Source organism: Humulus lupulus, chromosome 1 (genome assembly GCF_963169125.1).
Source record: "Humulus lupulus chromosome 1, drHumLupu1.1, whole genome shotgun sequence".
NCBI lineage: Eukaryota > Viridiplantae > Streptophyta > Magnoliopsida > Rosales > Cannabaceae > Humulus > Humulus lupulus.
The window spans coordinates 250,931,752-251,003,840 of record NC_084793.1 but is presented as its reverse complement, the minus strand read 5'-3'; the positions used below and the strand labels follow the sequence as shown (position 1 = coordinate 251,003,840).

The following is a 72,089-nucleotide window of genomic DNA, read 5'->3' as shown; positions in this document are numbered from 1 at the left end:
TATCATCTTCTCCCATACATGCATGCTTTAATATTCTCTTTATTAATTACTAGTGCCAGCTGATATTATTGAAACTACAAAATAAGTTCACACTATTTGTTTGTTAATTATATAGAATATTTTATCAATATACGGTTCTAAGTAATTAGTTGTGTGTTAGTGTATATATTTAAATTTATCTAAATGAAACATTTTTAAAGAATGTAAGTATATATTAATATATATTATATATATATACTTTAATTTTTATAATTATTTGTGTTTGAATGGACTAAACTACTACAGGTTATTCAAAGTAATTTTAGAGACTAATGCTCAATTCCTAATATTACACCCTATAATTTCTTATAATCGAGATATATATGTTAGATATGCACCAAATTATTACCCAAAGACTAAAATCGACAAAAGGCAAGTTTTTATATGAAAAGATACCAAAGAAGCATAAAAATCCCCTTTGTAAAAAAAATGAAGAAGAAGCATAAAAATCATATATAACAAGTGAACGTACAGAATATTAACAATATACCAACTTTGAACCATGAAGAGATCTACATCTGTACATGAACAAAACTATATATGTAAGCCCAACAAAAAAAAAACTATATGTAATATAACTGACATAACAAAGTTTTTTTTTCTTCCTTTCTCGATCTTATAGTGTATATATATATATATATATATATATATAGTTAGCCTTATTCTAGCTACATAGCTAGCTAGCTTTCCACAAACTCATAAATAAAAACTCATCAAACATATATCTATCTCTCAACCTGAAGGAGATATTGTAACATATATATTATATGAACAATAATACTATTTATATATATGACATAATAATACACAATAATAATATATAGTGGTAGTGATAGTAGTTTTAGGCAAATAAAGAAAAAAGGTTCCTTATATCAAACGAACAAAAGAACTCTACTTGATTATAATATTAGCTGTAGCTAGCTACGCAAAGTCCTGAAATAAGGAGTCATCAAGGAGGTGGTCAGGCCAGACAGAATGAGTCACTTCTTCTCCATAGCTTGAATTAATAATGCAAGCATCACCCTGATCCTGAAAGGTAGTGGTAATCCCCGCCGCCGGCTCAGGAGCCTTCACAGGCGGCGCCGCCACCGAAGGAGGAGAAGGAGTAGTACAGGCAGAAGAGGGAAGCCAAGCAGCTGATGAGAAGATCATCTCATCTTGGCCTAACAATATAAATTGGTTATTGTTATTATTATGGCTGAACATTGCCATGCCCGGAACTTGATCAGAATCGCTCTCAACATGAATAGCCATTTGTTTGTTGTGTGGGGACCTCTCATCATGGTTATTATTGTCATGATCACTACATTGGATTTTCAAGTCAGGCAGGTGAGCAAAAGAAACTGAGTCGTGGAGAGACTGAAGAAGGTCATGATGATGAGTAGAACTTGGGTTTTGGAATTGAGGAGAATCGAAAACATTTTGGTTGTTGTTGTTGTTGTCTTTGAATGAAGCTAAGGAGCTGAGAAGGTTGATGGTTTCGATGTCAGAATTGTTGAGATTATTGAAGTTGGTTTGGTTCCCATTATGAACGGAGTTAGGTTGAAGAAGGTACTGTAAGTACTGAAGCTTGGCCATGTTTTGAACAGCTTCGGCTTGGATTCTGACAGCATGTTCTTCCCAAGGATGGTCCATAAGCTCCTTGAGATTGGCTAAAGCTATAAGATGAGGCAAACTCGAAAAGATGTCAGTACGAGGACGGTGAGTCATGGGATCAATCCCCATTTGGATCAGCTTTTTCTTCAGATGGGTGTTCCAGAAGTTCTTTATCTCATTGTCCGTACGCCCTGGTAGGTGGCTTGCTATTGCTGACCATCTTCAAATAACCAATAAAATACAACCATGATTAATTAAAAGCAGAAGAAAATAAGTTAAGATAAAGAAGAAGAAGAAGAAGAAGAAGAAGAAGAAGAAATTGAATTGATATTTTCAAGGGAACAATAATATATAATCATTATTATTACTTGTTTCCAAGGATGGAGTGAAGATTGAGTATGGTTTCTTCTTCTTCTTGAGAAAATTTCCCTCTTTTGATATCAGGCCTCAAGTAGTTTGTCCACCTCAATCTACAACTCTTCCCACATCTGTTTAACCCTGTACAAATAATGTAAACACACAACCAAGATTACCCAATTGAGAATATTGCAATATATTTATGTATATATGATATATTATACATATGTATATATATATATGTATATATATATATGTACCTGCAAGTCTAGGGAGGGCTCTCCAGCTTCCATGGCCATTCTTGTGAATAAACGTAACAAGCTTCTGGTCTTCTTCAGGGGTCCAAGGGCCTTTCTTAAGGCCACTCTCATCACAACAAGGAGATCTTCCCATGATTATTATTGTTATATGTTTTGTTTTTCCAAATTAAGAAGATTTGGCTCTGCTCTGCCTCCCCCAAATCCAACCATATGAGAAAGAAGAGCTTTATATTTATATACAAATCAAGGTCTTGTCTCCCCAATCACATTGAGGCTGACTGACGTGCTAGTTTCTCATTTGCTTGCATAACTACTACACCCTTTTTCTATATATTTAAATATATCTCAAAAATGTCATATCATTTTCTCAGTATTATTTGTCTGCGACTCCACATATATTAATATTGTTTTATATATGCGATTTTTCTTTTTATTTTTTTATAAAATTAGAAAGAAAAATTCACACACATATATATGTGTGTGGTGTGTGTGCCTTGATTAAACAATCATAAGTGTACCTTTGTCTTTTGTGCTTATTAGTCAATTGTCTCTACAGAACATATTACGACGAAAACTACTAATCTTGAATATTACTCATCATCATATATATCATCCTTGATATATTTATTCTCAATATTGTCAATATAATTAAATATATTACAAGTTTATTGCAGTATGATAGTGTTAGGCCAGAAGTTGGAAAATGTCAAATGAGCAGGTTATTTTGATGGGCATTAATATTATATGATTATATATAGTAGTCTATCTATCTATATAGATCTTAATCATGTCTACGTGCAGACGGCGGCTCCTTCACTTTTGTTTTTTTGAAAATATATATTGCCATCAAATTATTACTTTAGTTTTTGGAGTAGTTTAAATTTTTTTTTTTTTTTATGCTACAACATTAGTCATCCATAGTATATATCAAATCATTCAATATTAATAAGTGAATAAGTAGTAGTCCATAATAATAATTATATATAAACTTATAAAGTAATATACTAATTTTTAAGCGCGTGATATATATGTACATATATAGGGATTATCATAACTAATATTATTTATAAGTCTGTTAACTATATATCACTTTCAGAAAAAGACGACATATAAACCAAACACTGAATTATATTTATATATAAATAGATTATGCGAATGGCTTATGAAACCAAATTGAAATTAAAATTGGGTTATAAGATCATTAGATCTGTAATGTGTATTGTGTATTGTGTATAGAATATTGTTATATGATAGTTTAAGCTGCCCAAGAGCACGAAGTATTGGTGATTAATTGGTATACTACTACAAAGTCTTGTATATATATTCAAATTTAAAATAAAATATGCGGAATCATTCCGATATCAAATTGCAACAATCACTCTCGTACTATATCATGTGATACTGCGGACCATATGATTCTTGATAGCAATATTCTTCTTGTATATTTGACAACAAGAGCTGCTTTGGAAGAAGGGCAAATCTGTATTTTCAAAGAGAAGTAATAAGTCAAGTAAAATATTACGATCGAATCCACTAGAATGAACAAAACAAGGAGGAAAATTAGTAATAAATTAAGGGCCAGGAAAGTGGGAAAGTCAACATCAGGGAACAGGTGGCATTTTATTGGTTGGCCACAAAAACTCAGCCCATGCACGCAACATATAGAGGCCCTTTATAATCGTCACTGATTTTGCCATGTTATGCATGGTTATAATTAAGTGATATCACGTACGTATATCAAAGTTATTTATGGGGTCCTCTAAAACTTTCTCATGGCAGTAGCTTTTGTACCCACTCATGGTCAATGGAGTTCAGCTGCTTTATAATTAACTTGTGAAGAAAGATGAATAATAATCAAACATAAAAAATGGGTGCATGATTGATCAACTATATAAATATATTTATCTTACAAGTTAGCTTGCTATACAATTGTACCCCACAGTCCATTTACATATATATAAATATTTACATATCGATCATTTTCTTTTCTATCACTAACTATATACTGAGATATATGAAAATCTTCTTTTGGATCTTTGTTATATCCAAATCTTACTAAACTACATGAAAGTTTCATTACAATTACTAAATGTGCATTATAAACAAATGATACGTTGTGATTGATTCTATTATTACTAAAGACAAGTGCTCGTAGTTTAAATATATAATCTCAACTAATGTCGCCACCAAAACATTTATTTAAGATAGATCTGAATGTATACTCGTGAGGAACATTTGACTACTAAATCTTTCAATAGGGAGAAAGATATGTTATATATATACGACTTACAAATTGGGTTTGGTATAATATTCTTAGACTAATGCTTGGTGTGTTTTTTCTATATAAAATATCTTTTCTCGTGTAATTTTTTCCATATCTTTTTTATTATATATGATCTACTCAATTCATGATATATAAATATATCATGTACCTTATACATCTTAAATTCATACGTAAGTATAGATCTATGTGATATGATTTATTAGCAATATTACAACTTTAATTATGATATTAATTACTATTAGAACATAAAGAAAGTAAAAGTTATATGTATGATAACACTTGCATACGGATCTTTTCTTCCTTTCTTATTCCACTACAAAGTAAAAGATATATGTATGAAAACCCGCCGGCAAAATCCGTGTGTTTTGGCAGCAAAAGTTCTTTTACTTTTGCCGACGCACTTTTCCATTCGTTGAAGGGAATGGTGAAGAGTGTCGTTGCACCATCTTTTGTCAGCGACGTTCAAATTACGTAGGCAAAAGTGCTAGCTTTTGGTGGCGAAAATAAGCCTCCGGTGAACTACGATTTTTACCAGGAGTTATTTAGCTACCGACAAAAGTCTAGCGAGGAAAAAGGTTAACTTTGTTGACGCAAAAAATGTGACGTGAAAAGCGTTTTCAATTATTTAAAAAAAAATTACTTTTGTTGGCGCAAAAAACACACCAGGCTAAGTTTTTTAATATATTTATAAAATCAATTTAAATTTTACTATTGGTAATTAATTAATTTTATTAATATTATATAAAAAAACTATATAATTGACAAACTAATAATACATAATTAAGTAAATATCATAAAAGTACTTAACAAAATAAAATAAATTCTCTTAAAATTAAAGGTGAAAATAAAAGTACATCTACTCGGCGAAATCATCATCATCGTCGTCATCGTCTTCCTGGTGGAATGAATGGGATGGCTGACTAGCTGAAACCCCATCGAAATTAAATGTTGGTGGGGGCGGGAAATTCATTCCCGGTACCATCGCTTGCATCTGTTGCATGTAATTCATCATGTATTGGTTGTGTTGTATTATGTATTGGTTCTGGGGGAGCATAAATTGTTCGTGGGCTTGCTGCTTCATTTTGAGTTGCTCGTTTTCCTCCCGAAGATAGCCTACATCCACAGATGGTTGACTACCGGACATGGACGACGAACTCTGTGCTCGTTGTCCTCTAGTTGCCTTAAGTCTAGGCAATGGTCCAAATCCTTTCTTACAGTGGGCTCAATCACCTAAAACATCACACACTATGTCCAAGTCCAGAGGTAGTGGGACATCAAAACCGCCAACACAAGATGCAGCAAACGAGGCAGTAGGCATACTTTGTGATGCCCGCCTTTGAGTCATCTCCTCCTGAAAAATATTAAAGTTAAATAATTAATATTATAAGAGACAAAATTGAAATTAAATAATGATTAATCGATTTTAAAATAATTAAATCTTACATGCGTCTTCCCTAACCTTTCTTCTTTCGGTGGAGTTGTTCGAACATGTTGATTAAGCTCGGAAATTGGCCAAACTCATCAACCTAGAAAGGAAAATATATTATAACATAAACATAAATTCATTATAAATTAAACAATAAAAATTATAATTCGTACAACGTACGTTATCATGAATATGTTCCACAATGGATTTGGAGCCGTGTCCCCCTAGTATAGGCATTTTGGCCCGATTTTCCTTGTTTCTTTGAGACCTTTTCTCTTTTACATGAAACAATAATAATGTAATTAGTAGTTGCATAATAAAAAATAGTATTAATAATTATAGTTTTACATGTTGTTACTCAGAAGACCAATAATCACACAACACCGCCCAGTTAGGTTGAGAAACACTTGTAAATGGTTTCACCTTTGTCGCTTCGTTGTCCTTCTCCCCTCCAATTTCAACCCAATATCACCTCATATTATACTGCCAGTCAGACAAATACTTCATCATTTGTTTTTCCATCTGGTCCTTGACAACTTTATCCTCCAATGGAAAGTGAACTTGTTCTACAATTAAAATAAGAAATACTTGGATAATATATACTAACCATCTTTATTAATTATTTTAGTGTTATGTTAAAGTTTAGTAACATACTTACAAATAATCGCTGGTAAATGGTCGTAACATCTGTCTGTGGCATATCAATCCAATGAAACAAAGTAGGGGATAAGATGTCTCGCACCAATCGAGCAATGTTGTTGTTAAACCAATTTCCATACTTATATATGGATCTTCCAGTTGTTAGATCAAAGTCCACTTTCATATGGCTAATCCCCTTGGATTGCAACATCGCCATCTCTCTCTCTCTCAACATTAGCACCATAGTAAGATCCCCTTACTTTTTTCTTTCCCTGGCTGTTGCTAGATTCCGGAGCTGGCATGCTATGTATTTAAATTTTACGAAATTAATATGTTAGTTTTTAGTCATTTGTCTAATAAATGAATAAATAATTAATACCAAAAAATAAATAGAAATGATATTCATTGGATTAAAAAACAAGTTACAAGATTTGTTTCTATATTACAAGTCATCATCCTCATCATCATCATTAACTACAACATGAACATCATCGCTATCACAATCAACAAGTAAATGTTCATCATCATCTCCAATTTCGAATAAACCCTCTTCATCGGATTCATCATCATCATCAACAACAAAGTTATTAGAGGTTGTGCCACCTAACCCATTAATATCCCGTACTTCAGTTGGATTGACATCTTGATGGTTATATTGAACATTATCTAATATTGGAAGCTCTACCCATAACTGAAATCTGGAAGAATTATCTTCTTGCAATATTGGTATATCATTGGCAATGTCAATTTCATCGGCATCTATGTTTGAAATATCTCACACATTCCTTGGAAAATAAGTGTTTACCAGTCTCCAATCATCCCCGTTCTTATACCTTTTAGATAATATACCAATTTTGCTTGGGATGAAAGTATGAAAGGATCATCCTTGTAACATTCACCCTTTACGTGCACACTTGTGTAAAATTGATCTTCTATTGTTCAGCTTGTGTCAAACCATTTACACTTAAGAAGGATAACGCTGCAACCCATCATGTACGAAAATTCGATTATTTCATCCAACACCCCATAGTAAGTTACATCATCCACACTTGGGACCATAATACCACTGTTCTCTGTTTTCAGCTTTAGATCCCGACTATGAACAATTAATATACTTCACCCCATTCACAATGATACCCAGATAGGAAAAAAAGGTAGAACTGGCTTTGTTTGCAAGAGCATATAATTCACCGAAGACCTCTGAAGGCGATGATTGTTGTAGTTGGTTGATCTACAAATATAAAAAATACAACTAAAACCGTAAATATTTATTAATCAATATAATTATAAGAAATTGCTGAAATACTAACCCGAGTTATGAACCACTCAGAAAACTCAGCTTCTTGTTTATGTTGCCGATTCGAACCACCCTGTCTTTCCAACTCATTCATATAATCCTCGATTTCAGTACAATTTTTCAAGATGTACCATTCAACTTTTCTCTTCAACTGTAACTCCATCAAAGTAACTGTTCTTTTGCCAACACAGCGATCAATGACCTTAAATATAGAATATTCTCGATCGGGTAGAGAGTCATCTCGTTCATCATTCCTTTCAGGTCAGTTGAATCGATTTTCAATACCCCGAAAGTACATTGAGCAAAAGTTAATGCCTCATTCAAGACGTAAGCTTCATCAATTGAACCTTCGGGACGTGGACGATTTCGAACATATCGTTTCTACACCGCCATTGAACGTTCAATTGGGTACATCCACCTAAAGTGTACAGGGCCACCAAGAATTTCCTCTTTTGAAAGATGAATAACTAAGTGCACCATTACATAAAAAATACAGGAGGAAAAATCTTCTCTAATTTGCACAAGCTAATTATAATATCATTTTGCATCTTTTCAAGATCTTTAACATTCAAATTCCAAGAACATAGTTACTTGAAAAAAAAAAGGCACAACTCAGTAATTGCCTTCTGGACTTCTGTTCCCAAAAATGTTCGGATGTCAGCTGGCAACATCCTTTGAAATAATACATGACAATCGTGTGATTTGAGCCCTGAAATCTTACCATCGAGAATGCTCACATTCTTCGATAAGTTTGCTGCAAAACAATCTAGAAATTTAATTGATTTCAAAAAATGACAAAATTGACGACGCTCCCCAACACTGAGTGTGAAAGACGCAGGGGGTTTCTTCCACTTGTTCCCATCCTTATAAAGATGAAGATTAGTCTTAATTTTCATATCAGCGAGATCAAGTCTTGCCTTATCTATATCTTTCGATTTTCCATCGATACTTAACAAAGTACCCAAAACACTATCACAAATATTCGTCTTGATATGCATTACATCCAGATTGTGTCTAAGTGACAAGTTTTTCCAATATTCAAGCTAAAAAATTATCCTTCTCTTAGACCAGTTAAGCTCAAACAGAGACCATTTATGCTTCACACCCCCATATTCTTTGTGTTTCCTTGATTGTCAAATTTGAATATTTGCCATTTGATCCAAGATGTCATCCCCCGAGTAGTCCTTGGGTGGAGGTCGGAGTTCATTATTACCATAAAAAAGTTTAAGTTTATTCCTCCATTCATGATCCTCATCAAGAAATCTTCTATGCCCAATATATGTAATTTTACTTCGGATTCCTACTGAAGGAGTTTCCTCATTACACGTCGGGCTTGCCTATCCCTTTTTGTTCCAACTAGACATCATAGCATAAGCTGAAAAATCATTAATTGTCCCCAGGACCGATGCACGCATAGTGAATAATGAATTATTGTATGCATCTCGCGTCTCGACATCGTCCTCCCAAAATCTTTCAACTCGTCAACTAGAGGTCTCATATACACATCAATATCTTTTCCCAATGAAGTAAGACCTGGAATCAATAGTGACAACACTAAAAACTCTAATTTCATGCACACGACGACAAGTTGTATGGGACCATGATAACAGGCTACATACTATAAGAGTTGCTTTGATTACCAAATGGATAAAAACCATCTGTAGCCAAACCCAATCTCACATTTCTGGGTTCTGATGTGAAAGATGGATACGAATTATCAAACTGCTTCCAGGCCTCACTATCAGCAAGATGCCTCATCACACCATCTTCATTAGACTTCTTAGAATAGTGCCACCTCATATCCTCTACAATATATCGAGAGATATATATCATCTTCAGTCGTGATATCAATGGAAAGTAACGCAACACCTTATGGGGAACTTTCTTCCCTTTGCCACCAGATTCTTGCCAACGACATTCACCACAAACAAGAGAAAATTCCAAACTCAAATTCTCTTTCCAAAAGAGTGCACAATCATGTTTGCAAGCATCTATCGTCTCGTATCCTAATCCAAGACATCACAACTTAGCTTTGGACTTGTAGTGACTCTTAAGATTATTCCCACAGACATTGCATCAATTAATAATTCGAGCAAACTATCAAAATAAGGGTTGCTACACTTATGCATCACTTTGAAATGCAACTTTACTAAAAAGTATAATGTCGAATACTTTGTACAACCAGGGTATAGCTCACTTGGCATCTCCTTAAATAAATTATTGTACTTGTCACAATTATTGTCATCATCTAGAGAGAGGGGGGGGGGGGGGGGGGGGGGGGAGGCCATTAAAGGTTCCAGTTGGAGCGGTACTTGGCTCTCCGTCAGTGTCGTCTTCTCCTAAAATATCAGCCAACGCAACTAGCATCTCATCATCCATTGGGACTGCATCTGGTTCCCTACTTACCGACTCTCCGTGGTAATACCATACTAAGTAGGATGGTTAGATGCCAGTGTTGAACAAATGCATTCTAATTTGCATCAGGGGTGTGAAAACGAGCATTCCCACATTTCTTACATGGACAATAACTTAGACCCCGAAAATCAACGTGATTCTTAGCTGCTTCAATGAACTCAACCACACTTTTTTTATATTCAGATGATAGGAGATTCCGAGCACTTAGCCAGCTTCGGTCAGGTGGCATCCTCTATATAAACAATTCTCAAAGTATCACTTAATACTAACTTAAGTTTTAATTTATAACTTATTAAGTAATTAATTAGTTATTTTATACATGACAATTTAAGTTATTAATTATTAATAATTTAATTAATAATTACTATTTAATTAATAAATTATTAATTTTAATAAATCAAAAGTTAACTTTTCTGTGCCGATGTCCCTATCATTGATGGTTGTGGTCAACAACCATCAATCATAAGGATATCGAGACAGAGATAACAAAGTAATTTCTAATTAACTACTAATTTATTTGTTTAGTAATTTTTAATTAATTATAAAAATACTAATTAACTCTAATTATATAATATTCATTACAATTTTAGTTTCTCATTATGTTAACATAACATATAACAAAAAACATTAAAATTAGTTTACTTAATTAAATTTCACGAAAAAATCGGCAGCATAACGGTTTAATATGACCATTTCCAAAATTTAAAATTCTGCACTCAAAAAATCCCATAACATTTATAATAACACATAAAATATTTATAACTAACCAATTTCTATTATTTTAATTTTTTTCTATTTTAAATTTAAAAATCTCAAACATATATAAAATTTCTAGCACATAATTAAAATTTTCTAATACATACACAAAATAATATATACATAAATTACATAAAAACATACTTTTTAATTGATTTCACAGTGGAGCGGCGGCGTTGGCAATGGAGTTGTGGACTCACAACAACGGTGGAGGACCTTGGACACAAAAATAGAATGTGTTAGAAATTTACATAATTTGTTTTTTAAAAATAAACAATAAAATGAAAAATTACCTTTTTGTGAAAATTGAAATCGTGGGCTGGTGGTCGTGGGAGACATGGTGGGGGCGTGGCGCCTGCGGTGGGTGTGGGGTGGCTCGGGTGGGGGTCACGGTGGGGGTGTTGTGGGTGTGGAGGGGCTTGGGTGGGGGTGTGCCGCGTGGGTGTGGAGGGACTCAGGTAGTGGGGTGCGGTGGGGGAGCCATGGGTGTGGAGGGGCTCGGGTGGAAGGCACAGTGGGGGTGTCGTGGGTGTGGAAAGGCTCGGGGAGGGGGGCCTCGGCTAGATGGTGGCTCGGTTAGTGGGGGACAGTGATCAGAGGGGCAGCGATGGCATGTTGAAGAAGAAGAAGAAGAAAGTGAGGGGAGAGGCGCGGTGCAGGAGCTGATATCGCTATGACTTTTGCTAGCGCATTTGGCCTCGCCGGCAAAAGTCAATTCGCTCACTGCAAAAGTAACACGAGATACCCTAAAGTAAAATGATGCATTTTGATTAATTAACCTTATGCCGACGTTTTTTTCCTTTTGCCGATGCGTTGGGGCTCGCTGGAAAAAGTATTCCCCATTTTACACGCCTTTGCCGGCGAGCTTCACCTACCTCGCTGGCAAAAGTCCCATGTGTAAATTGAAGTAGGTGGGACTTTTGTCGTCTCTTTATATTACCGGTAAAAGTGGTTCCGCTAGCAAAAGTATAATCAACCCTAACAATTTTTTGCTGATATTTGTAACCTCAATGTTCCGAGAGATAATCGTATGGTTGATTAAGATCAAAAAGACCAAATCTTAAGGCTGGAGTTGATCGGACGATTATTGTGAGATCAAGATCAAATAATAGAAATCAAAACACTTTAACGTTTAACATTGAAGAAGAACAAGGATACTTACTTCGACTATTAATATTTAAGCACTCATGACTCAATCAAAGCATTTATTACATTTTATCTAACTAATAATTAGCTAACATTGCAAGAAATTACTAATTCGTAGTTTGATTAACAACGTTACACACATATCATAACACTTGAAGCACTAACAGTTAATAAGAACAGTTATTAATGTTAGAGATATGTATCTTAAAACACTATATGTACAATCAAAACATTTATTAGTTGTAAAATATCATTTAATTATCAAATGTCGCCACAAACTATGATATCATGGCCAAATCGACACTGATCAATCCGGTTTAACTTCAAATTGTTAAGAAAACGCTATTAGAATGTTTATATGTTAATCTCGGAACAATTTGGAAGGAATCAAACCATTGATTATGTTTTCCAAACTCAAAACATGTAGAACGATGCAAGTTTAACTAAAAAAATTGTGCAAGTTAAAAAAAACAATAATTCCAAACTGAAAAACTTTTGCCAACACAAAACAATATTTTTCTCAGCGAGGATAAGGCATTTCCCAGCGAAATTTGTAGACCTTTCCTAGCGATATATAGACACTCGCCGTCAAAAGTCTATGCAAAATTCACACTTAAATCTAATCACTTTTTGCCGGCGCATTTCGTGAACAACATCAACAAAAGATACATTCGCCAACGAACAAAACTGCCAGCAAATAAGGGGACTCTCACCAATGAGTTTCACTAAAATCGCTGGCAAAAGTTGATTTTTCCCGGCGAAACAATGAGATGCGCCGGGAAAAGCCCAATTTCTTGTAGTGTTCATAGTTTTTAAATTACATATTAAAAAAAACCTGAGAATTTTGGATTTTTTTAGGGGTGTTTATGTTGTTGGCGTACATGTAGATTCGATAGACTTAATTAAACAATTCTTAATTTTTTTTTTTGAAAAGAAACAATATTCTTAATTTCTCAATCCAATACAAATTATATATGTGTGTGCTTTGTATATATGTAAGCGATAAATTAGAATATTCTTCTTATATATATTGAAACACTGTCTCATTGAGGCTAGCATGCTATATCCACCACCTGAGTTTAATGAGCTAGAAGAATTCGATGATATATACATATAAATATATATTATAAGACTGGGCAATATATATAATTAATGTGTGTATATATATACACACACATAACTATATGTTGTGCTCAGATGTCAGTCCTCCTATGCCATATATTTTGAGAGTTTGGTGAGTCACTTGCCAATCATCGTCGTGGAGTCTTTACCACGTAAGCTTATATTTGGCAATATTCCAATCAACCACATTGTTCAATGCATGTCATCTCTCTCTCTCTCATATGTAATTAATCAATTCTCTATTACTAATTACTATTATTAATGGATATGCTATTGAACCAGTACAACATAAACAATAATGTACTGATCTGATGGATGGACACGTCTTGATATGATAATATCTACCAAGATTAAACACTTAATAAGTTCCCGATATAAAATAACTTATAGTAGTTGAAAGATGGATTTCTATTATTATCTAATTCATGATAATCAAATATTAAACAATTTATATATATATATATAAGATCAAATTAAAATTACAATTTTTATATTTGGCAGAAAAACTTATTTTGGTTCGATCGATTACGTAGATTATATAATACTAATTAATAATATGCACATAGAGAGAGAGCTAATAAGTTAGACAAGAAGTTGGTGCGGCAAACGCTCTAAATTCCACCCCCTTTTGAAACCCCAAAGACATATTTCCTTCCTTTTATTAATTACCACATCAAGAATTCGTCAATGGCATTTGTTGATTCCCCTTCGTCTCCTTCTCCTTTGTCTTCTTTAATTATGCCAAAATAAATCATAATTAAAACAAATTTATTATCATATAATAATAAATTTTATATTCTACCCCAATTAGATTTAGAGGATGGAAGAGATCATTTGTTAGAGATTGTGAAATAAGTAAATTATATAAAAATTAAAATAAAATGAGGAAATATGAAACTTACATGACAAGCCAAAGTAAATAAAAGTGGAAGTAAATTAATAATAAAAAGCTGTTTTTAATATTTCCTTTCTGGTTGGCAGAAATTCGTTGACACTTGATGCCACTGTTCACACACACATAGAAACAATTAATTAAAATTAAAGAAGATCATCAGTATATATCGCTTTCTAATTACAAATAATACAAAACTAATACATACATATATATATATATATTGACAAATATATGATTCTTTAGCCCCTGTGACATGTATTATTAATGTTAATATCAGTGTCTGTCTATAAATTTTCTAAGCTAGGCATGAACAGTTAACAGTTCTATTATTCTTATCTTTAATTTCTAACCTCTTAATTATCAAACATAAGCATTTTCTTATAGATCGTATATATATATACATATAACTTTATATATGCTGAATATACATATATTCAAAAGGAACTAGACATCTCAATTTTGATTCTCATATATATATATATATGTGTGTGTGTGTGTGTTTGTAGTGATCATCGATCGATCAATTGAAATAACACAAATACACAGAACCATATAACTGCACGACGATATTCTAAATAATAAGCATGCATGCATGCATGTGTGTATATATATTTCTACGTTATATTGAAAACACTACTAAAGTCATCTAAATATTGATTAAGGTTTTGATAATGTTGCGGCCAAATTAAAAAGGACCACTTTCTTGGTTTATCCGAGTTTGTTGTATATATCAAACCTAAACTCGTAGCAACGCATCACAAATCACATCAATAGCCACGTACAGTCAAACTATGAAACGACAAGGAGTTGTGTCCCACTTTTTCTCTCTCTCACCTCATTTTCCCATGTCGGTATGTAAAGCTTTTTTAACCTTAAGGAAAAAGATTCTCAAATTTAGTTAGATAAAGGAAGAAAAATTCAGAAAGTTAACCCATCTTAAACACCTTCCTCACGAAATTAATTCAGATATATATATATTATATATATAATTTTCACTGGCTTAGACATAAAGAAAACTATATATATATACATATAATTAACTAAGGGAGAGATTGCTTCTTAGACTAACTTTCCTTGTGGGGTGGATCAACATATCACATCAGAAGGTATGGTTTGATAAATAAAATAATATATATATATATATAAAATAAAACTGTAGGGATAAAAAATGATGTCACTTATATAATTAAACATGGTGATTATTCAAATATTATTTAAAGAAAAAATTAGTAAAAAAGAAATCATAGTTTGTAAGTGTCAGCTAAACAACTGATTTGCTTGCTGTGTTAAGTTTCTACCCAATACATCTAAACTCGGACTTTCTACACTTTCTCATGACACGTATATGATTTTATGTCTGCCCTTTTCCACAACAAAAGAAAACACTTCCTCTATTATACTTAACTAATTTAAACACGTAGGTTTGAACACTTATTATATATTTGACTGTCTTAATGAGCTAATTAAGTAGTTAATTGTTTGATTAATTATAGTCTGAAATAAGAGTGTAGACAGCACTTATAGGAATAGAGTTATTATGAAATATATGCATAATTTCTTAAAATATTGGAAAACTACTGTAGAAAAATATCTCTCTAGCTTGGTGATCTTAATTATTAATAAAATTATAAGACCTGGTCAATTAGCTTTATCAAACTTTAGCTACAACAAAAATGTGTTTGATAGATAAACTTTTGTTTTAATTATGTTGGAAAGTGGATATTATTTCATATACTATATATATATATATATATGCTACTTTATAAAGCAACTTTTAGAAATAACCTTTTTGGTAACAAATTTTTAAAGTGATTAATTGCATGCACAATCAACAACTTTTACAAAAAAATTTAATAAATAAATAAGTATATATAAAAAATCTAGCTATTAGCTTCTGCCTTCTGGTGCTGGCATTTTTTTAATTTTTAAAATATAATTGCTTCTTGGGTTGTTGGGCAGAGAAGATGGGATGGTGGAAGAGGTGTTAACCTAGGGTCCGTTTGGTAAAATTTTTGTTTTTAAATTTTTTAAACACAAAAATAGAAATATAATTTTATTTTTGTTTCTTTATTTTTAAAATATAAAAATATGTTTGGTAATTACTTTTGTTTTTTGTTTTTAAAAACAAAAAATAATAAACGCATTTGATAACTTTTATTTTTATTTTTTGTTTAACAATATAAGGTGTTGGTTCGAAGAAGAGAAAAAAAAAAGAAAAATTGAAAACTGTTTAAAAAAAATTTGAAAGTGAAAAAATTCTATTTTCAAAATTTAATAAATTTTAATTAAAATTTAAAAAAATAATAAATAAAAATAGAGTTATCAAACACATTTTATGTTTAATTTTCAAATTTTTAATTAATTAAATAAAAAACTATTTTTTTTAAATGTTACCAAACAACACCCTAGTTAAGATGTCATTTTGTGTTCAGATATAGCTCTTCCTCATTCCTGTTGAGTAGTTTATCTAAAAAATCACAATAATACCAAACAGTAGTACTGCAATATATTCCTCAATATGTGCATTTCTTCTTAATAAATAAAAGATCATAAACATAATTTGCTATTTTATTATAAGAATTGCTATAAGAGTTTATACTATTTTGGTTGTTTGTGTTTTAGCAATTAATTCCATAGACTCTCTGTTATAAAAAAAATACTTTTTTAAACATGGTTAAAAAAAATCTCCTAGAATCGAATTCAGTCAAAATATTTTTGTTCTCAGATTTTATTTACAAAGTCATTGACTTGATAAATGTGTGAATCTCCAATGAAGTCGAACATTATGGGGTTACGTTTGAAAATACTTAACCAAATTCAAATTTAGAGTATCATTTTTAACCCTTTGAAAAAACACAAATATCAAAAAATATATTTTTTAAAATAAGGGGTTTCATCGTGAAATTAAGGTAAAACAAGTACCAAAATATAGTATAGACTTATTAATTAATAGAAAGAAAGAAAAAAGCCTCTCTCCAATATATAAACTATGCAAATAATATTATACATAAATGTAATAACTGGTCACATTATTAAGTAAATTAATTTTGATGATATAGTGGTAATATTGTTAACCTATCTGCCCCCAAATGCAGGAGTTCTTCATTTAACAAAAAATAATGCAAGTTAGAAATGTTAGGAGGGAGAAAGCAAAGAAAACTAGGAAAAAGGTTGATGAGTTTTGCTAAATATAATTATATATAATAATAGATCTATATAGAACAGTACTACTAGCTAGTGGCCACCCTTAAACCAGTGGATTATGTTTCTTTCCAATAATACTGATCAAGATGTGATAGTGATACTTAGATATATATATAATATATTACAATTAAGTTGTATTCTTAATTAATTAGGTGATTAAATTAATAAATCAATAAATATATAATGTAATAACACGAAAGCAACCAGGTAATGGTTTATAATAAAAAAAAAAGCTAGCTTCTATTACTTCGGATACACTTGATTATATATAATTTTTTAAAGATAGTATATATAATTGTGTTATAATATATGCATGTATAATGTAGTCTCTCTCAATAGTAGATATATATAAATTTAAATAATCGAAATATACTAATACGTCGACAACAACAACTTCAATATTTCACTCGTTCCAAACTATATTCAAGACCCAACAACCATTAAACAAAGCATTTAAAATTTTGAAGTGGGATCAGCAAGATCTGTGCTAATTTCATCATATCTTTACCGTTTTTCAACGATAATTACGTGTATGAAGTTTGTCTTTCTCTTCTATCTGGTGCTAAATAATGTTATATCACCCGAACGACTATTATTATACACAGTTATATATATATATATATATATATATATTACTTTTTGATAAGATACACAAAATATGTATATAGATGACTAACTTAATTATATTATTGTTTAGCAATTCTTTAAAGACTATGACTTCAGGTCGTTGGAAGTTTCAAAGTTAAAGCATCATGATTTTCCTATAACATTCACAATATGTCCGAAGCTTCTTGGTGACTCCTCTTTTAGTTTTTCTCAACCGTTATGCCCAACATAGTGGAAATTTTAGTAAAATATGGTTATATTTATAAGCAATCACTCGGAAAAATTTTGTTCATATATATAAATATTTATAATGAAGTATATATATGTAAAAGAATAAAACAAATGTATTGAAATGTGCTTTTGAAAATCATTGTCTTATGGTAATCAACTACGACCTTTTATTTGTTGGCTTACTATCGACAGTGACATCACCAATGTAGACAGCTAGAAATATATTACTATTAGCAAGGACAATCATATATTGAAACAGACAGTTTTAATCATTTAATTGATATTCGATCGATAGAAATATATATATATCTTATTAACTGATCTCACCTCTATACTAGTATATATATATGGCTAAATATTATATATATTTCTCTGTAATAATAATTAATTAGTCACTTCTAAATTAGATGTTCCCATTTAATATCATACCAACTTTTCCAGGAATGGCATGGCAGGAGGATATAGATTTTATCAGACATATATAGAGTAAGCTCATATGATAATCCGTTATCAAATTTACATGATCAATTAATGCATACACAATATATACACACACATATTGATGATTATTCTTGTCATGATATATATATGGATCAGATATCACATCAGATAATTGTAATATATATGTATACAAGTCGAATTATAATATCAAGCCGGCATTTATAATATTAATACTTAGCTAGCTAGTATATGTTGAGGAAAGGAGAGGAGAGAAAAAGAATAAATATATATATACATATATATATAGTAGTTGATCGAGTAGAGAGTTCTGATTATTAATCGCAATATAAAATGTTAAATACCGATAAAAGAGATATAATTAAACTTATATATATCACAAAACACGCACTACTATATCAACATGCACATATAACAGCTTTTTTCAAACCAAAATTATTTGCAGAGTATATTTCCAGAAGTTGAGACCGCAGAATATTTTAGAATTACATATATATATACAGTATATATTGACGAGGTATTTGTTGTATGACTGCATATCTTATATTGTGATTTATAGATAGGAAAATATGATTTGATGATACATGATATCTTTTTTTACGTTTTCCTTTCTGGATCACGCAAGAAAGTCATACGTGCATGATTTAGAAACTTAAAGAACAAACATACAATTAACTATATACATACACATATATATATATAAATTATTTAAGTTAAAGTTGTGATATATCTATGACAAAAAGAAAGATACCTCTTTTAGTCGATCAAATGACCCATACTAGCTTCCATTAAACATCATATCTCTCTCTCACAGCTCACAGCTCTCGCTATCATAATCTGGAGTATATATTCATCAGTAATAAAAAAAATCAGCATCATTTATATTATATCTAAAGTCTCTAAACCGTGGATTTAAATTTTATTTTCTGAAAATTTATATATATATATATTTATATTATTAAAAGGGCATAACATGTATAAATATATATATTGCATAATTATTTATATTAGCCATTATGTATATATGGACTACAAAACAAAACCCTAATGATGGAGCCCTGTTCAACAGGTATTAACTTATATTAATACTAATTAATCTCGATTATGGAGAATATTAATATTCATGCCCCCATCAATTTGTTTACAAACAATATAAAAGGAGTCAATTAACATTAATGTAATAGTATATATTAAATTTTAGAGGACTAGTTAGTAGCGTGCCATCATGCATTAATTTCTATAACTTTTTGTTGAACTAATTTGTCATGAGAGTTATACTAAATACTAGGGGTGAACATTTGACCTTAAAATTCGAAAAATCTGCAAATCCGTCTTACCCGCAACCCGAAAATCCGATTTTTTTGCAAAGCTTTGTCGAATTCGGGTGAAATCTGATCCAAACCTAACATGGTTCGGGTTTGGTTAAGGTTTTGAAATTAAGGACATACGGGTTCGGGTGTAACCTGAACCCGAACATAATTAAAAAAAATTACCAATAACCAATTTGTAAAAAATCAACACTACTAAACTAACAACAAACTTAAAAAAAAACATGTGAAAAGTAAAATAAAATTAAAAAAGTGTCAAAAAATGAGATTTTTGAATTTTTTTTACCAAGGCTCATTTTCGGTCCAAAGCCCATTTTTGGATTAATCCCACCCGAAACCCGAAATCACTCCAAAATCCGAAAATTTCTGACCGGATTCGTTACCACTTTCCTCCACCCGAAACCTGCAAAACCCGAATCTGAAGCACCAGAAACTCGAAAACCCGACTCATGTCAACCCTACAAAATACTTGCAACACTAATTCAAATAGTCATTGTCAACATACTTTATGCTCCACGATTTCCCTGAATAATATTATTATTGTTTTTTATATTTTTTTATTGAAAAAAAAACTTTTATAATCAGGATATTAAATATATACATATATCGAAATTATGTATTTATTCTTGATTGCTACGGATTATATATATATATATGTGTGTGTGTGTGTGGAAGTGATAGTACTGCTTAAAAGTCAGGATTGCTAAAACATGTATAATCTAGCTAGCTCTGTATACATATATGATAGAAGAAAATGTTGGCGGAAGTGCTGTACATGTGTGTAATATATGGATACAATTTGAATATTAATAAATAGACATAATATTATATATATTTTTATGATGAAAGAGAGAATCATAAATTTGTATGTCTGTATATATATGAATACGGATTAATATTACGATCGACATATATATATATATGGGTGGTGTAACTTATATATATGCCCTGCCCTAGGCTGGCTTGGCTTTCACAACCCTTCTGGTTTGAGTTTATATAAATATATATAAACAACTAATAAAAACTGTGTGTGTGTGACCAAATTTACAAAGAAATCATTAATACAGAATAAATTAAATATACAAGTACTACTTATGAATATGATAAGGGTGTTGGTGGACATTTCAAATAAATTAATGTTTGATTATATCGAAATATTACATGAAATTTTTTATAAACCATATATAAGAATTATAGATTGTGATGGAGATTTACAGTAAAATGATCTATATGTACTTATATAAATAAATATATATTAATTAATTATACGTACACAAGGAAAACTTGGTGGGAAATATAATTCAAAGAAACGAATATCGAATAAGCTTATCTCTCAACGTTTACTAATTTCGATAGTAACATTGAGTTTCATGCAAACTTTTCGATCAGTGAAAACTCATAAACCAATAACAGATCGCATATATATAATTAACTTTATATCTCGTTTGATACATATATTGTTTAACGTACGTAGAGAAGATAATATAATTAAATAAATAACCTGGATCAGACGATAGCATATATATATATATAATATCATCAAGTTAAATCAACCTATTCGTACAGGATATAATAGTAAGTTAACATATATATATATATACTTATATAATATAAGAGAGTCTAATATGATTTTATGACTATAATGGCGGGTTATTGATAGTCGTGCAGAAAGAAAAGTGCAATAAGATAAGAACTTCAAGTAAAAATTTCAGAAAAGAACATGATCATCTGATGAAATGGACTGAAATAATTTGATGAAGAAGAATATTGATCTGTCATTTTATACATGCATGTAACAGAATTATACTTATATAAATAATATCTTCTAAAAATTAAATAGGCAGTTGTGTCCCCAAAAGTGGTCACCAAATTAATTATAACACTACGTATTCAACTGATGTGTTTTCCTAAGAACAATAGATGAATACTATTAAACTACGACAACATTTACTTAATACACGTAATAATATATTACCAACATGGGAATCAACCTTAGTAAAAGCTAGACCCTATAATAATTAAGTTCTTAATTAGTAATTATTCAACACCAAAAGACCAATAATTTGCACCCTATATATGGATACATATATCAAAGCATGTACTCTACAAATCTTTCATTAAAAAATAGAGAGATTAAAGTAGTAAATATTAAAAAAGCAACATGAATCCAGCTTATTAGTATCCTTAAATTCCGGAAAAATACAATATTTTTACCGGACCTTACCCCAATATTATAATAGAAGGCCATATATACGGGCCCAGCCCATATATGTAGTCCATGGGATGAAACTGCTTTACAGTCCACCCTTACAAATCAATTGACTTTTTCATCTACATATCTTTGTTCTACTGTTTTTTTCTTCTAATACAACTAAAAAAATTGGTACAAACAAAAAAGTCCTGCCTTTTGAAAAATATGTTGCTTAAATGAGAAACTTCTATTTGAAATGAGTACCGCTTGATTTTCTTTACACAATTTGAAAAAGAGCAATTTTTTTGCCCCAAGAAAAAAGAAGAAAGAAAACAAATATTAAAGTCTCACAACGACTGAAAGATACTTTATTTTTATTGTTTTGTTAAAAAAATGTATATATGTCTTATTTAAAATATATATTATATAAATTCATATTCATATTCATATAAACACTATTAAAAATTGCTGCAAAAAGAACATAATTAAAAATAAATATATAATACTAAAGACATGTTCTTTCCATTTTTTGGGTTTAAACTTTCTATAAAAAGTTTTCTGGTTTACATAAATATTATAGTACCTATAGGAAGTGATTAAAAAAATGAATAATTTTATATTTATATAAACTTATAGTTTTGAAACTAAAAAAGAGCTGGGAGGAGAGCATCCCAAATATATTTATGCTTACCCACTTTATTTTAATTCACTCAAACCACAGTAACTTATTCCACAAAATAAAAATAAAAAACTACAGTAACTTATTAATTATTAAAACATAAAGAACATTAATCATTAGGACTTTGAATATAATTGATTTTATTTGACAGATACCATAGTCAATAGAAAATTATCCAAATCATCTCAAAGTCAAAGTGATTATTATTTGTAAAACCCCCCAAATCCAATAATATGGAGAGTTAAGACATCAAACCAAGAATCAACTTAAACTTTCAGATGAAACCCAGGAGAGAGATGATATTCACTACCAAGTATCATGAATAAATTTAAAAGTTCAAGCATCAAGATAAGTAATTAAATAACCTCTAGTAAAATCAAAAACTGATACAGTGCTTCTTCTCTCTTGTCCTAAATTAATTGTTTAATCCTGCTAATTTGTTGGTTTATTAGTGAATTAATTAGTTCTACTTACAGAGAAAAAAAAATTGATAATAATGACATTATAAGATAGCTTCTGATAAGAAAACAAGAAACCTCATATATTATATATTCTCAATACTTAGGTTTTGCACCAAGCAAAATAATATTACTCTTCTAACAAGTTATTATGTGCCAAAAACTTTCAAGATCAGCATGTAATGTAAGTGAAAAGATACCTGTTTTTGAATGAATCTTTGCAATCAACTCGATCGGCCTTAGTTAGCTAGCACCACTTGAATCTCTCGAGAAATAATTGCAAGATCATCCAGATGTGTTCATGATCATGTTTTGAAAAGTTTCTGCATGAAAAACATGAACAAATAATAAGTACATCTGGATGAAAAACATGAACAAATAAGAAGTACATCTGGATGTATGTGAGGAAAATAGATAGATAGATAGATATATAATCATGATCATGATCAAGATCAAGATCTTATGTTGACATATAATCAGTGTGATCTAAAGAGAGAACCTAGATCGCTAGCTATATAGTCAAAGTTGTAAAGAGATAATCACTTGGATGGAGTCGGTAGGTTTAATACCAGAAAGTCCAAAACATCACCAGATAAAGGGTAAGGCATTATTATTAGGACATCGTCAGATTACAATAGTAAATTTAATGCTTTATATTCAGATTAACATAGGGCCCATATATGAGAAAACAAAACAAAATATTGAGACTAATTTAAAATGACTTAAAGCACTATTATGGAAAATTGGAAATGTAACTAAACTGATGGTAGTTTCAAAGCTATATATCATAAAGGAGATCCCTTCTGTAACAAAAGTTACTTTTTTCAATAGAAAAGATTTTATAGAATTCAGAGTAGAACTTTTGGTTTGGATAATATGGAAATAACAAAACAAGATGACAAAACCAACTTTGAAATTGCTGAAGGAGGAATCACTTTTACAATTAAACCAAATGCAGATTTCTCACGTGACCTTCGTATAAAATATTGATACTTTAGGCTGGCTTTTCAGAAGAAAAAGAACTTTTGCTTTTCTTACTTTTGAGAAAGTAAATTTAATTTAGTTATAAAATATTGACCCAAAACCATAATGGTTTTATTGTTTTTCAAACAAATCAGCTGTTGTAGTTATTTATTGAGATGAATAATAGGTGAGACAATGCTGAAGTCAAAGTCAGTGTGAATGTGATAAACAATGGTCAAGATCTTCTAATCACCTAAAATATGATTGTTGTTGTATGGACAGCCAAGCAAGATCCAGATGGAGAGGGATGGAATGGATCAGAGGATATAGAATATTTGATTATAGAACAATACCAAAATGGGTCTTGTTAAAAATTAGACATAATATTCGCTTTTTTTTCTATTTTCTTTTTAATATTTTAATAAAGATTTAAAAGTAATAAAAACAAATAAAATAACAAAAAGGTTCCTTCTGCTATATTTAACGTGATTTGCTTGTTGTGTCATCTGCTATATTGATGCTTAGTTTATTGTTATTGACAAGATTTGCATAGTATATAAGATTTGGCATACTACCACTACCACTACCACTACCACATACGTACTTTATTTATTTTTATAAGATACAATATAAGGTAATATTAATACTCACTCACGGTTGATTGTTTCGTAACAGCTAAATTTAAAGTTTTTCATTTCACTAAACGGCATCATCTCCTCCAGCTTTGCACAACCAAACTCTTGTTTCCAATTCCAATAAAAATATATATAGCTTATAAATTATCAAATTGAATATCCCCAAGAATAGCAAAAGCAATATACAATGCCCCGAGAAAATTTGCCTTCGCTTAGCTTGGAGTTGGACTTCTTGGGTTTCAGAGAATTCTGCTCAATTTAACAAAAACAAAATACTCAAACTGGAGGAAAAATTGGAAGCACTTAATATTAATTCCAAAAGTACAGCAAAGATGGCATATGATTTCCCCAAGTCTTTCTGCAATAACCATAAACTAATGTATCTCAGCTTCTTTAGACAATCCTTGAGCATTCTTGAAAATAAATTATTTAGTAACAGCACACCTGAACCTAAAATATTGAGTTTTCATTTTTCTTTCTCTTGAAACTTCTGTGCACCATATGTCATAACCTCACTTCAAATATCAGAACAGTGATTACAAGTACCAAGAATTAAGATGATGCTTGGTTAGGAGTAATAAAATTGTAAGGACCAATATTTTGTGCATGACAAATTAGGTTCAGTTGCGTCTGGAATGGACTCTTGTTATGTCTGGAGTATATTTGTTTTAAGTTAGAGTCCACGTCAGCATGTGTGTAAAGCAAATCTGTTAGTGAGTTACAGCTGTTAGTTAGTTCGGGATTATACCTAATTGCAGCCAAGGTTATATAATGGGTTGGGCAATTAGTTATAACTAACTCTCTTTGTTCGAAAGCTTTGATTGGGGTTTTTGCTCTGTTTTCTTTCTTCTTCTTTCATTGATTTTTGCAGGTGTTTTTCAAGAAACTCCATTGAAGATAGCTGGAGGTTTCTGTGGAAGCTCCTGGTTCAAGTCGTAGTTGCTGAAGGAGTTCAGCTGGGTCTTGAAGGTGTAGATCCGAAGGTTTTCGGGTTTGAGAAATTGTTGAAGGGAGTTCAACATTGAAGCAAGGGGATCTTGCATTAATAACCAAGGGATTTGGTTGATTAGGGTAATAGCTTCATTGTATATTGAGATAGTTTGTATTGATTTTACATATTGAGTCTTGAACTGGTTTATGTAAAATTACTTCTGAATATAGTGAAAGTTCTTACCCTGGTTCAGGGAACCCAAGCACTAGTCGGCTGAAATGTGTTTTCAGTGCAGATGAAGCTTGTAATTCTTGTGTGTCAACTCTTATAATTGTTCAGTTAATATACAAGCTTAAATCAAGATAAAGATAGTAAATCTGAAAAGATAGGCTAAAACTTAGGTTTTTCAATTGGTATCAGAGCCAGGTTGCTTTAATTTCTTTCGATCCTCCTATCTTTTCTGTACTGAGATTGAGTTTTGATTTGTTTTCGTGTAACTCGCAATTTTGTTTTTTTTTTCTGGATTCTCCAGTTGACACTGACCCCCTCTGAGTTCCGACTCTGGGAACATATTGTATCTTGTTTTTGTTAAATTGTGTGTACAGAATGGAGATGTTCAGAGAAGGAGGTTCTACATCTCGACCCCCAATGCTTGAAGGGGCAAATTATCCTTACTGGAAGACCAAAATGCGTGCATTCTTGAGAGCTGTAGATGAACGAGTGTGGATGGCTGTTGAAGATGGATGGAAGTGTCCAACGGTTGTTGAAAATGAGGTTGCTAAGCCTAAACAAATGAGTCCGTGGACTGCAGAAGAGATAGAAAGGGCCAATTTTAATTCAAAGGCTATGCATGCTCTCTTCAATGCAGTTTCTACAAATCAGCTGAAAGTCATAACAAATTGCGAAATTGCCAAAGAAACTTGGGAGAAACTGAGAATAAAGAATGAAGGAACTGATGCTGTAAAGAAATCCAGACTAAGGGCTTTGGCAAAATCATTTGAAAATCTGTCTATGGAAGAAGAAGAAACTGTAGCGGAGTTCCATGCCAAATTGTGTGATATCTCAAATGAATCATATGCACTTGGAAAGACTTATTCGAATGCAAAACTGGTTTGCAAGGTTCTTGGTGTTCTGCCTCGGAAGTTCATGTCAAAGGTTACATCTATCGAAGAAATGAGAAATGTCGAGGAACTTGATCTTGATGAGTTAATTGGGTCCTTGCAGAACTATGAACTGAGTCTCACACGATGGAAGAAAGGCAAAAAGCAGAAAGATCCTGAAAAAGAAAAAGCTGATAATAGTCTTGCATTTGTGCATAAAGAGGAAAAGAAGTTGATCTCAGGTGCATCTGAGGGGTTCACTGATGAAACTTTAGCACTGCTGACCCAGAACTATGCTAAGTTCTTGAAGAATAATTACAAGAAAAACTTTCCAGGAGGAAAAGAGAATGGTCTCCGAAGAAACTTTGATGGAAACAATAAGCAAACTCAGCAATTTGGCGACAAGAAAAACAGGGGAATACGGTGTCGAGAATGTGACGGAATTGGACATATTCAAGCTGAGTGTGCCAACACTCTTAAGAAAAAGAAAGCCTTAGCAGCTACATGGAGTGATAGTGATGAAGAGAAGAGCTCCACCTCAAGTGACAAGTCTGATGAAGAGAAACAGGTGGTGGCTTTTGTGGTAAAGAGTCATCAATCAATGTGTTCAGAGGAAGACGAAAACTCAAGCTCAACAGATGAGGACAGCGATGGGAGACAGCATGCATATGAGGAAATGTTCGCTCAATGGGAGTATATGGCTAAACAAATCAAAGGTCTCACTAGTGCAAAACAACAATTTGAATCTGAGAATGAGGAGTTGGAGGACACTGTTAAGAAGCTCACAAAACAGCTTGATGGGAAGGACAGTGAGATCTACAAACTGACTGCAGAATTAATAAGGGCTAAACAATCTCTTGAGTTTATCCCTCCAGGAACTGCTGCAATTAACCACACCCTGCAGTTACAAAAACCTTATGGAGATCGAACATCCATTGGTTACAAAATGCTTTACAAGAAAGGGGAGAATTTAGGAATTAAAGATCCCTCTTCGTCCAAGAACAAGGAAGATAAGACTCCTGATGACTCTGTCCACAATACTTTCTGTCCTGGTTTCCCAGATTCCACTAATCGGATCAGTGTCTCATTTGGACCCACCAAGTTGAATTTCGAAGGAAGGAAGCCTATCCTGAATGGTCAGATTCAACAAGAAAGATTTGTTCCTGTTTGTCATTTTTGTAACAAAAGAGGACATATTAGACCCAGATGCTACAAGTTGCAGGCATATTTGCAAGCTATGATCGATCGTCCGAATAGCTTTCCGCAATTGAATCGATTTCCAGGAAGGTTGTCATCTAGTGAGTGGAGACCCAAGTCTGATCCTAACAAGAGTGTTGCATTAGTTGCCTACACCTCTCTTTCAGCGTTTCAAGAGGACCAATGGTACTTCGACAGTGGATGTTCTCGCCATATGACCGGCAACAGAAATGTGTTGGTAAACTATAAAGAAGGAAAGGAGGGAGCTGTGACTTTTGGTGATGGGAACAAGGGTCAGATATTTGGAAAAGGTGATCTGGTGCTAAACGGAGTCGCTCCATTGACTGAGGTGTTGTATGTCAAAGGGCTGAAGGAAAATCTTATTAGCATCAGCCAACTCTGTGACATGGACTTCACTGTAAGTTTCTCTAAAACTCACTGTTTTGTTGTCACTAATGGGTGCTCAGTTTTGACAGGCAATAGAACCAGTGACAACTGCTATGCACTCAGCAATCAAGTCGTATGCAACAGATCTTTTCTTGATAAGCCAGACTTGTGGCACTATAGACTGGGGCATTTGAATTTTAGAGACTTGAAGCGTATTGTGAAATTACAAGCTGTTCGAGGGATCCCAGAGATGAAAGTCACCAAAGATAGACTATGTGGTCCTTGCCAACTGGGAAAACAGATAAAAGCATCACATCCTCCTATAAACATGCTTCTCACTTCTCGTGTGCTGGAGTTGATTCATGTGGATTTAATGGGACCTATGCAGAATGAAAGTCTCAGTGGTAAACGATTTGTCATGGTTCTTGTTGATGATTACTCTAGGTACACTTGGGTAGATTTCCTCAAAGAAAAGTCAGACACTTTTGGTCTTTTTTCAGCCTTGGTTCTCAGACTCCAAAATGAGAAGGAATCTAAAATTGGGAAAGTGTATCGACTTTGTAGTGACCATGGAAAGGAGTTTGAAAACACTGTGTTCTCCGATTTCTGCGATCAGTTAGGAATAAAACATGAGTTTTCAGCTCCAAAAACCCCTCAACAGAATGGGGTTGTTGAGAGGAAGAACAGGACCCTGCAGGAAATGGCTCAGGTAATGATGCAAGCTAAGGACATTTCTAAGCGTTTTTGGGCTGAAGCAATTAATACAGCCTGTTATATCTGCAATCGGGTCCATCTGCGAACTGGCACGACACAGACTGCCTATGAGCTTTGGAAAGGAAGGACTCCTAATGTCAGTCATATGCACATTTTTGGGTGTGTGTGCTATGTCCTAAATGATCGAGAACATTTAGGAAAATTTGATCCAAGGAGTGATGAAGGAGTTTTTCTTGGATATTCGATTAACAGTCGTGCCTATCGTGTGTTCAACAAAAGAACTCATTCAGTGGTTGAGTCCATCAATGTGCGATTTGATGACTTGGAACATTCTGAAGAACCATTGGCAGATGATGACACTCCAGTCTTGACTACACCTGTTCCAGTCACAGCTAGCCAAAATCAAATGGTTCCTGATCCTCCATCTGGGTCCATTCATACCGAACAAACTGCATCAGAGGAACACGAAGCCGGTCCTAGCGGCTCACAGTGTGATGAGGAAGCTACTAGTGTTCTGCAAAAGGAATCTCAACATGCAAAACTGTATAAAAATGGACCCTCTGCCTGGATTCAGAAGGCTCATCCCCCTGATATTGTTATTGGAAATCCAAATGCTACCATGGTCACCAGAAGAAAATTACAAAATCTGATTGCTTTCGCCTGTTACTTATCTCAGATTGATCCAAAAAGTGCCAAGGATGCTCTTTCAGATGAGTTCTGGCTTGCTGCCATGCAAGATGAACTGTTCCAATTCAAACGAAATGATGTGTGGACCCTAGTTCCCTTACCTGAAGGAGCTAATGTTGTTGGAACTAAATGGATTTTCAAGAACAAATCAGATGAGTTTGGCACTGTCATCAGAAATAAGGCAAGGTTAGTTGCACAAGGCTACAATCAGGTGGAAGGAGTGGATTTTGAAGAAACCTTTGCCCCGGTTGCTCGGTTGGAATCGATTCGGTTACTTATTGCAATTGCATGCCATTTGAGGATCAAATTACATCAAATGGATGTAAAAAGTGCATTTCTGAATGGTATTCTCCAAGAGGAAGTTTATGTGAGACAACCGCAAGGTTTTGAGGATCCTCAGTTTCCTGACTATGTTTTCCACCTAAAAAAGGCCCTCTATGGGTTAAAGCAAGCTCCTCGCGCATGGTATGACAGACTTACTGCCTATCTTCTGTCCAATGGTTTCACTCGTGGTAGTGTAGATAATACACTCTTTATCAGGTATCTCACTGATGGAATATTTGTTGCACAGATATATGTGGATGACATAATTTTTGGGTCAACTTGTGAGAGTGAGGTCACTAGGTTTGTAGATCTTATGAAAAGTGAGTTTGAAATGAGTCTAATTGGAGATCTATCTTATTTTCTAGGACTTCAGATTAAGCAATCAGATCAGGGAATGTTTATTTCTCAATCTAAGTATACCAAGTCCATGTTAGAAAAATTTGGTTTCACTCAGGTCAAACATGCACGCACTCCTATAGGCACTACCTCAAAACTCAACAAAGATGAATCTGGAGACTCGGTAGATCCAACCCTGTACAGTAGCATGATAGGAAGCCTGTTGTATCTCACAGCTAGTCACCCTGACATTTCCTTTAGTGTTGGTCTATGTGCCCGTTATCAAGCCAATCCTAAACAGTCTCATCTTACAGTTGTCAAACGTATTTTTAAATATCTCGCAGGGACTGTCGATTTTGGTTTATGGTATTCATGTGATACAACTCTGTCCCTGGTAGGGTATAGTGACTCTGATTGGGCAGGATCTCTAGATGATAGGAAAAGTACTTCTGGGGGTTGTTTCTATATTGGGAACAATTTGGTGTCTTGGTTCAGTAAGAAACAACATTCTATCTCACTCTCTACTGCTGAAGCAGAGTACATTGCGGTTGGCAGCTGTTGTACTCAGCTCATCTGGCTCAATAAGATGCTCACTGATTATGGTTATCCCCAAAAGTCATTGACCCTCTTTTGTGATAGCACAAGTGCCATTAACATTTCCAGAAACCCAGTTCAACATTCAAGGACCAAACACATTGACATACGTTATCATTTCATTAGAAATATGTTGAGTCTAAATTGCTAACAATTTCTCATGTTTCCACTAATGCCCAGTTAGCAGATTTGTTTACAAAAGCTCTTGATGCTCAAACCTATGCACATCTCCGAACCAGCATTGGTCTCTGTATCATCTGAGAGGTTCGGTGTTTTGTCTGGTCATATTTTTTTTCATGCCTTACCAAATTTTTTTCTAAGTCTGTGTGTCGTACTTGTGTCTTGGTCACTGCTTTTTACTCACTATTGTTTTTCCAAGATTTAGAATTGAGCCCTTATTTTCTCCAGCTCAAAAGGCTACCATTATTGGATGCAATGGGAAGAGCTTCCTTTGTACCATCTTATGCCCTAAGGAGTTTGCTCCTTCTCTTGGTGTTTGATGAGAAAAATAAAAATAAAAGGAGACGGCTACATCTCTGATGATGAGTGAAAGCCAGTGCTGGGTATTCGAAAAACTCAGAGTGTTTGTTGTCAAAAGAGGATATATAACAAAAAAAAAAGGGGTAACGTTTTCCTTTCATGTGAGTGAGTGGCCAACAAATGATTTCGGTCCACATGAGGTCTTTTTGCACACACATATGAAAATACTGGCTCAAATCTCTTGTTAAGAAAAACTTTGTGTGTTTAGGCAGTGTTTCTTCAGCATACATATATCACACACTTTTCCCATTTTGTTTGGTAAGCATGATGTGCATTTTTTGATAAGATATTTTAATTCATGTTGAGCTTATCAGAGTTGTTGTTCATAAATCTATTCTGTCATTTCAGTGTGCATATTTTTGTTGTTGGCTGTTTGGATTTTATTCCTATTTTTAAACAAAAAATTCAAAAAAAAAATGTCATTTCTGGTCCTTCATATAAGTGTGGATTTTTTTTTTTTAAATGGGCTTTGTCATTCTTTGTGCATGGTCAATTTCTTTTAAGGGAATTTCTAACGTTTTTCTATAAATATAACATCCCTTGAGCTTGTGTGAGTTATGTTTACAGTGGTCCATTTGCTGAAACCCTAAACCATTCGGCATTATGAAGCAAAGAGCTAATCGTCGTCGTTCCCGTATCCGGTCTACCCCTATCGCCGATGTGCCGGTTTCTACTCCTCCGGAGGTGGCTGTCTCATCCTCTGTGGATGCGTCTGTGACATCTACAGTCGCCACATCACACAGTCAAGTTGTGTCGCCTGTTCTTGATTCTCATGTGGATTTGGCTATTGTTCCGGTTATGCCTACTATCCCTGAGTCTTCTCCGTCGCCGTCCATTCCCGAGGAGGTGTCTAGGTCTGTTCCTACCGTCAGTTCCCCCGACAAAGTCATCCATGCCCGTCCGCCTTCTTCTATTGGTAAGTCTCCTAAACGTTTTACTCGTTCCTCTGCTGAGTCTGCGTCCTCCCCTGTTCCATCCTCACCATTGCCGGCCTCAAACACACCATCTCGTCTTTCTCTTAAGTCGCCTGTTAAGAAGTCTTCATCCAAAACACCCAAGGCTCGGTCTGTCTCCATACCTGCCACTTCCCATAAATCCGCATCTCCACCTCAACCCGCACCCCCACCACAACCAGCACCCTCACCCCAATCCACCCCTCATTCATAATCCATACCAACACCCCCTCCAAAAACTCACCCACCGCCTCTTCCTAAGTCCCATTCTCGTGTGAGGTCCAAAGGATCAGCTCAAGTGCCTGAGTCTTCGTCTCTCCCTAAGCCATCTGCTCCCAAGCGTAAACCTAAGCAAACCCCGGTTGCCCCATCTCCTAAAAAGTCTAAGCTTAGCACTAGTTCTAAGGCTTCTGAGTTTGTTGATCCATCTTCCATTCAATATTTTGTTGATGCAACTAAAGCTTCGCACTATCAGCGGTGGTTTGCTGTGCGCGAAGTGTGGCCTGAATATCTTGTTGTTTTAGACGATTTCCCTGAATTGGTTGCCCTTTTACAGAATAGGCAGTGGGTTCATACGGTGTCTAAATTGATGTCCCCTCATCCCATTCTCGTGAGGGAATTTTATGCAAATTTAGATAAGTCAGTTGTAGATGGGAAAAATGAAAATTGTCTTACTGCTTTTGTTAGGGGTTGTCGTATAAAATTCGCTCCATCCACTATATCTCGTGTACTTAAGATTCCTAAAGTTCTGAAACCTGTTTATAATAAGTCATATCGTCCTGATCAATCTACAATGGGTCATGTTCTAACTGGCCGGCCTGATTATATGTGGGGGAACCATGAGATTCCAGTAACTCAATTGACTCCATTCTATCGGATTCTGCATCGGGTGGCTCTTTATAATTGGTTTCCCAATTCTCATCTTTCCTCTATTACTGTTGAGATTGGGAAATTCTTATATGCTGTGGGTACAGGCGTCTCAATTGATTTGGCCACTCTAATTTTTGATCGTATTGTTGATTTGCCTCTTCCACTGGTACTCGCAACAAGTTACCATTTCCGAGCCTAATTCAGCAGATTATTCAGTCTGCCAAACCCCCGCTGACAATTCATGACTTTCAGGTTCCCAATCCCATTTTGAGTAAAGGATTTCTGGCCACTCTTAAAAGGAAAGTTTCCACTACTGCTCCTTCTTCCTCACAGCAGTCTAAGCCTCCAGCTCCAATGTTTAGAGGTCTGTCAGACTCCAATTGGCAAGTTGAGATGTATACTGAGTTCAAGGCATTTACTACACAGTACAAGAAAGATCAAAAGAGGCAAAAGGCCTTTGAAGCGTCGATGTATAAGCTACTTCATGTGGTCAAGGATCTCGTAGTTCAGACTGAATATGGCTCTCAATTATCGCCATCAATCGATGTCTCTTCTCCACCATTTCATCGGGCTTCCTTTGGTGAGTCTTCAGTGCCTTCGGCACCTGTTCAGGGGGAGTTCACTACTCCAGTTGCATCTCCTGTGCCTCCAGTTTCCTCTCTAGTGCCTCCGGCTGATGCAGTGGTTGACCAATCTGTTGCCCCAACGCTTCCTGATGCCTCTGATCAGGCTCCTGCTTCGAATGCACCTATCCAGGGGGAGAAATAAGTTGCTGCTTTCAATTACATTTGCTGGAAGATTATGATCAATGAAGGGGGAGATTATCTTCTTTTTTTTATATTGTTGTTTTGATCAAGTCCTACTCTTTGTTATTTTGATTGTCTAAAACTCTGTTTACTGCTTTTACACACTCCTTTATATTTGGTTTGTAGTTTGGTTGTTTAAGACTCTCTTTACTGTTTGATCAAACTATTGTCGGTTGCATACTTAATCTTTTGTTTTTGTCATTGACCATAATTTGTCAAGGGGGAGAATGTAAGGACCAATATTTTGTGCATGACAAATTAGGTTCAGTTGCGTCTGGAATGGACTCTTGTTATGTCTGGAGTATATTTGTTTTAAGTGAGAGTCCACGTCAGCATGTGTGTAAAGCAAATCTGTTAGTGAGTTACAGCTGTTAGTTAGTTCGGGATTATACCTAATTGCAGCCAAGGTTATATAATGGGCTGGGCAATTAGTTATAACTAACTCTCTTTGTTCGAAAGCTTTGATTGGGGTTTTTGCTCTATTTTCTTTCTTCTTCTTTCATTGATTTTTGCAGGTGTTTTTCAAGAAACTCCATTGAAGATAGCTGGAGGTTTCTGTGGAAGCTCTTGGTTCAAGCCGTAGTTGCTGAAGGAGTTCAGCTGGGTCTTGAAGGTGTAGATCTGAAGGTTTTCGGGTTTGAGAAATTGTTGAAGGGAGTTCAACATTGAAGCAAGGGGATCTTGCATTAATAACCAAGGGATTTGGTTGATTAGGGTAATAGCTTCATTGTATATTTAGATAGTTTGTATTGATTTTACATATTGAGTCTTGAACTGGTTTATGTAAAATTACTTCTGAATATAGTGAAAGTTCTTACCCTGGTTCAGGGAACCCAAGCACTAGTCGGCTGAAATGTGTTTTCAGTGCAGATGAAGCTTGTAATTCTTGTGTGTCAACTCTTATAATTGTTTAGTTAATATACAAGCTTAAATCAAGATAAAGATTGTAAATCTGAAAAGATAGGCTAAAACTTAGGTTTTTCAAAAATAATGAAATAGAAAAGAATGAAAATCATTTTTTTCATTCTTTTGTTTGATTGTTTTATAAAACATGGGAATCCAATGCAAAGACTTTTACATCATTATGGTATCCAAAAGTGGAAGAAAAGGCCATTTTAATACAAAATTATATTAAATTTTATTTCATTTCATTCTTATTCTCCTTTCCATTCTCATTCATACTTTATTTTATTGTTTTTATTACTCCCAACGAAACTTACCCAACACTTACAAGACTAAAGGAAAACAAAGCTACAATAATGTAGATTGTGACACAAAAAGGGTCCTTCAAAGTAAAACCATATGAATGAAAATTTGATGTGTACCAGGCATCATGGGGTCTTATATATTAACCTTATTTGTCTAGTTGTAATGTAATCAATATATATAACTACAACTTAAAGGGGGTTCATATCTAAAGTCAAAAAAAATCTAAAGCGAGCAAGAACAGTCGTTTGACTTATATTGCAAATATAATAATAAAGTTTGAAAGCATTCTCATTTGCAATAATCAACCAAATACTAACAGAAGAAAAAAAAACCCATTTATCTAAATAATGAATATGGTATCCATTAAATACAGCAAGGAATGTTACCTGAACTCTCATAACTCAATGAAGCACTCATAAGAAACACAAATGTGGATCAATTCAATTTTGAAAACTTCAACAATCTAAATTTCTTCGACTCTGGTATCCAAATTCGAATTTGAAATGTTAACGAAACCGATTCTTTCATTCTCTGGCAAAATCCACCAATTCGGAGACTGTACTGCTCTTAACCACCGAAAATCATCAACATTGGCCCAACTCCCAATCTCTTCAGCAAGGCCGGCCTCCTGAAGATCTCTATGAATCCCATCATAGCCCAAACAGTATGGCGCAAACCTCACACCACTATTGTCCTCGATTATGGGCCTGCTCCTGACTCTAAGATAAAATCAGTGGCCTTGGCATGATGAATTTGAATCTGATGAGACGCCATTACGAAAACATACCCCTCAACTTGCTCGAACAGAATTGAATTCATTACAAGACCTCCGTAGCCTCGACAATTCTGAAGCCTGTGAACAAACAATGCTCTAACACAGCCAATTAACCTCACCTCGCAAGAATCAAGGTTCGAAATTGTAAACTCACCAATCTCGGAACCATTGAATTTCATCACCAAAACTTCGCTCGTCTTGTTTTGAAACCCAGGCGAATCCGGAACCGTGTAGCCCATTTTCTCTGTTTTGACAATTTCAACCTCTTTCTCTCTGTTTGAATCAAGGCCGGGATCTTTCTTCGGAGCTTTGTTCTTGAAAGAGAATTTCTTTTTGGGAACTAGATCAGAGCTCAAACTGTCGAGGCTCTGTTTCAAATCCGAGACGGCTTTGAACGATGATCGAACTTCGTAAGAAGGCAAAAAGTATGAGTTCTCAGCGACGAGCTTTTCGAGACAGGAGATGGAAGCAGAGATGGCGTCGAGGTGGGGTTTGAGCTGAGTCGACTCGAGCGTCGGGGTGAGTCGGGATTGGGCGATTTGGGCCTCGATAGAGCGTTTGGAATCGATGAAGCGAGAAAGGAAGGAGGAAGTGGACTAGAAAGCAAGAGAGGCAGAGGAGTCATCGGACTCTCCCGATCTGCAGCTGAGCGAGCTGCGAGTGTGCTGACGATTGGCGAGGCGCTCGAGCATCGCGGCATGTTTCTTTTGACGGGCTTGTTCTGAGGCATCAGAAGGATTTGTGCCATTGTTAGGGCTTAATGAGTCTTCTTCTTCTTCCATTGTTGCTAGAGTTGCTCTCCGGCTGGAGGTTGTGTTGCTAGAGTTGAATATACTTAAAATTTCAAATGCGGGTGAAGGCTAAGGCTGTGTTTGGTTGGAAAGATTGAGACTTTGATGGAAGGACAGTTTAAGAATGAGCTATGCTTGGATGAATGAAGAGGAGAGGATGATATATTTTTGTAAGTTTTTAGTTGTTTGCTATTGAAATTGAAGATTACCCTTCTGAATACAAAAATTAATATCAAAACTATTAAACTAAATTATTGTATATAAAATATTTGTGTTTAAATTATTTAAAGCATATTTATGTTTTATTTTATACATATATATATATTTGTCTTGTTTTTTTTTTCCTTTATTTTTGGAGAGATTGGTTTTTGATAATTTGGAGGCTTCTCTCTTTATCTTTCCTCTCCCTCAAACTTTCCATTTTGCCAAATAATTAACTTTTACTTTCCTATCATTCCTTCCCCTTCTTCCTTTTCCATTCCTCCAAAAATCTATCATGCCAAACATAACATAAGAATAAAAAAAATTGTGTCTTACTAATCAAAATTTAATAAATTGTTCTTACTCACATTTTTTGTTTTCTGCATTAAATAAGAATACACCTTATCAAAATGAATTAGGTGTAATCTTTTCTTATATAAAAACTTTATTGTCTAATTTTCAGAGAGCATGTCACTCTTATATTAGTCGTAATTTTAATATTACAGTTCATGAATTGGCGATAAGTATTGCTGGTTGGAGGAAATTCTCCTTCTAATTTGTATTCTTATTCCTTTACAATCCAAACAGTAATAAAGTATATTCACGATAAAAACAAAAAAATTATTAATTTATTTATTTATTTGAAGGAATCGATTAATTAATTTTAATTACTCTTTCTTTTTTAAATCCACATGTCTATACATAAATTAATGATACTTGAAATTTAAGGGTTTATACTTTTTTTTACTCTGGGATTTGTTTTATTACTTGTTTGGACCATGTGTTTTAACAAATTAATTTTTGAACCTTGTGTTTTGTAAAATGGTTCAAATAGATCTTTAAACCCAATTTTAGTCAAAGTTCTTTGAGCTAAAATCACAAATAATTCACCAAACTAACATTTCAGAACAAAAGTACTATCATTTTGCCTAATAATTGTATTGTCATATTCAATTTTTTCTTCACCAAAATTAGGTTTAGGGGTCTATTTGAACCATTTTACAAAAGACATGGTTCAAAAAATAATTTGTCAAAATATAGGGTCCAAACAAATAATAGGACAAAATACAGGATCCAAAAAGTATAAACTTAAAATTTTAAGTAGAAAGTAGGGATGAGGACGGGAAATCTCATCACAACTAAGCAACAAATAAAAATTATTCATGTATGTATAAAATAAAAAAATTAGAACTATTTAAAACTAAAATTAAAACGATTACATATTAATAATAAAAAAATACAAATCTAATAAGAAATATATTATGTTGACTGTCTTTTTCACTATCAACCTTAAAACGAGAGATTAAAGAAACCAGCAATATGAACACAATAATTTTTACTTGATTCAAGTTATAAAAGAACCCTAGTCCACGAGTCTCTGGTATTAAGAGGATTGAAAGCTTGTGATGGCAAGTTCTAATGGTGTATTCTCAGGCAGCGTTTAGATTGCTCTGAGTACAAGGTGTTTTCTTTCTAAAAAATCAAACCCTTTACAATGAGACCCCCAACTCTATTTATAGAGGCTGGGGTAATTAATACAAATAATTTGTAATTAATATACATTTTCCCGTTATTGGGGGATTAATACTAATTCAATGCATTGGGTTGCATTGAATAGAGACCACGACCCAAGCGAGATCCATGAGGCCCACTATAGAAAGGTATCTACTTTGTGGGGAACATGCCCCTGGTACTGTTAGGGCATGTTGTACGTATTCCGTGTTAGACGACGTAGTGGGAGTTCGAATTCTCGAGCCGCACAATCGACAACACTGTAGGCGCATCGCCCCAAAAAGGTTGTCAGGTACTCCTTTGATGTTGTTAACCCACATTGGCTAACATCTGTCTTATCTTTTAGATCTCGAGGGCAAGGTTCTCGCCTTGGAATATAACTGATGGTAAGAAACTCGTGGGTTGCCAAGTGGCTCTCGGGACATAGCCTTGGAAAGACATTCGTAGCTCTCGGGTCACCCGCGTACCCTTCATGTCAACGTCCTCCCTCTGTTTGAGGGTAGTAATCTTCGACTGTAGGACTAACCCCCCGAGGGCTGACCCTCGAGGGCATGGCCTCATCGAAAGAAGTACACGTCCAGCCACATGTCCCACTCTGACTGTTGTGAATATAGGAAATTTGCTAAAGGCATAAGGTAACCTTCATGAAGGGCCTTGCTACGCGAGGTCGGATGCACATACAAAGTCTGTTACGTAAGGCGTGAAGCGACTCTTGTGGAGGGCCTCGCTTTGTGAGGGCTCTGGTCACCCGCGTACCCTTCATGAAAGACCTCGCACCTGTCGCCCGCATACGCCTCACGAATCGTCTAGGGAGAAGACCTCCCACCTCACAATACATGCCAAAGGCGCGAGGTCCCTAAAGGAAAAGGTCTCACATAGTGAGGCCCACATCCCCTTGCCTCGCGAGTTACCTGCATAAAATGCCTATGACCTCACTATGCGAGACGCTTGTGTAACCTTAACCTCGCTGGGCGAGACGCTTGCCAGACTACGCACCAAGCGTGTTTCACGCGCTTGCGGCTTCACCATGCTAGACGTAGGCTAAGACATGTACCCAACTCTCCATGTTGCTCCAAATATGGTGACACTGCCTATGTGCCGAAGACACTTCGTTCGTATGTAAAGCATGCAAGGGCCTCGTTGCCATGATGCCAGGGCACGCAAGAGAGCCACACATAGTGAGGGCTTCATTGCCTCATCACGTACTATCTGTCCCAAGCCTCCCAAGTATACAAGGAGAACTAGTAAATGTGTCCAAAACTTAGCAAAATATTAGAAGGCGATCAGAGAAGATATATTTTGGAAGTGTGAGAAGGACCTTCAAGTACAAGGCACGTGAACAAGTACGAGGTGTACGACCCTGAGGGAGGCAAAGGCGTGATTCTGACATCAGTATCCAACAAGTAGTGGTGGTACGAATTAGTACAAGAAGTGGTGGCATGATCTGCATACCCCTGACTATGTACTAGAGCCGACACCACAACCCTCTGCACTACTACGACCTGCACCACTACCCTGACAATGTACCTACGTACGTTCTTGTCCCCTGGGACCACCTTGTATTAAGGGCCATTATAGCCCATCTATAAATAGGTTTCCACCCCTCAGACTAAGGGGTTGGAGAATCCATTGTAGACAGAGGCAATTAAGCAATATACATGTTTTCCTCCATTATTATTGTTCTACAATATCCTTTTTCAAGTTTTTCATAAGTCATATTTACTTAGTTCTAGTAATACCCTTTAAGTTTTCTAACTGTTTATCGTTGACGAGTTCTCGCCGTCAATATTTTGGCGCCGTCTGTGGGAAGAATGATCGTGAAAATATGATACGCAAGTGCACGCAATTGATTCAAGTAATATAGATAGTAAATAGAGTATCGTTCCCACAAAGACTATTAACCAATTATTAATAATTGTTTTTTAATTTCTATTTGGCAAACAAAATTTAGATGAATAAATCTAATTATAAAATATTAAATAACTGTGAACAAATTAACTAATCAAAAGATGAAAATGAATAATAAAAAGACCTAGGGTACTAACTTCATCTACTTTTCATTCTACTAATTTTATTAATTAGTTCTAAATTTCTTTCTTCCTATTCTAATAGCAGGTTCGCAAAAATTAATTCCTTTTCTTTTTCAAGATATAAGATCTCAACCTATATGCGGGTTTTCTACATCTCTGTCATAAACTTAAACATATAGGAGACATTAAGCATAGAAATCTAATTACTGCACAAGTCATACAGGTACTTTCGTCCAATATGTAACCTATGTATATATAACGATAGCATATTCAATTCTCATCTTTCAAATTTTGAATCAAAATCATAAATCAAGCAAATATTGATCAGGTATTTAGTAGCATTAAGAAAACATTATATAGATTAGAATAAATAAGAAAAATCAATAGAACATCATAATTAAATTAAATAGAAATCCAAGTGACTACATTAAACCCTAGACAAAAATGTTTGGTTCATATCACATGACTAAATCAACAAAATAATAATTTAGAAACATAACATTCAAAGACTTGAAGAAGAAATAAAAAATATAAGAGTGCAGAAAAACTAATCTCAGAATCAAAATTAATCTCTAAACTTGTAATTAAAATTTGACCTAACCCTAATTAAACATTAAGTTTGAATTTATACTAAAAAAATCATGAATCCCTTTTTTTTCATATACGGGCTGCGACTTGGCCTTTCCTATGTCGCAACCCATGTCTATTTTAAAGCCCTTCCAAGTCTGTGTAGGTGTTCAGGAACCGCGACTCAGGCACTATCAAATCGCGACCCGTGTCTTGATGTCCTCTTGATTTAGCCTCTGATTTCCACTAGCGTCGTGACTTATAAGAGCAAGTCGCGACTCTAATTCCCTTCAGAAACTTTGTAGCTCCTGACTTGACTAGAGTCGCGACCCTTAAGCCCATGTCACGACTTTAATTCCATTCTTTCCCAATTTAAGCCTTTCAACCTCATTCCTTCATCAAAAACTGATTTTAACTCGTCCTTAGCACCATTTTGAGTCGAACAACCACCAAAAGCTTCATTTTCCTACCATTTTCTCTTTCTTTTTTTTTTTTTACATTTTTCTCGTGATTTAACGCACCAACTTACAACAAAGACAAACAAAAGCATAATCTTGGACAAAACAAACATAAAGACTCAAGATTACCACAAAAACACATTCTAAAACAACACTAAAATGAAGTTATCAAACTCCCCCAAACTCGCCCTCGAACAAAGTACTCAAAACAAACCTAGACTCTAACAACTAAGACAACGTCCACAACATGAATTATACCAACAACAATACTTTTGCCTCAAAATCACGAATGCTAATCATATAATTCTCAGAAAACTACTCAACATTTTATTCAATCCAGAATTTTGATCTAAACACTCAATCAACACACTTTAATCTACTAATATTTTGGATTACCAAGTCATGATCATTAAATAAATGAATTTGAAATCAATTATGTTGACCAAATTCTTTCCAATCAATCCATTCAAATCAAATAATTCCATAAGCTCACTTACTTGCTATTCTCCACTAATATAAATCATGATATGCATAAGAATCAATAGGATTTGTATAAGCTTGTAATGATGGCTTAGGTCAAGGTAGATAAAAAAAATAATTTTTTAAGCTCACTCTACTATAAGCACATGACCAATAATCACAGACTTTACTCCCTTAGTAATACAATCCCATAATCCCCTTTCTTGTTTTTATTTAGAGAGATATAAAATATTTTTTTTAGATGATAACTACACTCCCCCAAACTTGATTCTTTTATGTATTCATATTGGGAGTCTAGTTTTTATTGAACTTTTTTTTTCAATATATATAGTCTCTCTAATCTTTTGTACTTTTCATTTTCTAATCCCACTAAATTCACAAATCAACCCCATTACATATCAATCCCCATAACTTTTTTCACTCATGTGCTCATAGTATATTAGGGATGGATATATAACCAAGTTTCAAGTATTAGGTTTAAATAGTGGCTTAGAACAAAAAAATACAATGTTAGGCTCAAAAGGGGTAAACAAAGGATCAATTAATTTCAGGTCGGCAAGGAAAAGCTCAAATGGTCCAAATGATAGCCTAAATCATATTCCTAAGCATACGTGATATATTATTTCGCCTCAAATAATAAGTAAGCAAGTTCTAGAATTGTAGAAAATAATTTTCACTTTTTATTCATCATTCCACTAACCAATTTCAACAAACATAATCAACATCAAAAACATCAATTTAAACATCAAGACAAGATATTCAAAAAATATTGTCTAAACTAAAATGAACTAACAGAGTGTTCAATCAAGCACACAGATTTTCAGATTTCATTTTCTTTGGATTATACGCATAACATTCACTTTGTTCTCATTGGAATTTGTTGTCAATCATCATTCATGTTGGTACTAAACACACTAAAACAAAATTCTACATTAAACAACTAACACAAACTAAACAAACAACACAAACAAAACAATACAAAAATAAGCTCCCTCCACCAAACTTAAGCTAACACCGTCCCTAATGTTTAAAAATAAGCAAAGAAAGAAAACTTACCTGGTGTGAATCACTTCAAAAAGGTGGTGGATCTAGAAAAGGATGCCAAGGTGGTGGATAAGGAAAATATTGTCTGTCCTCCTCCTGATTTGACTATCAGTAAACCAACTCATTTTGTCTATTTGCTTGAGCTCGATGATAATCATGAAGCTCCCCCAAATAATTATAAGTGTGTTGGTTTTTCCAGATGATATAATCCAATCTGGCCAAGTGCGGATCCTATGGAGCCTCAAGTGGCAGAAATTGATGATATTCTCCTCTCCTCTCCTCCTCAGCTGCCCTTGATTCTTCTGGTTGAGCATTGGTATGGACGGGTTCATCGGCTGCATCTCTTTCTTCTTCAACTCGCACAGGCCAGGGTTGTGCTGCAGGTGGCTTTAAAGAGGGGGCATTGAATTTAAACACCGAAGCACGAGAAATGGGCCCCATTGCCTTCCGATAAATATCACTAGGATACTTAGGTACCTACCACACTTCACAAAGATCAGTAATCTTTGATCCATGCCCCAACCAGCAATGGTAGTCAATCGGCATAAATCCCAGATACTAGTGCGGATAACTCATCCAATATTGACAGAGAATCCTGTCATAATAGCATAAACAAGAAGACACCGATCAATTCCCACTTCAGATAAGTGAGTGTTAGGCATAAGTCGCGCACTCACAAAGAAAGTCCAGGCCTTCGCCACCTAATTCCTTTGAAACTGTCGGAAATGCTTCGGTTCTCCATTTTGCATTACAAAAGTAGCACCGGGAATGCCTAATATTTCAGCCACTTCAACCCAATCAATCTCACTATTATAAGCCAATTGATAATATTCATCGTCTTCTTGCAACAACATCGGTAATTGATATAAGGCATCAATATTAGCAATTTTACATTCCACCAAAACCCCTCTCACAAAAACCTTCCTATTAACTTCTCCTGGGAAATTTGCATAAAATTCATAGACCATAGAACAGTTAGCCTTTGGCATTTTATCATCCACAAAAGGATTCCAACGATGGCGTTGAACTTTAGCCCGAATGAGGTCATAAGTTTCTTGGAGATAAGGGTCATCTTGATATTCCATTCCTCTTTCTTGAATTACTGGACGCTGAGATAACCTTTTATAATGATCAAAGGCATCCTTACTAATAAAACGAGTGGGATCAAATTCTTGAGGAGGTGGTGGTGGGAGAGGGGTTGGCTGAGGTTGGGGTGGTTGGTTGCGGGAAGTGGAAGGGCAATTGGTGCTTTTAGAAGAAGCAACCCTAGTAGTTTGTTTTCGGGGATCCATAATCACACAATGTATCAAATATGACAACAAAAATTTGGCAGCACTTCCACTAATTTATCATACTTTCCTCAACTGATTAACACCAAAAATACCAACTCAAAGACACTATATAAACTAAAAATGTATTTGAAATAGCCAATTCAATCTCTTGTCATAGAATTACTTCAATCAAAAACTTCAAGAACATCAAAAAAAAAACTTGCGTGCCTTTGAGTCTTCGAGATTTCCCACTCTTCAATTGTTCTTCCAATCTTCAATTTCACCAATAGAAAAATTAGGGTTAGATTAAAAGAAAAAAAGAAGGAAAATGAAACCAGGAAGTAGTGAGTGTGGCTTGCTAGTTATTTTAAGAAGAAGAATAAAGGAAGAAATGAGAGAGATTTTTCAAAATAAATTATGTAGGAAGAAAGAAAATCGTGAAATGAAGTGTGTAGGCTGAGAAAAAACAAATTTAAGCCAATATTCCCTTTTTTTATGGAGGCGCACTGCGACCCAGTCTAATCAAGTCGTGGCCCGCCTCAACTACAAGACCCCGTATGCTCTCTGACTTGTGTTGGGGCCACGACTTATAAGCTCAAGTTGCGACTCGCCTCCTTTTTCAATTTCCATGCTTTCTGACTTAGTTTAAAGCCGGGACTAACAAGTTCAAGTCGCGACTTGACCTTCAGACTAATTGAAAAATAGTCTTTTCACGAATTGCACGATTTTTACAAATATTTTAATAGAAATAATAAATAAATATTTACAAATCCAAAACAAAATTAAATAAAAAATTTCAACTAATTAAAAATTAAAACAAAAACTAAAATAGAGTATAGGAATGCCTCCTATAGCGCTGTCGTTAACGTCATTTAGCCGGACGCTGAATACCCCATTCAAAGGGGTTCCAAAACCATCACAGACTTACACTTTTCCATCGACCTTTCCAAATAATGCTTTAATCTCTGACCATTCACTTTAAAAATGTCTCGTTTTCTCGCTATGAATTTGTACCGCTCCATAAGGTAATGAAGCAACAACTGTGAATGGACCCGACCATCTCGACTTTAATTTTCCTGGAAAAAGATTCAATCGATAATTAAATAATAACACTATTGACGGTAAGATCTCGTCAAATAAGTTAGATCAAGAACTTTGTGAGTTATAAAAGAAGTAGATTCAAATCAAATGAACTTCAAGCAAACTTTCTTATGATTTCCAGAACACAAAAATGTAAATGCTGAAATTTCAAAATGAAAAATAGAGAGAGTGTGTAGTGTCTATTCCCATTAATAATGTGTGGTTGCAAAATACTCTCCAAAGTTCTCTCCGAAAAATTCCACCCCCCTTCTCAGATGAAGGGAGGTCATATTTATAGTAGAGCACTATTGGCTCATTGTACACGATGGTCCCTGGGGATACGACTCTGCATATGTAGTCTACAGATAGTAGTGGTGCCATGAGCGTGGTGGTCAGCTCCAGTGCATGCTCAGGGTCTATGGGAGCACCTCCACTTTAGTATCTAGCTAAACCTCCACCATCTGTTTAGTATGAATGTCAGAGGTTGGCTGGGAAGGACCACATCAGGTACCCTATTCGTACGACCACTACTTGTCTAGCGTGGTGTTTACGGTCTGACACCTGGGCCTTTAGGGTCGTACCCCATCATACGTACTTCGTATCCGTATGATCTCTTTTGAGTCATTTTTGGGTTTTCTTATACTCATAAGGAACCCTACTCTCTTGAACTTTAAGTGTTGGAGCCTTTATGGGTCATCATGGGAGACACGATCCCAAGGTGTATGGCGTGAGGTGCATCCTGAAGTATGCACGGGGCCGTGGTGTGGACCTAAGGCGTGATGGTGTCTCACGTGGTGCATGGGTGTGCAACACCTTGGTGAGGCGCAAGGGTGCACATCATCTGGGCACGAGACTGTAGGACCTTTAGCAAGGCGATGGCTTCGCGAGCCGCATGGGTACGCGACACCTGGGAGCAAGACCGTAGGACCTTCAGTGAGGTGGTGGCTTCGCAAGGTGCATGAGCGCGCAACACCCGGACAAGGCGCATGGGTGCACGACACCTGGGCGTGAGACCATAGGACCTTTAGTGAGGCAGTGGCTTCGCGAGGCGCATAGGTGCACGACACTTGGTCGAGGTACAAGGGTGCGCGACACCTGGGCATGAGACCGTAGGTCCTTCAGCGAGGCAATGGCTGCGCGAGGCGCATGGGCGCGCGGCACCTGGGTGAGGCGGAAGTGTAACACCTTGGTTACTCCAAGGCCATTACTGTGAACTTTAAACCTTGCTTAACTCGCTAAATGAGTCATTTGGTTATAAACGTGCATCTAGGTGTTAGGCTAAGGTAAAAAAATCTCGATTAAAAGGAAAGGATATATTTTATTTAAAACATAAAACTGTACATGGGCCCATAAAAGCGTTTACAAGTTATTTATAATCCAAAATGGTCATTACAGTGTAAAAGTTTCGACTCGCCGACCTAAGTGGCAAAATAGGGTTAACCCTTAGTTCCTTTGAGAAACACCTTGGCCGTGGTGGTCAAGCAGCCACATATGTACACATCGCCACCTAAGCTCTCCACTCAAAGCTGGGTGAGCTTTTCTTTCCCTTTACCTGCACCACATAGCACCCGTGAGCCAAGGCTCAGCAAGAAAACTCATTACTGCATGTATTCAATATCAATTGGTGATTATGATAATCATACTGGGCTTGTAGCTCTAATCAGATAATATCAAGATTCGAATAATCATGCTAGAGCGTGTAGCCCTAATCAGATGGTATCGAGATTCTAATAATCATGATGGGGAGTGTAGCCCTAATCAGATGGTATCGAGATTCTAATAATCATGCTAGGGTGTGCAGCCCTAATCAAATAATATCAAGATTCTAATAATCATGTTGGGGCGTGTAGCCCTAATAAGATAAGTGACTAATGAGTAAGTCATGAACTTAAACCAGATGAGTGACTATGGAATCATGATCTTGAATCAGATAAGTAACTGATGAGTGAGTTACGAACTTGGGCTCTACACCCATAGCCGTGTGACAATGCAGTCACTTGGCCCTTCTGGCCCCGACTCTAAGTAACTAGCCTTTAGACTAGACAAGCGCTTTTGTTTTCATCGAACTTAAGGTCGGTCAAGAATTTCATGCTTATGACGATCTTATGTTGATTAGATCTAATTATTTCGGCTTGCATTAAACATACTAATACTGTTCTTGACTCATAAGCCAATACCATACGACCAATGCTTAGTACTATTGCCGAACTTGACTAATGAGTCACAACTTCACAGTCAATACTAACACCATTGCCGATTCTAACTAATAGGTCAGTGCCACTCACAAGTAAGCAAGATTGCTAAGGATTTAATATGCAATCAATGTCCACATTTAGAGCATTCAAAATACTCATTAATAACCATGCATGTCACATACTGGGTGTAGTTTTCTTACCTCTGGTTCGAGCGAGAATTAATAATAGAACGACCCTTGAGAACGATCGATCCTTTGATCCCTTAGCAGTCACCTTGTCAAAACCAAATATGGAACTCCATCAATAAAATCAACAATAGAAGGTTCATGATCTAAACCTCACTCTCGGGACCTCGAATCGTACTCAAACGGTTAGTAGATTCGATCCCGAGCCTTAGGAATTGAAACCCCAAGCCAAAAACCCTCAAAAGTGCCCAAAATAGGACCCTAGAAAGTAGCGCTGCCCCCTAGCACCTAGGCACTACAAGTAGGGCTGACTTGCCCTGGACAGCGTTGTAGCGCTAGAACCAGGGCGATTCAGCCCTGGTTTTTCCCCTTTGACTTCTCCACTTTCCAAAATTCAAGAACTGATTCCAAACCTCAACCAAACTCACAAATGAACCCAAATTCCCATTCTACAAGTCCTAGGCATCAAAACCCAACCAAACTTTGCCAAAAACTTCCTTGAATTCACATCTATCAAATCCAAGAATCCCAACTGAAAATCAATGAAAAATAGAATAAAAACTAGAGTTTCCATGGGTAGAATCTTACCTCAAGCTCAAGATGGAACCCTCTTCAATGGTAGAACACAATCCTAGACCCTCAAGGCTCACTTCCCTAGCTTGAATCCTCAATTGGAACTTCAAAAATTCAAAGGAAGAAGAAGGAGAAATAATGATCAGGAGAAGAAGGAACAATGCGCTATTTTGCTTAAGCTTTCTACAACTTTATGGTTGATATATAACCTTAGGTCAAAAGACAAAAATACCCCTAGGTCATTTAATTCCCTCTTAAGGCTACCACGGGTAAAGCCATCCTTTCCCGTGTATCTCGTTAATTATAATTAACGTCCTCCAATTCCCGTTATTCCCAATATTCTCAAATACTAATAAATCATATCTCATTACCCTTTAATTCCCAGTAATGCACTAATCATCAAATTACCCCAAGACTCACCCCAAGCCCCGAAATTAGCCATGTTATGACCAAACTGCTAACTAGTATTCAAAGATCGTCTCATGTTGAATAGCTCGAACATATCCACATAATAATGTGGCCTCATCATAAATCACCAACATGCATGAAAATATACAAATATGCCTTCAACGGGCCAAATTACCAAAATACCCTTATAATGAAAAGTGGACCCACATGCATGTATGTATCATCATATAATAATATAATTCACATAAACATGCATATAATCATTTAATGGCATAATAAATCAATTATGGCCCTCACGGCTTGCTAATCCAACCATTAAACCTCATTAGGGATTTTGGGGCATTACAGTAAGAGTGCGCGACACCTGGGTGCAAGATCGTAGGACCTTCAGCGAGGCGGTGGCTTCGCGAGGCGTATGGGTGTGCGACACCTGACCCCAAGACTGTAGGACCTTCAGCAAGGCGTTGGCTTCGGGAGGCTCATGGGTGCGCGACACCTGGGCGCGAGACCATAGGACCTTTAGCGAGGTGGTGGCTTCGCGAGGCACATGGGTGCGCGGCACGTGGGCGAGGTGCAAGGGTGCGCGACACCTGGGCGCGAGACCGTAGGACCTTTAGGGAGGCGAGTGAGGTGAGGTGTGCCAGGGGTCACGGCTTCGCAAGGGCCTCGCGTGGGGCGAGACGGGGAAGTTTCGCTAAGGCCTTGCGTGAGGCATGGGTCTCGCGTGGGGTGAGACACGAGGTTGCTTGGCGTGCCCGAGGTTACTAGGGGAAAGCCTCAAATTTTCTCTCGAGTGTTGACTGTGGCCCTCTCAGGATCATGTCCAATTTTTGGCATTCACACTTGCCCCCCAGTCTACGAGAGGGTCTTCACGCTCTCTAGTAGACTTCAAAGTGCGATGTTTTTGGGATGCCCATGAGGTATTAACTTGCTTCTTCATTGTGGCATTATAGAGAAACACACTTTGGATTTGAGGACTATTATGAGATTTTGAGAGTGAATGTGAGCTTATCATTGTGCTCTGCAGATCCCAAGGCAAGTTCCAAGCCCCTTTCTTGACCATTGATTAAGTTGTGGATCCAATGGCTAAGATGAGTTTGTGGTTCTTATAAATAGACCTTCATCTCAAGCATAATATTTACATCTTCTCTTCTCAGCTGGGTGGTCTTAGTGTCTTCACTTCCTCTAAGAGGGAAGGGGTTCAATTCCTCACAAACTCATTTTGGTTGTCTTTCCTCTTTATTATTTAAATTCCTTTCTTTTATGCAAACGTACACATAGGTGCTTGGAGACTAAAACACCTTTCTCCTTTATATTTACAGATGCATACTTTCGACCCTTTGTATTTCGTCGATTGCGACGGTGCTTTTGACCCTTGGCCTTCTTTTGACCGTAATGGTGCTTTCGACCCTTGGCCTTCTTTTGACCGCGACTGTGCTTTTGACCCTTAGCCTTCTTTCGACCGTGACAGTGCTTGATTTTACTTACTCAAGGTATACTTTCTTTCTTTCTTACGTTCAATTGGTCTAAATTAGCACTACTCGGGATGGGTAGCCTTGGCCAGAGCTCCTCGTGAGCTAATCCAAACACATGCCCTTACTTGTACCCCGTAGTTGGTCATTTCAAGCGCTTGTGTCTAGAGGTTTTGGCCTATTCCTTTGTGTTTTGTAGCACCCCTTTCACTTACACTTGCACCCTTATTATCAACAAGGTGAGGTTTCATGGCATGTGAGGGATCGTCTGGCATTCCTCTGGGGGTCGAGTTTGTAGACTTATCTTCAGACTCGGGGTCCCCCAAGAACAACCCCTACCAAGACTATGACACTTTGAGGAAGGCCCGTATACATCACCTTGAGCACATGGCTAAACTTAGGTGTAAAATCTGGGTGGTGGAGAGCGAAATAGATTCAGTTTTGAAGGGTGACGGAGACCTTAGTGACCACATTGCAAACCTTATAGTGAGCCTTTTTGATGTGCAAATGGAGTTGGAGTTCATGGAGGGAAACCTCCCACCTGAACCTCCTACCCCATTCTCCCCTTATAGTTGCCATGAGGTCATCTCGGATTCCCCTCAACCCTTGTCTTCGATCCACCCTTGTTCGGTGCTTCCACACTCAACGCCTCGGTGGAAAACTCTTGCTAGAAAGAAAAATTGGAGGGTAAAGTGCCCTATTTCGACCTCACCTTTTTCTTTGGGTTCTGCAGATATGTCAAAGAGAGTGCAGCGATAGGTGGCTCTCGAGAGGCTAGATTCTGGTCCTCTATTGGCGCCAACTATCATGTCAAACGTGTCGGAGAACCGGCTGTTGGAGTTATTCGAGAAACCATATTGGCAAGGAGTACAAGTTGTACGTTCCTTCCAACAAGTGTCGGGCCGATAATCCCCCCCAGGGGTACGTAGCCATGAGTGAGCACATCTTGAAGGCGGGCGGGACCATTCCCTTACACCAGTTATTCATCATGGTCCTCAACCATTTCGACCTTGCTCTGCTCCAGTTGGTGCCTAACAGCTGGTTGACTTTAAGCTGCCTATACATAGCGTTTATGGAGCTTAACTGTCGTGCTCCTATGGCTCAAGAGGTGCACTTTATGTACAACCTCATGCCCACCCATAAATCCAAAGGCTTCTATTTCTTGCAGAAAGCCAATTCTCAGGTCTCCTTGATAGAGGGTTCCATTTCCAACTCGGGGACCTGGAAGCAGGACTTTTTCTTCGTGAAAGGTCCCAATTCTGTACATGAACATTTTTGCTCATCCCCAAGTAAGTACTTCAAGCTTTTTTCCTTTTACTTTGAATTTTCTATTTTGGAACTTATGCTCATATTCATAACTGTGTTGATTGTGCAAAGAGCTTTAGCATCCTCGACGTTCCTGAATCAGAGGCAGCACCAGTGGAGACCTTTCTCGATGCTGACCTCGCTAAAAAAATGGCTGCCCATCTCTTCACAATGGCCAATCTTAACCGCTATGGTTTATCCATGGTTTCGGAGCCCGATTTGTTGTGGCATATTTTTGAACGAAAGAAGAAGGTGACTCTATTTGAGCCTCACTCGGATGGGGGTGATGCAGAATGGGTTCCTGAAGAGGTTTCCCCAGAATCTAGGCGCCCACCCCGGTCATCTCCGTCTCCCAAGGGGTGCCCTCCTTTTGACCGTGTGGACCGTGATATGGCCTCTCACTCCCACGGTCCACAGGCCATGCTAGGGTGCTTCGTCATGCCCTTCTCCGAGGACTACGATAACCTTCCTGGTGCTCCCATTAATCTTGGTCCAATGGGGCCGCATTATTATAATGTTCTTGCGCCTCCTCCTCCTTCGGTGAGTGGGTCATCAGTCACAGTTCACTCGGGCGCCCCTGATTTGGGGGGGATGTTTCGAGTGAGTCGCATGGTGGCCTCTTATGAGCGAAGGTATACCCGAGTCACCGAGGGTATTCCTGAGACCGAGTGGAGAGGTCTTGGGAATTTTACCATAATGGAGCTTGGGGAGACCCTTGTGCGCTCCACAACCTGGGTGAGTTCATGCGTCTGACATTGGTCTTTATCTTATTTTTTTGGGTTCTTTGTTTGCTCATCATTTTTTTTCTTTTTGCTTTCTTGCAGGCTTCTCTGGTGGCTCAACGCTTCACCGACTCAGCACAGGACCTCTCTTCGTCAAACGTTGAAAGGGACCGTCTAGCGGTCAAAGTTTAGGAGCTTGAGAGGGAGCTTATTAACACCAAGCTCAAGCTGGAGAAGGCCTTTGCGAAGGCCTCTTTGTCCTCAAAAAAGAGGAGGAGAGCGGAAGCCAAGGCTGTGATGTTGCAGGAGAGGGTCGCTCGCCTGGAGGCTGATCTTGGGGGAGCGGAAGCAAAGGTTGCAATGTTGCAGGAGAGGGTCACTCTCCTGGAGGCAAATTTGGCTGAGATCAAATACAAATCCATAGAGTGCACCATCTATGGAATGTGGAGGCAAAATCCTTACTTCGAGTTCTCCTCCTTTGGTGAGCATGTTGTCACCAAGGTGGCTGAGTGGAATGCTCGCGGCAGGAGGCTTTGAGATTTTGCTTCTATAGTTTTTATCATTTAATTCGATTTGGTTGTATGCTCATTTGAACCTCATTTTTTTTTAACTTTTCTATGTCCTGCCACATTATCGCAACTTTTTTTTTTTTTTTTTATATATATATATGTGATCATTTGTTTTTGCTTCTCTATGCTTAAGGTCCTTTTGAGCTCGCAAAAAGGGGTTCGATAGGTCTCTCTTTGGTGCACCTTGATTATATCTATAAGGATATGTTGACCTTTTGGGTTCTAGTCATCCTTTTATATGCTTTTGTGCACGCTTATTATTTCTTGCGAGAAGTATCCTTCTCGTCATTATGCATAGTACTATTTTTGCAAGGGTCTCTTTTAGGACCCTTTTCGGGTAGATGGCTTGGTGGCTGCTCTAGACTTATTAGCGGATGCTCTTCTTGAGGCCTTTCCTCTCATGGAGGTATCAACCTTTATTAGGAGGCTTTTCCTGTAGGACCTTTTAACCTTTTTGATGTTCATAAGGGTAGCTAGTCCTCGTGAACTCAAGAGGTACTTTGCCAGGTCTTCTTCCTTATTTATAAGGGTCTTTTTTAGGACCCCTCTTTATATAATGGTCTCTTTTAGGATCCTTTTTTGGCTGTGTACTCTGCCCCCCCAGTGGTTGGCGAGATTTATCTCGTTGGGCACTTTGATCATTTTGCTCATGCACTTTGATAATTATTGGAAATGAGAGTTAGGCAGTGTGATCATTTTTCTCATACACGAGAGTTCTTACTACATATTCATTGGATGTGAGTGAAGTACATAGTTACCTACGGTGACTTTGTTCTTACTACATATCAAGGGGTCTAAGTTAGCCCTCTACTTCATAGCTATTACACTTAAACTTGCATGTTTAGACAAAGCAATAATATTCTTGCCTCAGACATGGAGGTCTTACTGATAATATTTTTGTAGATGCTCTGCGTTCCAAGCTTTGGGTACCATGGTATCATCCAAACGTGCCAGCTTGTAGGTGTTAGGGGGCACCACCTGGGCAACTTGGTAGGGATCTTCCCAGTTTGCCCCTAATACACCTGCTCAAGGGTCTCGAGTGTTTGGCAGAACTTTCCTTAATACGAGGTATCTGACCCTGAACGTCCTTTCTCGCACCCTTGAGTTATAGTATCTTGCAGCCTGTTGCTGGTACGTTGCCAACTTCAGTTGTGTCCTTTCTCTTCTCGCTTCCAGCATGTCCAATTTATTAGCCAATGCTACGTGGTTAGCCTGGTCATCATATGCTTGTACGCGGAAGGAGTCGATTTTCATTTCTATTGGAAGAACAACCTCGCACCCATAGGCTAAGGCAAAAGGCGTTTCTCCAGTAGTGGAACGTGGCGTGGTCCTGTAGGCCCAAAGCACATTGGGCGGTTCTTTGACCCAAGCTCCTTTGAACTTTTCCAACTTTGTTTTTAGGTTCCTTTTTAGGATCTTGTTGATGGCCTCCACTTGTCCATTGGCTTGCGGGTGTACTACAGCAAAGAAACTTCTCTTGATTCCCTTTTCTCTGCAATATTCTTCGAATAAACCTCCTTCAAACTGTGTCCCATTGTCAGAGATTATCTTGTAGGGTACTCCAAACCTAGAGACGATAAATTTGTTGACAAAGGTGGTGATTTGCTTAGCCGTTATGTAGACTAGAGGCTCTGCTTCCACCCATTTAGTAAAGTAATCGACTGCTACAACCACGTACTTTGCTCATCCTCTTCCATTGGTAACACTTCAATCAAGTCATTCCCCCACACAACAAAGGGCCATAGTCTGGTCATGCTCACCAACTCATTTGGTGACTGTCTGGGGTAATTTGCATGTCGTTCGCACTTGTCACATCTTCTTGCGAAATCACCCACGTCCTTCTCCATGGTAGGCCAATAATACCCCTGTCATATGGCCTTTTCTGTCGTGGATTGCCCCCCAGCTTGATTTGCACACTCCCCTTTGTGTATCTCTTGCATGACCTTTAAGGCCTTCCCCTTGCCTATACACCGTAGGAGCGGGGTGGAGAAGCCTCTTTTATACAAAACTCCATCCACTAGGGTGTATTGGGCGGCTTTGTAAATCATCTTACGGGCGTCTTTTTTGTCCAAAGGCAACGCTCCATCACTTAAGTACCTTGAGATGGGTGTAAACCATGACTCCTCAGGATTATTGACCATGTGAACCTCCTCTTCTACTATGCTCGGCCTGGAGAGGTATTCGACAGGGATTGACTCAAGCGTGTCTTTGTCTCGAGTAGAGGCGAGTTTTGCGAGAGCATCAACATTTGTGTTTTGCTCCCTTGGGATCTGTTCTATGGTGTATTTTTCAAATTGATCCAAATACCCTTTCACTTTGGCAAGATATGCAGCCATTTTTGGGCCTCTAGCTTGATATTCTCCCTTCACTTGAAATACTACTAACTGTGAGTCACTAAAGACATGCAAATGTGTTACCTTCAACTCCCTGGCTAGTCGCAGGCCAGCTAGTAGTGCTTTATATTCTGCTTCATTGTTGGAAGCTTCAAATCCAAATCTTAATGCACAATACATCTGATGTCCCTTAGGTCCCGTCATTACTATGCCAGCGCCGGCTCCTCCTTCGTTAGACGCCCCATCCACATGGAGGCTCCATTCTTCAGGCTGCTTTTCTCCTTTGCCCATTGGTTCATTTTCTTCTATTTCTCCCTCCTCATGGGGTAGATATGCAAACTCAACTATAAAATCTGCAAGTACCTGTCCATTGACTGAGGTCCTTGGGGTATAAATGATGTCAAACTGACTTAACTCAATTGACCACTTTAACAACCTTCCTGAAGTCTCTGGTTTGTGCAAGACTTGACGCAAATGGGTGTTGGTGAGCACTTCAATAGCATGAACGTGGAAATAGGGCCTCAGCTTTCACGAATCCACTATCAAGGCATATGCTAACTTCTCAATTTCTGGGTACCGAGTTTCTGCGTCTACCAACCGCTTGCTAACATAGTATACGAGCTGTTGATGCTTCATTTCTCCTTTGACCAGGGTGGCGCTTATAGCATGCTCTGACACTGTTAAGTACAGGTACATTTTTTCCCCTTTTTTTGGCTTAGCCAAAAGGGGTGGTTTTCCAAGGTGTTCCTTTAGTTTAGCGAAGGCTTCCTGACAATCTTCTTCCCAAGCGAACTTTTTGCTCCCTTTTAAGATGTTGAAGAAAATGAGGCATTTGTCAGTGGATCTGGAGATGAACCTATTGAGGGCTGCTACTCTCCCTGTTAAGCACTGCACCTCCTTCTCGCTTCGTGGTGGGCTCATTTCCAACAACGCCTTGATTTTGTCAGGATTGGCCTCAATACCTCGGGAATTCACCATAAAACCAAGGAACTTCCTTGACGAAAATCCAAATGTGCACTTGGCGGGTTTAGCTTCATTCTGAATTTTTGGAGGGTGTTAAACGTCTCACTCAAGTCCTCCACTTTCCATTAGGCTTCGGGACTAAAACTGGGTTGGATACCCATACTGGGTAGAATGCTTCTCAAATAAACCCATTTGCCTTTAATTTGTCAACTTCTTCTTTTAGGGTCGTGTATCTTTCTGGATCTAGTGCCCTCCTTTTCTGCCTCACAGGTCTTGCTTTTGGGTCGATGTTCAAGTGATGGCACATGATTGATGGGTCTATCCCCACCATGTCCTTGTGACTCCAGGCGAATACATCAAGGTTAACTTTTAGAAATTCCACCAGCTTTTCCTTCAAGATATCTGGAAGGTTTCTTCCTACCTTCAACTTCCTCAACGGCTCATTCATAACTATGACCTCTTCTAAGTCCCCTACTGGCTCGGCCCTGGATTCCTCCGCGACCTGCAGGTCCGATTCGTGTGGGTTTGTGCTTTCATGTACCATCATTGCCATAGGCGCAGATGATTTTATGGCCGTGCAAAGGGATGTGTTATAACATTCCCTCGCTTCCTTATGCTATCCTTTTATGCTCGCTATTCCCCCAGGAGTCGGGAATTTCATGGCTAAGTGGTATACTGAGGTTATTGCCTTCAATTCTCTTAGGGAGGGTCTTCCTAATACCGCATTGAAGGTCGAGGCGCAGTCTACCACGACAAAGTTTTCCATTATGGTGGTTTGTCTTGGTTGTTCTCCCATGGTGAGGGCTAACTCAATTGCACCTACGGGTTGTATCGAATCTCCTATAAATCCATACAGGGAGGTATTGCAGGGCTTTAAGTGCCTAATGTTCAGTCCCATCTTTTCTAAAGCTAGGCGATACATGATGTCTATGGAGCTTCCATTGTCCACCAAGACGCGATGCACCCTCATGTTAGCAAGCTGGACAGTCAACACCAAGGGATCATTGTGAGGGAAATGCACACCCCTTGCATCTTCTTCGGTGAAAGTTATCAAGTCATTCTCCCCCTTAAAACTCTTTGGGGGGCATTGCTCCAAACTTAAGAGGCATGGGGGTGGACTTCGCTTGGCTTCCCTGGCATCTTTGTCTCGCCCCTTCCTTGATTCGCCTCCGAACCCTGGCCCTCCGAAGATGGTCCTAACTTCTCCTTGCACCTCTGGGGCTACATCCCGTGCTCATGGTGAGGATACTCCTTCTTTCGGTCTTTGGTTTTCTTTGCGGACGTATCTGCCCAAGTGTCCCCTGCGTAAGAGCTCTTCGATTTCTATCTTCAAATTAGTGCATTTTGCATTGGTGTGGCCAATATCTTTATGATATTGATAATATTTACTGGGGTCTCTTTTTATCGGTCATTTTTCATTGGCGGGGGCCTCCTGAAAGGGACCTGATTTTCATTTGTGACAAAGATATGCTCCCTAGCGTGTGTTAAGGTCAGTATAAAAGGTGTAGGGGGCCTGTTTGCACTCATCAATGCATTGGGGATTTTGAGGTCTCGTCCCTTCATAGACCCTCTTCTTCTTTGCGCTACTTAGGCTTTCCTGGATTGAGGGTTTTGGAGGGGACTTGCCTTTTCTGGCCTTAAGGCTCTCGTGGCCATCTTCAACACGAATATATTTCTATGCCCGTTCATAGAAATCATCCAAATCAATGACCTCCCTCTTAAGCATGTTATCCCACAGCTTACTACCCGAGCGTACTCCGGCCGTAATGGCCATTTTTAATTCCCCACGGGCTGCCTCTGTAATGACCCAACTACTCTAGACTTTTGGACCATTAACGAAAACTAAACATACTAATCGTTATTAAAACTTACATTTGCGAAAATACCATAACTTTATTAGAAAAACTTGTAGAAATAAGAGTTACTTACAAAAAATATCAAGAAGGATATGGGATCCCATTGTCTTAAAAACAAAACATAATTTAAAATAAAGAGTTACATAGAAAGTGCGGAAAAATTACATATAAACCCATAAAGAAAAGACTACATCCTCGAAATCAAACACTCGACTCCTTGAATCCATTCACCATCGATACACAATCCTAAGCATCCACGAACCTTACCGCCACTAAAGCTATTTTCCTGCACATAAAACAAAAAGGAATGAGCCTAATGCCCAGCAAGGAAAATCTAACACATACATCATGTACATAAATTTCATAATAAACATAAAGACATATCATAACACTTATTACATACACATACTATAATGGCCATTATTACTTGGGGTCCCATAGACTAAACAAGTCATATGCCCATGAGATTAGTGGGGTCCTACTAGCTAAGTAGGTCATATGCCCATAATCTTTTTGGGGTCTTGTTAGTCATATGGGTCATATGCCCAAGCCTACAAACATACATATTCATAACATACTTTATAACTTATTTCATAACATAACACATAAGATAACACAAGCATAAAACATATAGATTCTATCCTATTTTCCTTACCAAAGTTACCGGGATAATAGGACAGCGTTGGGACTTTTGGAACACTCCTAAAACCATATATAACAGGGTGAGTAGATTGAAGAAAAAGTAATGAAAAGAATGGAAGGGATGGAATGACTAAACCTTTGAGAAACATACTTACCAAAACCCTTTTTGCTCAAGAGCTTAGATTTCCTAACCAAAATAAAAATCGAGGTTAGAGGCTGAGTAGAAGACTATGAGAACTTAGAAGAACAAGTACAGAAATGAACTAGAGTTTTGGGTTACCTTGAAGACTTGTAGACCAATCTAAACCTCGAACCGAAATACTATGAAACCTTACTTCCTCAAGTGTTTGATAAGCTTATAATGATCAAGCTTATGATTCCCCAACCCAGGTGTTTACACTCTCACACTCACTTAGCACTTGCAGCCTCTGAACTTAGAGCAAAAGTTGAATAATGGCTGGGTAGTAGGTCCTATTTATAGAGTTTAGGAATGAAAGGATCTTAATTTTACTTGAATAAAAATAATAGCTTTTTAGGTGAAAAATATTTGAATAATCATTCAGCAGAGGCTGAAGACTCGTTCAAAAAGATGCTGGACTTATCAAGAGGTTGAATGGCTGAATGGAAAATGAATTCAAAACATTTCAAAATACACTGAATGAGGCGATATATCGCCCCCTGTAGGCGATATATCGCTTGGGCCAGTATGCCTGAGGCTGTCGTGCATCATCTCGTGTTTTCCGTATCTACGTGCTGCGATATATCGCCCCCTATAGCTGCGATATATCGGCACACGCTGATTAATTAAACACGAAATTACACATTTTTAGATAAGTTTGAATGGAGTAAACAGCCTTGACTAAGCCCTTAACGTATTCAAAGCTGCTGACTGACCTTATAGCATTCAAACTTTACTCATTAAATTTAATCCTCAAAATACTTAATTCTTAATCATCCATTCATAACATGTGCTTAAAAATCCTATTGGTCCTCATCTAAACCTTATAGTATAATAAATATTATCCTTAATATCAGTCATATAATCAAACCTTAGGTTAACATTAATATTCTTAAACTATAGGTTAAACTTAGAAAATCTATAAGTACTACTATGAGTGTCCAAATAATTCCCGGTCTGAACCAAAAATCCACAGTTACAAAGATAATACTATACATACTATAATACTACTAAATAATTAGCTAAGTAAAGTTCTTGGACTCTACAGCCTCCATATTGAACCTGTGGATATAACTCTTTAAACTCTCATTTTCTCTTTGTTTCACATTAGCAAGGCTGGTGCCTGGCATCGTGTAATCACGCAAGGCGTGATATTGTTGGAGAAATGCATCAAAAAAATGTTTCCAAGACTTAATGGACCCTGGCCGGAGTCTTTTGAACCATTTGTAAGCAAGTCCCTTTAACGTGACAACAAAACAGTGGCATCTGGCCCTGCTACTAATTCCTCTTAATTTCATCAGTTCGTTGAATGCGTCTAGATGGTATTTGGGATTCGTATTTCCTTCATAAGGGGTCATGTGAGGCTCTTTAAAGTTGGCTGGGAGCCAAATAGCTTGGATTTCCTTAATGAATGGTGATTCATAATCGAACTCGTCATCGATGACTTTCCCTCTAGATGCGGTGATTATCTTGCTCCAGAGGCTACTCATTTCTGTGTCTAGGTCTTGTCTCCTTTTGTTCAAGGAGTCTCTCAAAGTGGACGGGTTAGCCTTTCCCTTCCCTTTGTCTTCCTGGGGAGCCATAGGAGGTGTAGTCCTCTTGCTCAACCTTTTCTTTTTGAGCTCTTCATTTAAGTCTGAGGGTGTTTTCCTTGAAGTGACTTTGACTTCATTACGAGGTTCATCATTGTTCTTCTACTCTGGCCTCTAGGGATGTTTCGAATGTCCGGGACGTTCACGCTGCTTCATCTGAGGGGTATTATTGGTGGAGAGTCGAGTCCTACCATCATCCACTGGGACTGTGGTTTCTGCCCGCTCTCGACCTCTCTCTTTTCGCCTAGGAAGAGACATGCTTGATTTCCCCTGTAGCAGGCCATTCAACACCTCTTGCATATTCTCTAAGGTGGTTTCTAGCCTTTGGTTCTTCCAGTGTAATTCGTGTATCTCCCCTTTGTAAAATCGAGACCTAGAGCTCGAGCTTATGGAATGGACTCAGGGATTCTTGTCAAGTCTGCGCATCGATGGACCCGGATCTTGCCGGCCAATGTCCGGCGCCTGTGGCAGCTTTGGGGGCGGGAACTCTCCGGTATCCCTTGCAGAAGTGGCCGCTGATCTCGGATGGTTCTCATCAGGTGGGATAGTTGGGGACAAGACCTCCCTTTCATCCTTAGGAACCCTGGGCTCCTTTGGTGCATTCACATTTTTGGGCGGCGGAGGATTCTTCATGGAGGCCTATAGTTGATCTCCATCAAGGTGGACCTCAACTTCCCGTGGTTCTCTCAACCGCTTAGAGCGTCTCGGCATCTTTCTCTACTGGAATTAATGGAAGAACTGTGGCTTGGCACTTATCCTTCCCACAAACGGCGCCAAACTGTTGACGGTAAGATCTCATCAACAAGTTAGATCAAGAACTTTGTGAGTTATAAAATAAGTAGATTCAAATCAAATGAACTTCAAGCAAACTTTCTTATGATTTCCAGAACACAAAAATGTAAATGCTGAAATTTCAAAATGAAAAATAGAGAGAATGTGTAGTGTCTATTCCCATTAACAATCTATGGTTACAAAATACTCTCCAAAGTTCTCTCCAAAAAATTCCCTCCCCCTTCTCAAGTGAAGGGAAGTCATATTTATAGTAGAGCACTATTGGTTCATTGTACACGGTGGTCCCTGGGGATACGACTCTGCATATGCAGTCTACAGATAGTAGTGGTGCCATGAGCGTGGTGGTCGGCTCCAGTGCATGCTCAGGGTCTATGGGAGCACCTCCACTTTAGTACCTAGCTATACCTCCACCATCTGTTTAGTACGAATGTCAGAGATTGGCAAGGAAGGACCACATCAGGTACCCTATTCGTACGACCACTACTTATCTGGCGTGGTGTTTAGGGTCAGACACCTGGGTCCTTCAGGGTCGTACCCCCATACATACTTCGTATCCGTATGATCTCTTTTGAGTCATTCATGGGTTTTCTTATACTCATAAGGCATCCTACTCTCTTAAACTTTAAGTGTTGGAGCCTTTATGGGTCATCATGGGAGACACGATCCCAAGGTGCAGGGCGCGAGGTGCATCTTGACGTATGCACGGGGCCATGGTGGGAGTGATGGTGTCTTGCGTGGCGCATGGGTGTGCGGCACCTGGGTGAGGCGCAAGGGTGCGAAGCACCTGGGTCCGAGACCATAGGACCTTCAGTGAGGTGGTGGCTTCGCGAGGCGCATAGGTGTGTGGCACCTGGGCGAAGCGCAAGGGTGTGTGGCACCTGGGAGAGGCGCAAGGGTGGTGACTTCGCGAGGCGCATGGGTGCACGATACCTGGGCAAGGTGCAAGGGTGCGCGGCACCTGGGTGCGAGACCGTAGGACCTTTAGCGAGACGGTGACTTTACAAGATGCATGAAAGGTGTTGGCTTCACGAGGCGAATGGGGTGCGTGACACCTGGGTGCAAGACCGTAGGACCTTCAGCAAGGTGGTGGCTTCGTGAGGCGCATGGGTACGCAGCACCTGGCCAAGGCGCAAGGGGTGCGCAGCACCTGGGCGCGAGACTATAGGACCTTCAGCGAGGTGGTGACTTTGTGAGGCGCATGGGCACGCGACACCTGGGCGAGACACAAGAGTGCACGACACTTGGGCACGAGACTGTAGGACCTTCAGCGAGGCGGTGGATTTGCGAGGTGCATGGGTGGGCGACACCTGGGCGAAGCACAAGGATGCGTGGCACTTGGTTGCGAGACTGTAGGACCTTCAGTGAGGCGGTGGCTTCGCGAGGCGCATGGGCGCGCAGCACCTAGGTGCGAGAATGTAGGACCTTCAGCGAGGCGTTAGCTTTGCGAGGTGCATGGGTGCGCGACACTTGAGCACGAGACCATAGGACCTTCATCAAGGTGGTGGCTTTGCGAGGCGCATGGGTGCGTGACACCCAGGCAAGGTGCAAGGGTGCGCGGCATCTGGGCGCGAGACCGTAGGACCTTCAGCGAGGCGGGAAAGGCGAGGTGTGCCAGGGGTCACGGCTTCGCAAAGGCCTCGCATGGGGCTAGACGGGGTAGTTTTGCGAAGGCCTCGCGTGAGGGATGGGTCTCGCGTGGGGTGAGACACAAGATTGCTTGGCGTGCCCAAGGTTACTAGGGGAAAGCCTCAAATTTTCTCTCGAGTGTTGATTGTGGCCCTCTCAGGATCATGTCCAATTTTTGGCATTCACAAGCACCTTGTCTCCCGGTTGGAAATCCTTTCTAATTATCTGTTTATCATGAAATGCTTTAGACTTTTCTTTATAAATCTTGCATTCTCATAGGCTTCATTTCAAAATTCATCGAGCTCATTCAACTCTAGAAGTCTATTTTGTCCCACATAAATAAATCAACGTTTAGCTTTTTTACCACCCAATAAGCTCGGTGCTCAGGTTCTACTGGTAAATGACATGCCTTCCTAAACACCAACCGATAGGGTGACACACCAATCAGAGTTTTGAAGGCTGTGCGATATGCCTACAGTGAATCATCAAGCTTTTTCGACCAATCTTTCCTTGATGTGTTTACAGTTTTTTCTAAAATACTATTAATCTCCTGGTTTGACACTTCTGCTTGACCATTAGCAAGTGGATGATAGAACATAGCCTTTTGATGATGAACTCCATAACGAGCGTATAGAACTGTGAATGATTTATTATAGAAATGATTGCCTCTATCACTAATAATTTCTCTTGCAGTACCGAACCGAGTAAAAATATTTTTATGGAGGAATTTAAGTACCTCCTTACCATCACAAGTAGGAGTTGCTGCAGCTTCCACCCATTTAGAAACATAATCTATTGCCAGAAAATTTACTTATTATTATAAGATGATGGGAACAGTCCCATAAAATCTATTCCCCACACATCAAACAACTTCCAAAATTCCAGCCATTGGCATTTGATCTCTTCTTGATATATTACTGGTCCTTTGGCAACTATCACAACTCTTAACAAAGGCACTAGCATCTTCAAATAATGTAGGCCAATAAAACTCACATTGCAAAAATTTTGCTGCTGTCCTTATTCCTCCAAAGTGACCACCACAATATAAAGTATGACAATGAGAAAGTATGGAAATCATCTCATCTTCTGGGATACATCTTCTAATTACTTGATCAGCACAATGACGGAAGAGAATGGGCTCATCACAATAATAATGCTTAACTTCCGAATAAAACTTTTTGAGTTGTTGCCTTGACATGTCCGGAGGCACAACTTTAGCTACCAAATAATTGACATAATCTGCAAACCAAGGTAGCTTTTCCTCACTTTCAATCGAAAATAATTGTTCATCCGGAAAATTTTCATCAAATTGCTCCTCTTTCTCATTATGCTCTTCTCCTTTTTCCAATCTAGACAAATGATCTGCAACTAGATTTTATGTCCCCTTCTTATCACAAATTTCCATATCAAACTCTTGTAATAATAGGACCCATCGAATCAGGCGAGGTTTAGCATCCTTCTTGGTCATAAGGTACTTAATAGCTTAATGATCTATGTAAACAATCACCTTATTACCAATTAAATATGGCCTGAACTTGTCAAATGCAAAGACAATTGCAAGTAATTCCTTCTCAGTAGTTGCATAATTTAATTGAGCATCATTCAAGGTTCGACTAGCATAATAAATCGTTCGGAATACCTTGTCAACTCGTTGTCCAAGAACTGCTCCTACTGCATAATCACTAGCACCACACATTAATTCAAAAGGTTCCCAATTTGGTGATACAACAATCGAAGTATAGACCAATTTCTCCTTCAGTGTGTTAAATGCCCTTAAACAATCAGAATCAAAGTTAAATACCACACCATTCATAAGTAGAGTAGATAAAGGTTTTGTAATTTTTGAAAAATCTATTATAAACCTCCTATAAAATCCAGCATGGCCCAAAAAACTACGAACCCCCTTAACAGACACTATAGAAGGTAAGTTTTCTATTGTCGAGATCTTGGCCCTGTCTACCTCAATACCATGGCGTGAAATTTTGTGGCCCAAGACTATGCCTTTTGTCACCATAAAGTGACATTTCTCCCAATTTAATACTAAATTTGACTCCTCACATCTTTTCAAAACCCTTTCCAAATTAGACAAGCATCCATCAAATGAGGGCCCAAAGACTGAAAAGTCATCCATAAAAATCTCTATACCTTTTTCCACCATGTTTGAGAAGATAGATATCATACATCTTTGAAAGGTTGCTGGAGCATTACATAACCCAAATGGCATTCTCTGAAATGCAAATGTTCCATAAGGGCATGTGAAGGTAGTATTTTCTTGATCCTTCGGTGCTATGGGAATTTGATGGTATCCCAAATACCCATCTAAGAAATAGTAATGAGGATGACCTGCCAATCTATCTAACATCTGATCTACTAGAGGCAAAGGAAAATGGTCTTTTCTGGTGGCCTTATTTAGTTCACGATAGTCAATACAAATTCTCCACCCCGTTACTGTACAAGTTGAAATTAGTTCATTATTATCATTCTTAACCACCGTCATGCCACCCTTCTTTGGGACTACCTAGACTGGACTAACCCATGCACTATTTAGATATTGGGTAAATTACCCCTGCATCCAACCATTTAAGAATTTCTTTCCTTACCACTTTTTCGTTGAAGGTTTGAGCCGTCTCTGAGCATCAATACTAGGTTTACTATCCTCCTCCATTAATATACGGTGCATCATTATTGAAGGACTGATACCCTTTATATCTGCCAAAGTCCACCCAATTCTTAGTTTGTGAGCCCTCAACACCCCAAGAAGCTTCTCTTCTTCAATCACAGATAATGAAGCTGAAATAATAACTAGGAGAGTCTCATTCTTACCAAAATAAGTGTACTTAAGATGATCCGGTAAAGTTTTTAACTCAAGAACTGGTGCCTTCTCGATAGATGGAAGAGGTATCTTAGGAACTTGCCCTAATTCCTCGTATTTCTTTTTATAAATTTTCCCCAATGAGTTCAACCACTTAACATATTCACTGGCTTCAGTACCAGCACACTTTTCAAGACTTGCAACCAAACTCAACTCAAGTGGATCCTCAATAGACTGGACCCATTATTCTTGTTCCTCCAATACACTAATACTAAAACAACTGTTACTAGCCGAAGGATATTTCAAGGCTTTAAAAACATTAAAAACGACCTCATCACCTTGTACTCTGAGCCTTAACTCACCCTTCTGGACTTCGATCAATGCTTTCCCTGTAGCTAAAAATGGTCGTCCCAATATAATAGGCACGTCCTCATCTTCCTCCATATCTAATACAATGAAATCCGCTGGGAAAATGAACTTATCTACCTTGACTAGAACATCCTCTATAATACCTCTACGGTGTGTTAATGAATGGTCAGCCAAATGAAGAGCAACAGTAGTGGGTCTAGCTTCCCCTAATTCAAGCCTTTTAAATACAGACACCGACATTAAATTAATGCTTGCACTCAAATCACATAAAGCTCTCTCACAATAAAAGTTCCCAATGGTGCAAGGTATAGTGAAACTGCTCGGATCTCTTAACTTTTGAGGAAGCTTCTTTTAAATAATGGCACTACACTCTTCAGTTAATGCAGCAGTTTCATAATCCTCCATTTTTCTCTTATTAGACAATATCACTTTCATAAACTTCACATAACTAGGAATTTGTTCTAGAGCCTCTGCAAAATGAATGTTAATGTGAAGTTTCTTAAATACTTCAAGAAATTTGGAGAATTGTTTGTCAAAAATTGGCCTTCAAAAACCATTGAGGATATGGAATCCTTGGTGTAGGCTCGGTGTATTTCGACTTATCTGTCTTTGGAAGATCTTCAGTAACCTCCTCTTGTACTGGACTAGTAACATATTGTTCCTTAATCTTCTTCCCCTTGTTATCCACTGTAGGTCCATCATACTTAGTGCCACTCCCCAGAGTGACAGCTTTACATTGCTCTTTTGGATTTACCTCTGTGGAACTAGGAAAATTCCCTTGTTGTCTACTAGAAAGCAGTTTAGGCAATTAACCCATTTGTGTCTCCAAATTCCTGACCAAAGACCTTGTCTATATCATGAATTGATTTAATTGGTCTGGCTGCATTGTTGGTGAGTTCATTGGAGGATGTGGTGGGGGATGAGATGGGCGTGGGTTCGGATCATAATAAGGCCTAGAATGTAGTACATAAGTCGGTTGATGAGGGGGTTGTTGAGGTGGGTATTGTGGATACTGCGGTTGTAACCCTTGATTATTATTCCAAGAAAGGTTAGGGTGATTTTTCCACGCAGAAGTATATGTATTTGAGTAGGTGTTTGGTGCATGTCTTGAAAAGTTACCAATAACCTGTGCCTGTTCCAAAGGCATATTATTTACATCTGTTGAGCAACTAGCTATGCTTGGCATTATTCATAAGAATGTGGTCCCCCATAAATCTCACAACTCATGACATTCTGTACTTGCATTGCTTGTGCTGCAAGGTTATTCTGCTACAATTGCTTGGTTAGAGATGCCACTTGAGCGGTCAATAAAGCAATAGGATTGACCTCTAAGACTCCTGCCACCTTATTATTGTCATGTTCAGTAGGCCAATTATAGTTATTCATGGCCATCTCTTCCAATAATTCATACGCTTCATTAGCGCCTTTTCTCATAACCGCTCCAATCGATGCTGCATTTATAATTGTCCTTGTATTTCCCCCCAAACCATTGTAAAATGTATGAACTAGCAGCCACTTCTCTATTCCATGATGTGGGCATTTCCTTTGCAACTCTTTAAAACGTTCCCATGCTTCATATAAAGACTCCTCATCCAGCTGATGGAAGTTATTAATCTCTCCTCTTATACGGGCTGACTTCACAGGAGGAAAATATTTACCAAGGAATTTCTGAGCCAAGCCTTCCCAAGTAACTATAGAGTTGGCTTGCAATGAATTCAACCAACTCTTAGCTCTGTCTCTTAATGAAAACGGGAATAATCTTAATCTGACAACATCGTTACTCACCCCGTTCATTTTGAATGCCGCACAAAACTCTAAAAAATTGTGATATGGAGATTTGGATCCTCATTTGGTACTCCCCCAAATTGTACACAATTCTGTACCATCTGAATAATTGAGGGTTTTATCTAAAAATTATTTGCCCCAACAGTGGGGGACGAATACTTGAATGTATCCCCGTAACAATAGGGAGTACATAATTTCTCAATGGCGGATCAACTTCAGCTGCATTACCCTAATTTGCATTGTTGTTCACAACGTTATTCGCGTTCTCAGCCATGGTAAAATCCAACCTTTTCTTTATCTTGCAGTTTTCTCTACACGTTCTCTCAATTTCAAGATCTATCGGTATGAGTTCCTTTTGTCTAATTCCCCGCATATACCAATAAATACTGAAACACAATACAACCTCGATCCGAATAAGTGTAAAATATAAAAACCAAATTAGAACAAACAACAATTAATTTTGATATTAGAAATTAAGTTCCCGGCAACGGTGCCAAAACTTTATCTTGAAAATATGATACGCAAGTGTACTCAATCGATTCAAGTAATATAGATAGTAAATAGAGTATCATTCCCACAAAGACTATTAACCAATTACCAATAATTGTTCTTTAATTTCTATTTGGCATTCAAAATTTAGATGAATAAATCTAATTATAAAATAGTGAATAACTATGAACAAAATAACTAATCAAAAGATGAAAATCAATAATAAAAAGACCTAGGGTATTAACTTCATCAACTTTTCATTCTACTAATTTTATTAATCAGTTCTAAATTTCTATTTTCATATTCTAATAGCAGGTTAACAAAAATCGATTCCTATTGTTTTTCAAGATATAAGATCTAAGCCTATATGCAGGTTTTCTACATATCTGTCATAAACTTAAACATATAGCAGACATTAAGCATAGAAATCTAATTACTGCACAAGTCATACAGGTACTTTCGTCCAATATGTGACCTATATCTATATAACGATAGCATATTCAATTCTCATCTTTCGAATTTTGAATCAAAATCATAAATCAAGCAAATATTGATCAGGTATTTACTAGCATAAGAAAACATTATATAGAATAGACTAAAGAGGAAAAATCAATAGAACACCATAATTAAATTAAATAGAATTCGAAGTGACTACATTAAACCCTAGACAAAAATGTTTGGTTCATATGAGAAATGATTAAATCAACAAAATAATAATTTAGAAACATAACATTCAAAGACTTGAAGAAGAAATAAAAAATATAAGAGTGCAGAAAAACTAATCTCATAATCAAAATTAATCTCTAAAATCCTAATTAAAATCTGACCTAACCCTAATTAAACATTAAGTTTGAATTTATACTAAAAAAATCATGAATCCCCTTTTTCTTCATATGCGGGTTACGACTTGGCCTTTCCTAGGTCGCAGCCCATGTCTATTTTAAAGCCCTTCCAAGTCTGCATAGGTCTTCAGGCGCCGCGACTCAGGCACTATCAAATTGCGGCCCGTGTCTTGATGTCCTCCTTATTTAGCCTCTGACTTCCACTAGCATTGTGACTTATAAGAGCAAGTCGCGACTCTAATTCCCTTCAGCAACTTTGTAGCTCCTGACTTGACTAGAGTCAGAGTCACGACCCTTAAGCCCATGTCGCGACTCTAATTCCATTCTTTCCCAATTTAAGGCTTTCAACCTCATTCCTTCATCAAAAACTGATTTTAACTTGTCCTTAGAACCATTTTGAGTCGAACAACCACCAAAAGTTTCATTTTCCACCATTTTCTCTTCTTTTTACATTTTTCTCATGATTAAACGCACTAACCTACAAAAAGGCAAACAAAAGTGTAATCTTGCACAAAACAAACATAAAGACTCGAGATTACCACAAAAATACATTCTAAAATGACATTAAAATGAAGTTATCAAAGAGCAAGTATCAAACCATCATTCTTTCATCAATTACAACAAGGAAAAATGCAAAGGCATTCAAAATGCCTACGTCCACTACAAGATATTGAGGTTCACCTAGACGGAGAACAGCTGAGAGCCTCTAGGAAAAACCCTCCACCACCCAAGCATGGAGATATGTCAGAGGAACATCCTGCCCCAAGAAAGAAGAAGGAAGTACCATCCCCGGCTGTCCAACCCAACAAAAGTCATCCAGAGCCACCAGCGCACCCACATCCTTGACCTCTGGTTGCACCACACTCTGGCCACCGGGATCCCGACCCCTCTACGCACAGGCCAGGCAAGAGTCCCCAAATACACTCTATGAGTTCCAGCTCAAGGACTCACTTCTATGAGGACAAGATATGTGAGTTACACAAAAGAATCAAAGGCTGGAAACCACACTAGAGAACATACAAGGGAAGTCAAGCATGCCCCTTCCCAGGCATAAGGAGGAGCGTGAGAGAGGAGAAACCATTGTCCCCGTAGACAACGGGAGAACCCAACTTTCCACCAATAACACTCCCCAAACAAAGCACCATGAAGGACCTAGGCCGGCAAAGTACCCCCAGGAACAAAAGCGGAGGGACAACATTGGTCGTAGGAACGAAGTCGAAGTCACCTCTAAGGAGGCACCCCTGACCTAAGAGAAAAGCTCAATGGAAAAAGGTAAGAAGTAAGGACAACACCTCCTATGGCCCCTCCAAATGGAAAAGATAAGAGAAAGGTCAATCCTACAGAGTTGAGGAACTCCTTGAATAGAAGGCGATAGGAGATAGACACCGAGATGAGGAGCCTTCGGAGTAAAATTGTCACGGCGTCTGGGGGGCACATTACCGATGAAGATTTCGACTACGAGTCACCTTCTCTAGCTTGAAATACTCCTAGCTAACTTTAAAGAACCTTATATGACCCCATATGAGGGAACTTCGGACCCCAAGTACCACTTAGATCCCTTCAACGATTTAATGAAGCTGAGAGGGATCAATTGAAGATCAAGGTGTCACTATTTCGCTGTCACGCTGAAAGGGCATGCGTACAAGTGGTTCAAGAGGCTAAGGCCGGGAACCATTAGGTCATGGCAACAATTTTCTGACGAGTTTCTCCAGAAACACCATGTTGTGCGTGATTACACCATACCATGCACTAGCCTTGCTAACATAAAGCAAGGTGAAGGAGAAAGCCTGAAGAGTTATATCCATAGGTTCAACATGGAGGCAGCTAAAGTGGGAAGCCTGAGCAGGGGAGAACTCAAGATAGCAATCACAACTGGAGTGCACCCATGCAGTAAGCTATGGGATAATATGCTCAAAAGGGAGGTCACTGACTTAGACGATTTCTACGAAAGAGCACAAAAGTACATTCGTGTCGATGATGGCCATGAGAACCTAAAGGCAGGAAAAAGTGAATCCCTTTTCAAGCCCTCAGCCCATGAAAGTCCAAATGGTGCAAAAAAGAAGAGAGTGTATGAGGGGCCAAGGGATGACCACCAGAGAAATCACAAATGCGGAGGTGACCCTAGGCAAACGTCTTACACCTTCTATACAAACCTGACAGACACCAGAGAACATATCTACCTCACGAATGAAGGCGAAGTTCCCTTCAAGAGACCCTCGCCGATGAGAAAAGACCGATCCAAAAGGGACCCCCAGTAAATATTGTCAGTACCACAAGGATATCGACCATACCACAGTATAGTGTACCCATTTGAAGGTGAAAATTGAGGAACTCATACGCAGGGGGCACCTGGGAAGATATGTCAGAAGGGAAAATAAAAAACTAGAGGATGGGTCGGCATCACCTCGGACCCGAGAAAGAGCCCTAGAAGTACAAGGAGAAGTAAGAACGATCTTCGTAGGCCTGGATTTTTAGTAGAGTCCAGGAAGGGGTGAGACACGTATGCTAGAGAAGCTAGACCAAGTCCACCCACGTGTA

General features: G+C 37.4%; 1 protein-coding gene, 1 long non-coding RNA gene, 1 other non-coding gene and 1 pseudogene across 3 annotated transcripts; 1 reads left to right on the top strand and 3 right to left on the bottom strand.

The window, feature by feature from the left end:
* Positions 1 to 701: 701 nt before the first annotated feature.
* LOC133831346 (transcription factor MYB92-like) lies at positions 702 to 2,540 on the bottom strand. Its single transcript, XM_062261607.1, has 3 exons — positions 2,253 to 2,540; positions 2,004 to 2,133; positions 702 to 1,855 (listed from the first exon to the last, which is right to left on the bottom strand). Exons 1-3 carry the CDS (start codon positions 2,383 to 2,385, stop codon positions 961 to 963), a joined length of 1,158 nt encoding a protein of 385 aa, XP_062117591.1. The 5' UTR covers positions 2,386 to 2,540; the 3' UTR covers positions 702 to 960.
* Positions 2,541 to 14,189: 11,649 nt separating this feature from the next.
* Positions 14,190 to 23,776, bottom strand: LOC133831339 (uncharacterized). The gene is made up of 5 exons (XR_009892489.1): positions 23,589 to 23,776; positions 20,347 to 20,463; positions 20,070 to 20,134; positions 19,484 to 19,569; positions 14,190 to 14,341 (listed from the first exon to the last, which is right to left on the bottom strand). It is a non-coding gene; the product is annotated as an uncharacterized LOC133831339 (long non-coding RNA).
* Positions 23,777 to 24,935: 1,159 nt separating this feature from the next.
* LOC133805498 (tubulin-folding cofactor C-like) lies at positions 24,936 to 37,365 on the bottom strand (annotated as a pseudogene).
* A 30,592-nt stretch (positions 37,366 to 67,957) lies between these two features.
* LOC133813535 (small nucleolar RNA R71) lies at positions 67,958 to 68,064 on the top strand. Its single transcript, XR_009884544.1, has one exon. It is a non-coding gene; the product is annotated as a small nucleolar RNA R71 (small nucleolar RNA).
* Positions 68,065 to 72,089: the final 4,025 nt, after the last annotated feature.

Coding starts and splice junctions, on each gene's coding strand:
- LOC133831346 (XM_062261607.1), bottom strand. CDS start 2,385: ATGGGAAGATCTCCTTGTTGTGATGAGAGTGGCCTTAAGAAAGGCCCT. Junction 2,134..2,252: donor AGCCCTCCCTAGACTTGCAG/GTACATATATAT, acceptor TTATTTGTACAG/GGTTAAACAGATGTGGGAAG. Junction 1,856..2,003: donor CACTCCATCCTTGGAAACAA/GTAATAATAATG, acceptor GGTTATTTGAAG/ATGGTCAGCAATAGCAAGCC.